The following is a 72,089-nucleotide window of genomic DNA, read 5'->3' as shown; positions in this document are numbered from 1 at the left end:
GATCTGTGCCAGTCCCAACACCTAGAGCTAGTCTCTCATTGGTTCCCCCTCTTCCCGTTCATCCTCAGGACAAATTGCAACCTGTACGGAACAGGAGGTTAAAGGTGCTGAGTCTCCAAGGAGGGAGATTGCTAGTAAAGCGGCTGGAATGGCGAACCCGAGCACAAGGAGATGAGAAATGAGGTGCGTTTTAGAAACCTTTCCCGATCACACGGTGTACCATCTTCTGGGTTTCTCATGCATGTTTTCGAAGTAGGAAGATGCCCTTGAACCTGAGATTTGGGACCCATGGGATGGATACCACGCAGTATTACTTTAAAGGGTCTGTGTTTGCTCACCCAACCTCAGCAAACCTCTCAGCCCCAAGAGTGTCCACCCTTATGTCTCCATCAGCTGTGGGTCTAGATATGGTCAATCCAGGTGGCATCACAGCCCCTGAACGAATTTTGTAAGAATTTCTCTCTCTTTCACTGTCTTTGTTTCACGGGTTTTTAAAAGTAATTGATTTTTATAATGGGGTTTAGCTGCTTTTCATTGCTGTGTTTAAGCCGCTTTACACCCACTTGACTCACTTACAGAGAGATATCAATACATAGGTTTTAAGATTCTTACTAGTCAGATATATTCTTGGGCGGTGAGTAGGGGGTGTTGAGTCCAGTTCCCTGAGCAAGGAGTAGGTCTTGTCTATTACATATTGGGTTTATGGAACGGTATCTGAGCTAATTTGAAACCCGTGTTTTATGCATCACCCCGCCTCACCTTTCCCGTTGAGCAGCCATAGTGTGTTTTCTAAACGTGTGACTCTGTTCCGTTTTGTAACTCAGTTCAAGGGTAGCGGTTTTTACATTCCCTCTATAAGTGATATCTTATGACAAGTGTCGTTATCTGTGTGACTTTTTTCACTTAGAATCGTCGTACCTAAATCCACTCATCATGCTGCTACTAGCCTTATGACGTTGATTTCATGGCTGAGTGATATTCCATTGTACATAAGGACCACAACTTCTTTATCCATTTTTCTCTTTCCTGGGATATTTAAGGTGTAACGAAGTGCAGGTTCTTGTCAAGAGAGCAGCCCTAAACTTTGGGGTGCCTGTGTCTTGCTGATTTTTAGTTTTCCCAATTTATACACCCATGAGTGGAAGTGCCCTATGCTCTCTAAGCTGAGTTTTTTAGATGTTTCAGGATACACCGTACACTTCTCCAGAGTGGCTGTTGGCAATTTACATCCCGCCCATCAGCGTAGCCACGCTCCCGGTTCTCCATGGCCTGTCCTGCATTTCTGGTTTTGACACTTTATTCAGCATGGCCCTTTTGACCGATGGGAAGCGAGACTTCTTTGTAGCGCTGATTTGCCTTTCCAGGTTGCTTGGTTGGCCAAACAGGGCGTATGCGTTTTTTCCTGAATATATTCAGGAAAAAACGCATACGCCCTGTTTGGCCAAGGGCGTGATTGTCGAGGTTTGGCCGCTTTTCCTGTGCTTTCAAGGCGATTCGAATCTACCTCCTGAAATCTGTTTCCTGCAATTCTGCCTTGCTTTCAAATCCTCTTCGTTGCCTTCCCTCAATATATTTGTGGACGAGAGTTATCATTTATAACTCTGCAGTTTTGTGAATTGCAGTGCCCCTGAGCTCCATTGTTCAACTCGCTTTCTTGGGAGCTGGCCGCAAAAGCGCAGGATTGCTTCAGGGCCTGTTCTGGTCCCGGGCGGCAGGCTGAGCCTGTGGTTAATTCTTCTTTCTGATGGGAAAATAGAGTGATCTCTGTCAGTCCCAACACCTAGAGCTAGTCTCTCATTGGTTCCCCCTCTTCCCGTTCATCCTCAGGACAAATTGCAACCTGTACGGAAGAGGAGGTTAAAGGTGCTGAGTCTCCAGGGAGGGAGATTGCTAGTAAAGCGGCTGGAATGGCGAACCCGAGCACAAGGAGATGAGAAATGAGGTGCGTTTTAGAAACCTTTCCCGATCACACGGTGTACCATCTTCTGGGTTTCTCATGCATGTTTTCGAAGTAGGAAGATGCCCTTGAACCTGAGATTTGGGACCCATGGGATGGGTACCACGCAGTATTACTTTAAAGGGTCTGTGTTTGCTCACCCAACCTCAGCAAACCTCTCAGCCCCAAGAGTGTCCACCCTTATGTCTCCATCAGCTGTGGGTCTAGATATGGTCAATCCAGGTGGCATCACAGCCCCTGAACGAATTTTGTAAGAATTTCTCTCTCTTTCACTGTCTTTGTTTCACGGGTTTTTAAAAGTAATTGATTTTTATAATGGGGTTTAGCTGCTTTTCACTGCTGTGTTTATGCCGCTTTATACCCACTTGACTCACTTACAGAGAGATATCAATACATAGGTAAGATTCTTACTAGTCAGATATATTCTTGGGCGGTGAGTAGGGGGTGTTGAGTCCAGTTCACTGAGCAAGGAGTAGGTCTTGTCTATTACATATTGGGTTTATGGAATGGTATCTGAGCTAATTTGAAACCCGTGTTTTATGCATCACCCCACCTCACCTTTCCCGTTGAGCAGCCATAGTGTGTTTTCTAAACGTGTGACTCTGTTCCGTTTTGTAACTCAGTTCAAGTGTAGCGGTTTTTACATTCCCTCTATAAGTGATATCTTATGACAAGTGTCGTTATCTGTGTGACTTTTTTCACTTAGAATCGTCGTACCTAAATCCACTCATCATGCTGCTACTAGCCTTATGACGTTGATTTCATGGCTGAGTGATATTCCATTGTACATAAGGACCACAACTTCTTTAGCCATTTTTCTCTTTCCTGGGATATTTAAGGTGTAACGAAGTGCAGGTTCTTGTCAAGAGAGCAGCCCTAAACTTTGGGGTGCCTGTGTCTTGCTGATTTTTAGTTTTCCCAATTTATACGCCCATGAGTGGAAGTGCCCTATGCTCTCTAAGCTGCGTTTTTTAGATGTTTCAGGACACACCGTACACTTCTCCAGAGTGGCTGTTGGCAATTTACATCCCGCCCATCAGCGTAGCCAGGCTCCCGGTTCTCCATGGCCTGTCCTTCATTTCTGGTTTTGACACTTTATTCAGCATGGCCCTTTTGACCGATGGGAAGCGAGACTTCTTTGTAGCGCTGATTTGCCTTTCCAGGTTGCTTGGTTGGCCAAACAGGGCGTATGCGTTTTTTCCTGAATATATTTAGAAAAAAACGCATACGCCCTGTTTGGCCAAGGGCGTGATTGTCGAGGTTTGGCCGCTTTTCCTGTGCTTTCAAGGCGATTCGAATCTACCTCCTGAAATCTGTTTCCTGCAATTCTGCCTTGCTTTCAAATCCTCTTCGTTGCCTTCCCTCAATATATTTGTGGACGAGAGTTATCATTTATAACTCTGCAGGTTTGTGAATTGCAGTGCCCCTGAGCTCCATTGTTCAACTCGCTTTCTTGGGAGCTGGACTCAGAAGCGCAGGATTGCTTCAGGTCCTATTCTGGTCCCGGGCGGCAGGCTGAGCCTGTGGTTAATTCTTCTTCCTGACGGGAAAATAGACTGACCTCTCCCAGTCCTAACACCTAGAGCTAGTCTCTCATTGGTTCCCCCTCTTCCCGTTCATCCTCAGGACAAATCGCAACCTGTACGGAACAGGAGGTTAAAGGTGCTGAGTCTCCAATGAGGGAGATTGCTAGTAAAGCGGCTGGAATGGCGAACCCGAGCACAAGGAGATGAGAAATGAGGTGCGTTTTAGAAACCTTTCCCGATCACACGGGGTACCATCTTCTGGGTTTCTCTGCATGTTTTCGATGTAGGAAGATGCCCTTGTACCTGGAGATTTGGGACCCATGGGATGGGTACCATGCAGTATTACTTTAAAGGGTCTGCATTTGCTCACCCAACCTCCCCAAACCTCTCAGCCCCAAGAGTGTCCACCCTTATGTCTCCATCAGCTGTGGGTCTAGATATGGTCAATCCAGGTGGCATCACAGCCCCTGAACGAATTTTGTAAGAATTTCTCTCTCTTTCACTGTCTTTGTTTCACGGGTTTTTAAAAGTAATTGATTTTTATAATGGGGTTTAGCTGCTTTTCACTGCTGTGTTTATGCCGCTTTACACCCACTTGACTCACTTACAGAGAGATATCAATACATAGGTTTTAAGATTCTTACTAGTCAGATATATTCTTGGGCGGTGAGTAGGGGGTGTTGAGTCCAGTTCACTGAGCAAGGAGTAGGTCTTGTCTATTACATATTGGATTTATGGAACGGTATCTGAGCTAATTTGAAACCCGTGTTTTATGCATCACCCCGCCTCACCTTTCCCGTTGAGCAGCCATAGTGTGTTTTTTAAACGTGTGACTCTGTTCCGTTTTGTAACTCAGTTCAAGTGTAGCGGTTTTTACATTCCCTCTATAAGTGATATCTTATGACAAGTGTCGTTATCTGTGTGACTTTTTTCACTTAGAATCGTTGTACCTAAATCCACTCATCATGCTGCTACTAGCCTTATGACGTTGATTTCATGGCTGAGTGATATTCCATTGTACATAAGGACCACAACTTCTTTATCCATTTTTCTCTTTCCTGGGATATTTAAGGTGTAACGAAGTGCAGGTTCTTGTCAAGAGAGCGGCCCTAAACTTTGGGGTGCCTGTGTCTTGCTGATTTTTAGTTTTCCCAATTTATACACCCATGAGTGGAAGTGCCCTATGCTCTCTAAGCTGAGTTTTTTAGATGTTTCAGGACACACCGTACACTTCTCCAGAGTGGCTGTTGGCAATTTACATCCCGCCCATCAGCGTAGCCAGGCTCCCGGTTCTCCATGGCCTGTCCTGCATTTCTGGTTTTGACACTTTATTCAGCATGTCCCTTTTGACCGATGGGAAGCGAGACTTCTTTGTAGCGGTGATTTGCCTTTCCAGGTTGCTTGGTTGGCCAAACAGGGCGTATGCGTTTTTTCCTGAATATATTCAGGAAAAAACGCATACGCCCTGTTTGGCCAAGGGCGTGATTGTCGAGGTTTGGCCGCTTTTCCTGTGCTTTCAATGCGATTCGAATCTACCTCCTGAAATCTGTTTCCTGCAATTCTGCCTTGCTTTCAAATCCTCTTCGTTGCCTTCCCTCAATATATTTGTGGACGAGAGTTATCATTTATAACTCTGCAGTTTTGTGAATTGCAGTGCCCCTGAGCTCCATTGTTCAACTCGCTTTCTTGGGAGCTGGCCGCAAAAGCGCCGGATTGCTTCAGGCCCTGTTCTGGTCCCGGGCGGCAGGCTGAGCCTGTGGTTAATTCTTCTTCCTGATGGGAAAATAGAGTGACCTGTGCCAGTCCCAACACCTAGAGCTAGTCTCTCATTGGTTCCCCCTCTTCCCGTTCATCCTCAGGACAATTTGCAACCTGTACGGAACAGGAGGTTAAAGGTGCTGAGTCTCCAAGGAGGGAGATTGCTAGTAAAGCGGCTGGAATGGCGAACCCGAGCACAAGGAGATGAGAAATGAGGTGCGTTTTAGAAACCTTTCCCGATCACACGGTGTACCATCTTCTGGGTTTCTCATGCATGTTTTCGAATTAGGAAGATGCCCTTGAACCTGAGATTTGGGACCCATGGGATGGGTACCACGCAGTATTACTTTAAAGGGTCTGTGTTTGCTCACCCAACCTCAGCAAACCTCTCAGCCCCAAGAGTGTCCACCCTTATGTCTCCATCAGCTGTGGGTCTAGATATGGTCAATCCAGGTGGCATCACAGCCCCTGAACGAATTTTGTAAGAATTTCTCTCTCTTTCACTGTCTTTGTTTCACGGGTTTTTAAGAGTAATTGATTTTTATAATGGGGTTTAGCTGCTTTTCACTGCTGTGTTTATGCCGCTTTACACCCACTTGACTCACTTACAGAGAGATATCAATACATAGGTTTTAAGATTCTTACTAGTCAGATATATTCTTGGGCGGTGAGTAGGGGGTGTTGAGTCCAGTTCACTGAGCAAGGAGTAGGTCTTGTCTATTACATATTGGGTTTATGGAATGGTATCTGAGCTAATTTGAAACCCATGTTTTATGCATCACCCCACCTCACCTTTCCCGTTGAGCAGCCATAGTGTGTTTTCTAAACGTGTGACTCTGTTCCGTTTTGTAATTCAGTTCAAGTGTAGCGGTTTTTACATTCCCTCTATAAGTGATATCTTATGACAAGTGTCGTTATCTGTGTGACTTTTTTCACTTAGAATCGTCGTACCTAAATCCACTCATCATGCTGCTACTAGCCTTATGACGTTGATTTCATGGCTGAGTGATATTCCATTGTACATAAGGACCACAACTTCTTTATCCATTTTTCTCTTTCCTGGAATATTTAAGGTGTAACGAAGTGCAGGTTCTTGTCAAGAGAGCAGCCCTAAACTTTGGGGTGCCTGTGTCTTGCTGATTTTTAGTTTTCCCAATTTATACACCCATGAGTGGAAGTGCCCTATGCTCTCTAAGCTGAGTTTTTTAGATGTTTCAGGACACACCGTACACTTCTCCAGAGTGGCTGTTAGCAATTTACATCCCGCCCATCAGCGTAGCCAGGCTCCCGGTTCTCCATGGCCTGTCCTGCATTTCTGGTTTTGACACTTTATTCAGCATGGCCCTTGTGACCGATGGGAAGTGAGACTTCTTTGTAGCGCTGATTTGCCTTTCCAGGTTGCTTGGTTGGCCAAACAGGGCGTATGCGTTTTTTCCTGAATATATTCAGGAAAAAACGCATACACCCTTTTTGGCCAAGGGCGTGATTGTCGAGGTTTGGCCGCTTTTCCTGTGCTTTCAAGGCGATTCGAATCTACCTCCTGAAATCTGTTTCCTGCAATTCTGCCTTGCTTTCAAATCCTCTTCGTTGCCTTCCCTCAATATATTTGTGGACGAGAGTTATCATTTATAACTCTGCAGGTTTGTGAATTGCAGTGCCCCTGAGCTCCATTGTTCAACTCGCTTTCTTGGGAGCTGGCCGCAAAAGCGCAGGATTGCTTCAGGCCCTGTTCTGGTCCCGGGCGGCAGGCTGAGCCTGTGGTTAATTCTTCTTCCTGATGGGAAAATAGAGTGATCTGTGCCAGTCCCAACACCTAGAGCTAGTCTGTCATTGGTTCCCCCTCTTCCCGTTCATCCTCAGGACAAATTGCAACCTGTACGGAACAGGAGGTTAAAGGTGCTGAGTCTCCAAGGAGGGAGATTGCTAGTAAAGCGGCTGGAATGGCGAACCCGAGCACAAGGAGATGAGAAATGAGGTGCGTTTTAGAAACCTTTCCCGATCACACGGTGTACCATCTTCTGGGTTTCTCATGCATGTTTTCGAAGTAGGAAGATGCCCTTGAACCTGAGATTTGGGACCCATGGGATGGATACCACGCAGTATTACTTTAAAGGGTCTGTGTTTGCTCACCCAACCTCAGCAAACCTCTCAGCCCCAAGAGTGTCCACCCTTATGTCTCCATCAGCTGTGGGTCTAGATATGGTCAATCCAGGTGGCATCACAGCCCCTGAACGAATTTTGTAAGAATTTCTCTCTCTTTCACTGTCTTTGTTTCACGGGTTTTTAAAAGTAATTGATTTTTATAATGGGGTTTAGCTGCTTTTCATTGCTGTGTTTAAGCCGCTTTACACCCACTTGACTCACTTACAGAGAGATATCAATACATAGGTTTTAAGATTCTTACTAGTCAGATATATTCTTGGGCGGTGAGTAGGGGGTGTTGAGTCCAGTTCCCTGAGCAAGGAGTAGGTCTTGTCTATTACATATTGGGTTTATGGAACGGTATCTGAGCTAATTTGAAACCCGTGTTTTATGCATCACCCCGCCTCACCTTTCCCGTTGAGCAGCCATAGTGTGTTTTCTAAACGTGTGACTCTGTTCCGTTTTGTAACTCAGTTCAAGTGTAGCGGTTTTTACATTCCCTCTATAAGTGATATCTTATGACAAGTGTCGTTATCTGTGTGACTTTTTTCACTTAGAATCGTCGTACCTAAATCCACTCATCATGCTGCTACTAGCCTTATGACGTTGATTTCATGGCTGAGTGATATTCCATTGTACATAAGGACCACAACTTCTTTATCCATTTTTCTCTTTCCTGGGATATTTAAGGTGTAACGAAGTGCAGGTTCTTGTCAAGAGAGCAGCCCTAAACTTTGGGGTGCCTGTGTCTTGCTGATTTTTAGTTTTCCCAATTTATACACCCATGAGTGGAAGTGCCCTATGCTCTCTAAGCTGAGTTTTTTAGATGTTTCAGGACACACCGTACACTTCTCCAGAGTGGCTGTTGGCAATTTACATCCCGCCCATCAGCGTAGCCAGGCTCCCGGTTCTCCATGGCCTGTCCTGCATTTCTGGTTTTGACACTTTATTCAGCATGGCCCTTTTGACCGATGGGAAGCGAGACTTCTTTGTAGCGCTGATTTGCCTTTCCAGGTTGCTTGGTTGGCCAAACAGGGCGTATGCGTTTTTTCCTGAATATATTCAGGAAAAAACGCATACGCCCTGTTTGGCCAAGGGCGTGATTGTCGAGGTTTGGCCGCTTTTCCTGTGCTTTCAAGGCGATTCGAATCTACCTCCTGAAATCTGTTTCCTGCAATTCTGCCTTGCTTTCAAATCCTCTTCGTTGCCTTCCCTCAATATATTTGTGGACGAGAGTTATCATTTATAACTCTGCAGTTTTGTGAATTGCAGTGCCCCTGAGCTCCATTGTTCAACTCGCTTTCTTGGGAGCTGGCCGCAAAAGCGCAGGATTGCTTCAGGCCCTGTTCTGGTCCCGGGCGGCAGGCTGAGCCTGTGGTTAATTCTTCTTTCTGATGGGAAAATAGAGTGATCTGTGCCAGTCCCAACACCTAGAGCTAGTCTCTCATTGGTTCCCCCTCTTCCCGTTCATCCTCAGGACAAATTGCAACCTGTACGGAACAGGAGGTTAAAGGTGCTGAGTCTCCAAGGAGGGAGATTGCTAGTAAAGCGGCTGGAATGGCGAACCCGAGCACAAGGAGATGAGAAATGAGGTGCGTTTTAGAAACCTTTCCCGATCACACGGTGTACCATCTTCTGGGTTTCTCATGCATGTTTTCGAAGTAGGAAGATGCCCTTGAACCTGAGATTTGGGACCCATGGGATGGGTACCACGCAGTATTACTTTAAAGGGTCTGTGTTTGCTCACCCAACCTCAGCAAACCTCTCAGCCCCAAGAGTGTCCACCCTTATGTCTCCATCAGCTGTGGGTCTAGATATGGTCAATCCAGGTGGCATCACAGCCCCTGAACGAATTTTGTAAGAATTTCTCTCTCTTTCACTGTCTTTGTTTCACGGGTTTTTAAAAGTAATTCATTTTTATAATGGGGTTTAGCTGCTTTTCACTGCTGTGTTTATGCCGCTTTATACCCACTTGACTCACTTACAGAGAGATATCAATACATAGGTTTTAAGATTCTTACTAGTCAGATATATTCTTGGGCGGTGAGTAGGGGGTGTTGAGTCCAGTTCACTGAGCAAGGAGTAGGTCTTGTCTATTACATATTGGGTTTATGGAACGGTATCTGAGCTAATTTGAAACCCGTGTTTTATGCATCACCCCACCTCACCTTTCCCGTTGAGCAGCCATAGTGTGTTTTCTAAACGTGTGACTCTGTTCCGTTTTGTAACTCAGTTCAAGTGTAGCGGTTTTTACATTCCCTCTATAAGTGATATCTTATGACAAGTGTCGTTATCTGTGTGACTTTTTTCACTTAGAATCGTCGTACCTAAATCCACTCATCATGCTGCTACTAGCCTTATGACGTTGATTTCATGGCTGAGTGATATTCCATTGTACATAAGGACCACAACTTCTTTAGCCATTTTTCTCTTTCCTGGGATATTTAAGGTGTAACGAAGTGCAGGTTCTTGTCAAGAGAGCAGCCCTAAACTTTGGGGTGCCTGTGTCTTGCTGATTTTTAGTTTTCCCAATTTATACGCCCATGAGTGGAAGTGCCCTATGCTCTCTAAGCTGCGTTTTTTAGATGTTTCAGGACACACCGTACACTTCTCCAGAGTGGCTGTTGGCAATTTACATCCCGCCCATCAGCGTAGCCAGGCTCCCGGTTCTCCATGGCCTGTCCTTCATTTCTGGTTTTGACACTTTATTCAGCATGGCCCTTTTGACCGATGGGAAGCGAGACTTCTTTGTAGCGCTGATTTGCCTTTCCAGGTTGCTTGGTTGGCCAAACAGGGCGTATGCGTTTTTTCCTGAATATATTTAGAAAAAAACGCATACGCCCTGTTTGGCCAAGGGCGTGATTGTCGAGGTTTGGCCGCTTTTCCTGTGCTTTCAAGGCGATTCGAATCTACCTCCTGAAATCTGTTTCCTGCAATTCTGCCTTGCTTTCAAATCCTCTTCGTTGCCTTCCCTCAATATATTTGTGGACGAGAGTTATCATTTATAACTCTGCAGGTTTGTGAATTGCAGTGCCCCTGAGCTCCATTGTTCAACTCGCTTTCTTGGGAGCTGGCCGCAAAAGCGCAGGATTGCTTCAGGCCCTGTTCTGGTCCCGGGCGGCAGGCTGAGCCTGTGGTTAATTCTTCTTCCTGATGGGAAAATAGAGTGACCTGTGCCAGTCCCAACACCTAGAGCTAGTCTCTCATTGGTTCCCCCTCTTCCCGTTCATCCTCAGGACAAATCGCAACCTGTACGGAACAGGAGGTTAAAGGTGCTGAGTCTCCAAGGAGGGAGATTGCTAGTAAAGCGGCTGGAATGGCGAACCCGAGCACAAGGAGATGAGAAATGAGGTGCGTTTTAGAAACCTTTCCCGATCACACGGTGTACCATCTTCTGGGTTTCTCATGCATGTTTTCGAAGTAGGAAGATGCCCTTGAACCTGAGATTTGGGACCCATGGGATGGGTACCACGCAGTATTACTTTAAAGGGTCTGTGTTTGCTCACCCAACCTCAGCAAACCTCTCAGCCCCAAGAGTGTCCACCCTTATGTCTCCATCAGCTGTGGGTCTAGATATGGTCAATCCAGGTGGCATCACAGCCCCTGAACGAATTTTGTAAGAATTTCTCTCTCTTTCACTGTCTTTGTTTCACGGGTTTTTAAAAGTAATTGATTTTTATAATGGGTTTTAGCTGCTTTTCATTGCTGTGTTTATGCCGCTTTACACCCACTTGACTCACTTACAGAGAGATATCAATACATAGGTTTTAAGACTCTTACTAGTCAGATATATTCTTGGGCGGTGAGTAGGGGGTGTTGAGTCCAGTTCCCTGAGCAAGGAGTAGGTCTTGTCTTTTACATATTGGGTTTATGGAACGGTATCAGAGCTAATTTGAAACCCGTGTTTTATGCATCACCCCGCCTCACCTTTCCCGTTGAGCAGCCATAGTGTGTTTTCTAAACGTGTGACTCTGTTCCGTTTTGTAACTCAGTTCAAGTGTAGCGGTTTTTACATTCCCTCTATAAGTGATATCTTATGACAAGTGTCGTTATCTGTGTGACTTTTTTCACTTAGAATCGTCGTACCTAAATGCACTCATCATGCTGCTACTAGCCTTATGACGTTGATTTCATGGCTGAGTGATATTCCATTGTACATAAGGACCACAACTTCTTTAGCCATTTTTCTCTTTCCTGGGATATTTAAGGTGTAACGAAGTGCAGGTTCTTGTCAAGAGAGCAGCCCTAAACTTTGGGGTGCCTGTGTCTTGCTGATTTTTAGTTTTCCCAATTTATACGCCCATGAGTGGAAGTGCCCTATGCTCTCTAAGCTGCGTTTTTTAGATGTTTCAGGACACACCGTACACTTCTCCAGAGTGGCTGTTGGCAATTTACATCCCGCCCATCAGCGTAGCAACTCTCCCGTTTCTCCATGGCCTGTCCTGCATTTCTGGTTTTGACACTTTATACAGCATGGCCCTTTTGACCGATGGGAAGCGAGACTTCTTTGCAGCGCTGATTTGCCTTTCCAGGGTGCTTGGTTGGCCAAACAGGGCGTATGCGTTTTTTCCTGAATATATTCTGGAAAAAACGCATACGCCCTGTTTGGCCAAGGGCATGATTGTCGAGGTTTGGCCGCTTTTCCTGTGCTTTCAAGGCGATTCGAATCTACCTCCTGAAATCTGTATCCTGCAATTCTGCCTTGCTTTCAAATCCTCTTCGTTGCCTTCCCTCAATATATTTGTGGACGAGAGTTATCATTTATAACTCTGCAGGTTTGTGAATTGCAGTGCCCCTGAGCTCCATTGTTCAACTCGCTTTCTTGGGAGCTGGACTCAGAAGCGCAGGATTGCTTCAGGTCCTATTCTGGTCCCGGGCGGCAGGCTGAGCCTGTGGTTAATTCTTCTTCCTGATGGGAAAATAGACTGACCTCTCCCAGTCCTAACACCTAGAGCTAGTCTCTCATTGGTTCCCCCTCTTCCCGTTCATCCTCAGGACAAATCGCAACCTGTACGGAACAGGAGGTTAAAGGTGCTGAATCTCCAAGGAGGGAGATTGCTAGTAAAGCGGCTGGAATGGCGAACCCGAGCACAAGGAGATGAGAAATGAGGTGCGTTTTAGAAACCTTTCCCGATCACACGGGGTACCATCTTCTGGGTTTCTCTGCATGTTTTCGATGTAGGAAGATGCCCTTGTACCTGGAGATTTGGGACCCATGGGATGGGTACCATGCAGTATTACTTAAAAGGGTCTGCGTTTGCTCACCCAACCTCACCAAACCTCTCAGCCCCAAGAGTGTCCACCCTTATGTCTCCATCAGCTGTGGGTCTAGATATGGTCAATCCAGGTGGCATCACAGCCCCTGAACGAATTTTGTAAGAATTTCTCTCTCTTTCACTGTCTTTGTTTCACGGGTTTTTAAAAGTAATTGATTTTTATAATGGGGTTTAGCTGCTTTTCACTGCTGTGTTTATGCCGCTTTACACCCACTTGACTCACTTACAGAGAGATATCAATACATAGGTTTTAAGATTCTTACTAGTCAGATATATTCTTGGGCGGTGAGTAGGGGGTGTTGAGTCCAGTTCCCTGAGCAAGGAGTAGGTCTTGTCTTTTACATATTGGGTTTATGGAACGGTATCTGAGCTAATTTGAAACCCGTGTTTTATGCATCACCCCGCCTCACCTTTCCCGTTGAGCAGCCATAGTGTGTTTTCTAAACGTGTGACTCTGTTCCGTTTTGTAACTCAGTTCAAGTGTAGCGGTTTTTACATTCCCTCTATAAGTGATATCTTATGACAAGTGTCGTTATCTGTGTGACTTTTTTCACTTAGAATCGTCGTACCTAAATCCACTCATCATGCTGCTACTAGCCTTATGACGTTGATTTCATGGCTGAGTGATATTCCATTGTACATAAGGACCACAAGTTCTTTATCCATTTTTCTCTTTCCTGGGATATTTAAGGTGTAACGAAGTGCAGGTTCTTGTCAAGAGAGCAGCCCTAAACTTTGGGGTGCCTGTGTCTTGCTGATTTTTAGTTTTCCCAATTTAAACACCCATGAGTGGAAGTGCCGTATGCTCTCTAAGCTGAGTTTTTTAGATGTTTCAGGACACACCGTACACTTCTCCAGAGTGGCTGTTGGCAATTTACATCCCGCCCATCAGCGTAGCCAGGCTCCCGGTTCTCCATGGCCTGTCCTGCATTTCTGCTTTTGACACTTTATTCAGCATGGCCCTTTTGATCGATGGGAAGTGAGACTTCTTTGTAGCGCTGATTTGCCTTTCCAGGTTGCTTGGTTGGCCAAACAGGGCGTATGCGTTTTTTCCTGAATATATTCAGGAAAAAACGCATACGCCCTTTTTGGCCAAGGGCGTGATTGTCGAGGTTTGGCCGCTTTTCCTGTGCTTTCAAGGCGATTCGAATCTACCTCCTGAAATCTGTTTCCTGCAATTCTGCCTTGCTTTCAAATCCTCTTCGTTGCCTTCCCTCAATATATTTGTGGACGAGAGTTATCATTTATAACTCTGCAGTTTTGTGAATTGCAGTGCCCCTGAGCTCCATTGTTCAACTCGCTTTCTTGGGAGCTGGCCGCAAAAGCGCAGGATTGCTTCAGGCCCTGTTCTGGTCCCGGGCGGCAGGCTGAGCCTGTGGTTAATTCTTCTTCCTGATGGGAAAATAGAGTGACCTGTGCCAGTCCCAACACCTAGAGCTAGTCTCTCATTGGTTCCCCCTCTTCCCGTTCATCCTCAGGACAATTTGCAACCTGTACGGAACAGGAGGTTAAAGGTGCTGAGTCTCCAAGGAGGGAGATTGCTAGTAAAGCGGCTGGAATGGCGAACCCGAGCACAAGGAGATGAGAAATGAGGTGCGTTTTAGAAACCTTTCCCGATCACACGGTGTACCATCTTCTGGGTTTCTCATGCATGTTTTCGATGTAGGAAGATGCCCTTGAACCTGGAGATTTGGGACCCATGGGATGGGTTCCACGCAGTATTACTTTAAAGGGTCTGCGTTTGCTCACCCAACCTCACCAAACCTCTCAGCCCCAAGAGTGTCCACCCTTATGTCTCCATCAGCTGTGGGTCTAGATATGATCAATCCAGGTGGCATCACAGCCCCTGAACGAATTTTGTAAGAATTTCTCTCTCTTTCACTGTCTTTGTTTCACGGGTTTTTAAAAGTAATTGATTTTTATAATGGGGTTTAGCTGCTTTTCACTGCTGTGTTTATGCCGCTTTACACCCACTTGACTCACTTACAGAGAGATATCAATACATAGGTTTTAAGATTCTTACTAGTCAGATATATTCTTGGGCGGTGAGTAGGGGGTGTTGAGTCCAGTTCACTGAGCAAGGACGAGGTCTTGTCTATTACATATTGGGTTTATGGAATGGTATCTGAGCTAATTTGAAACCCATGTTTTATGCATCACCCCACCTCACCTTTCCCGTTGAGCAGCCATAGTGTGTTTTCTAAACGTGTGACTCTGTTCCGTTTTGTAATTCAGTTCAAGTGTAGCGGTTTTTTCATTCCCTCTATTAATGATACCTTATGACAAGTGTCTTTTTCTGTGTGACTTTTTTCACTTAGAATCGTCGTACCTAAATCCACTCATCATGCTGCTACTAGCCTTATGACGTTGATGTCATGACTGAGTGATATTCCATTGTACATAAGGACCACACCTTCTTTATCCATTTTTCTCTTTCCTGGGATATTTAAGGTGTAACGAAGTGGAGGTTCTTGTCAAGAGAGCAGCCCTAAACTTTGGGGTGCCTGTGTCTTGCTGATTTTTAGTTTTCCCAATTTATACGCCCATGAGTGGAAGTGCCATATGCTCTCTAAGCTGAGTTTTTTAGATGTTTCAGGACACACCATACACTTCTCCAGAGTGGCTGTTGGCAATTTACATCCCGCCCATCAGCGTAGCAAGTCTCCCGTTTCTCCATGGCCTGTCCTGCATTTCTGGTTTTGACACTTTATTCAGCATGGCCCTTTTGACCGATGGGAAGCGAGACTTCTTTGTAGCGCTGATTTGCCTTTCCAGGTTGCTTGGTTGGCCAAACAGGGCGTATGCGTTTTTTCCTGAATATATTCAGGAAAAAACGCATACGCCCTTTTTGGCCAAGGGCATGATTGTCGAGGTTTGGCCGCTTTTCCTGTGCTTTCAAGGCGATTCGTATCTACCTCCTGAAATCTGTATCCTGCAATTCTGCCTTGCTTTCAAATCCTCTTCGTTGCCTTCCCTCAATATATTTGTGGACGAGAGTTATCATTTATAACTCTGCAGGTTTGTGAATTGCAGTGCCCCTGAGCTCCATTGTTCAACTCGCTTTCTTGGGAGCTGGACTCAGAAGCGCAGGATTGCTTCAGGTCCTATTCTGGTCCCGGGCAGCAGGCTGAGCCTGTGGTTAATTCTTCTTCCTGACGGGAAAATAGACTGACCTCTCCCAGTCCTAACACCTAGAGCTAGTCTCTCATTGGTTCCCCCTCTTCCCGTTCATCCTCAGGACAAATCGCAACCTGTACGGAACAGGAGTTTAAAGGTGCTGAATCTCCAAAGAGGGAGATTGGTAGTAAAGCGGCTGGAATGGCGAACCCGAGCACAAGGAGATGAGAAATGAGGTGCGTTTTAGAAACCTTTCCCGATCACACGGGGTACCATCTTCTGGGTTTCTCTGCATGTTTTCGATGTAGGAAGATGCCCTTGTACCTGGAGATTTGGGACCCATGGGATGGGTACCATGCAGTATTACTTAAAAGGGTCTGCGTTTGCTCACCCAACCTCACCAAACCTCTCAGCCCCAAGAGTGTCCACCCTTATGTCTCCATCAGCTGTGGGTCTAGATATCGTCAATCCAGGTGGCATCACAGCCCCTGAACGAATTTTGTAAGAATTTCTCTCTCTTTCACTGTCTTTGTTTCACGGGTTTTTAAAAGTAATTGATTTTTATAATGGGGTTTAGCTGCTTTTCACTGCTGTGTTTATGCCGCTTTACACCCACTTGACTCACTTACAGAGAGATATCAATACATAGGTTTTAAGATTCTTACTAGTCAGATATATTCTTGGGCGGTGAGTAGGGGGTGTTGAGTCCAGTTCCCTGAGCAAGGAGTAGGTCTTGTCTTTTACATATTGGGTTTATGGAACGGTATCTGAGCTAATTTGAAACCCGTGTTTTATGCATCACCCCGCCTCACCTTTCCCGTTGAGCAGCCATAGTGTGTTTTCTAAACGTGTGACTCTGTTCCGTTTTGTAACTCAGTTCAAGTGTAGCGGTTTTTACATTCCCTCTATAAGTGATATCTTATGACAAGTGTCGTTATCTGTGTGACTTTTTTCACTTAGAATCGTCGTACCTAAATCCACTCATCATGCTGCTACTAGCCTTATGACGTTGATTTCATGGCTGAGTGATATTCCATTGTACATAAGGACCACAACTTCTTTATCCATTTTTCTCTTTCCTGGGATATTTAAGGTGTAACGAAGTGCAGGTTCTTGTCAAGAGAGCAGCCCTAAACTTTGGGGTGCCTGTGTCTTGCTGATTTTTAGTTTTCCCAATTTATACACCCATGAGTGGAAGTGCCCTATGCTCTCTAAGCTGAGTTTTTTAGATGTTTCAGGACACACCGTACACTTCTCCAGAGTGGCTGTTGGCAATTTACATCCCGCCCATCAGCGTAGCCAGGCTCCCGGTTCTCCATGGCCTGTCCTGCATTTCTGCTTTTGACACTTTATTCAGCATGGCCCTTTTGATCGATGGGAAGTGAGACTTCTTTGTAGCGCTGATTTGCCTTTCCAGGTTGCTTGGTTGGCCAAACAGGGCGTATGCGTTTTTTCCTGAATATATTCAGGAAAAAACGCATACGCCCTTTTTGGCCAAGGGCGTGATTGTCGAGGTTTGGCCGCTTTTCCTGTGCTTTCAAGGCGATTCGAATCTACCTCCTGAAATCTGTTTCCTGCAATTCTGCCTTGCTTTCAAATCCTCTTCGTTGCCTTCCCTCAATATATTTGTGGACGAGAGTTATCATTTATAACTCTGCAGTTTTGTGAATTGCAGTGCCCCTGAGCTCCATTGTTCAACTCGCTTTCTTGGGAGCTGGCCGCAAAAGCGCAGGATTGCTTCAGGCCCTGTTCTGGTCCCGGGCGGCAGGCTGAGCCTGTGGTTAATTCTTCTTCCTGATGGGAAAATAGAGTGATCTGTGCCAGTCCCAACACCTAGAGCTAGTCTCTCATTGGTTCCCCCTCTTCCCGTTCATCCTCAGGACAAATTGCAACCTGTACGGAACAGGAGGTTAAAGGTGCTGAGTCTCCAAGGAGGGAGATTGCTAGTAAAGCGGCTGGAATGGCGAACCCGAGCACAAGGAGATGAGAAATGAGGTGCGTTTTAGAAACCTTTCCCGATCACACGGTGTACCATCTTCTGGGTTTCTCATGCATGTTTTCGAAGTAGGAAGATGCCCTTGAACCTGAGATTTGGGACCCATGGGATGGATACCACGCAGTATTACTTTAAAGGGTCTGTGTTTGCTCACCCAACCTCAGCAAACCTCTCAGCCCCAAGAGTGTCCACCCTTATGTCTCCATCAGCTGTGGGTCTAGATATGGTCAATCCAGGTGGCATCACAGCCCCTGAACGAATTTTGTAAGAATTTCTCTCTCTTTCACTGTCTTTGTTTCACGGGTTTTTAAAAGTAATTGATTTTTATAATGGGGTTTAGCTGCTTTTCATTGCTGTGTTTAAGCCGCTTTACACCCACTTGACTCACTTACAGAGAGATATCAATACATAGGTTTTAAGATTCTTACTAGTCAGATATATTCTTGGGCGGTGAGTAGGGGGTGTTGAGTCCAGTTCCCTGAGCAAGGAGTAGGTCTTGTCTATTACATATTGGGTTTATGGAACGGTATCTGAGCTAATTTGAAACCCGTGTTTTATGCATCACCCCGCCTCACCTTTCCCGTTGAGCAGCCATAGTGTGTTTTCTAAACGTGTGACTCTGTTCCGTTTTGTAACTCAGTTCAAGTGTAGCGGTTTTTACATTCCCTCTATAAGTGATATCTTATGACAAGTGTCGTTATCTGTGTGACTTTTTTCACTTAGAATCGTCGTACCTAAATCCACTCATCATGCTGCTACTAGCCTTATGACGTTGATTTCATGGCTGAGTGATATTCCATTGTACATAAGGACCACAACTTCTTTATCCATTTTTCTCTTTCCTGGGATATTTAAGGTGTAACGAAGTGCAGGTTCTTGTCAAGAGAGCAGCCCTAAACTTTGGGGTGCCTGTGTCTTGCTGATTTTTAGTTTTCCCAATTTATACACCCATGAGTGGAAGTGCCCTATGCTCTCTAAGCTGAGTTTTTTAGATGTTTCAGGATACACCGTACACTTCTCCAGAGTGGCTGTTGGCAATTTACATCCCGCCCATCAGCGTAGCCACGCTCCCGGTTCTCCATGGCCTGTCCTGCATTTCTGGTTTTGACACTTTATTCAGCATGGCCCTTTTGACCGATGGGAAGCGAGACTTCTTTGTAGCGCTGATTTGCCTTTCCAGGTTGCTTGGTTGGCCAAACAGGGCGTATGCGTTTTTTCCTGAATATATTCAGGAAAAAACGCATACGCCCTGTTTGGCCAAGGGCGTGATTGTCGAGGTTTGGCCGCTTTTCCTGTGCTTTCAAGGCGATTCAAATCTACCTCCTGAAATCTGTTTCCTGCAATTCTGCCTTGCTTTCAAATCCTCTTCGTTGCCTTCCCTCAATATATTTGTGGACGAGAGTTATCATTTATAACTCTGCAGTTTTGTGAATTGCAGTGCCCCTGAGCTCCATTGTTCAACTCGCTTTCTTGGGAGCTGGCCGCAAAAGCGCAGGATTGCTTCAGGGCCTGTTCTGGTCCCGGGCGGCAGGCTGAGCCTGTGGTTAATTCTTCTTTCTGATGGGAAAATAGAGTGATCTGTGCCAGTCCCAACACCTAGAGCTAGTCTCTCATTGGTTCCCCCTCTTCCCGTTCATCCTCAGGACAAATTGCAACCTGTACGGAAGAGGAGGTTAAAGGTGCTGAGTCTCCAGGGAGGGAGATTGCTAGTAAAGCGGCTGGAATGGCGAACCCGAGCACAAGGAGATGAGAAATGAGGTGCGTTTTAGAAACCTTTCCCGATCACACGGTGTACCATCTTCTGGGTTTCTCATGCATGTTTTCGAAGTAGGAAGATGCCCTTGAACCTGAGATTTGGGACCCATGGGATGGGTACCACGCAGTATTACTTTAAAGGGTCTGTGTTTGCTCACCCAACCTCAGCAAACCTCTCAGCCCCAAGAGTGTCCACCCTTATGTCTCCATCAGCTGTGGGTCTAGATATGGTCAATCCAGGTGGCATCACAGCCCCTGAACGAATTTTGTAAGAATTTCTCTCTCTTTCACTGTCTTTGTTTCACGGGTTTTTAAAAGTAATTGATTTTTATAATGGGGTTTAGCTGCTTTTCACTGCTGTGTTTATGCCGCTTTATACCCACTTGACTCACTTACAGAGAGATATCAATACATAGGTAAGATTCTTACTAGTCAGATATATTCTTGGGCGGTGAGTAGGGGGTGTTGAGTCCAGTTCACTGAGCAAGGAGTAGGTCTTGTCTATTACATATTGGGTTTATGGAATGGTATCTGAGCTAATTTGAAACCCGTGTTTTATGCATCACCCCACCTCACCTTTCCCGTTGAGCAGCCATAGTGTGTTTTCTAAACGTGTGACTCTGTTCCGTTTTGTAACTCAGTTCAAGTGTAGCGGTTTTTACATTCCCTCTATAAGTGATATCTTATGACAAGTGTCGTTATCTGTGTGACTTTTTTCACTTAGAATCGTCGTACCTAAATCCACTCATCATGCTGCTACTAGCCTTATGACGTTGATTTCATGGCTGAGTGATATTCCATTGTACATAAGGACCACAACTTCTTTAGCCATTTTTCTCTTTCCTGGGATATTTAAGGTGTAACGAAGTGCAGGTTCTTGTCAAGAGAGCAGCCCTAAACTTTGGGGTGCCTGTGTCTTGCTGATTTTTAGTTTTCCCAATTTATACGCCCATGAGTGGAAGTGCCCTATGCTCTCTAAGCTGCGTTTTTTAGATGTTTCAGGACACACCGTACACTTCTCCAGAGTGGCTGTTGGCAATTTACATCCCGCCCATCAGCGTAGCCAGGCTCCCGGTTCTCCATGGCCTGTCCTTCATTTCTGGTTTTGACACTTTATTCAGCATGGCCCTTTTGACCGATGGGAAGCGAGACTTCTTTGTAGCGCTGATTTGCCTTTCCAGGTTGCTTGGTTGGCCAAACAGGGCGTATGCGTTTTTTCCTGAATATATTTAGAAAAAAACGCATACGCCCTGTTTGGCCAAGGGCGTGATTGTCGAGGTTTGGCCGCTTTTCCTGTGCTTTCAAGGCGATTCGAATCTACCTCCTGAAATCTGTTTCCTGCAATTCTGCCTTGCTTTCAAATCCTCTTCGTTGCCTTCCCTCAATATATTTGTGGACGAGAGTTATCATTTATAACTCTGCAGGTTTGTGAATTGCAGTGCCCCTGAGCTCCATTGTTCAACTCGCTTTCTTGGGAGCTGGACTCAGAAGCGCAGGATTGCTTCAGGTCCTATTCTGGTCCCGGGCGGCAGGCTGAGCCTGTGGTTAATTCTTCTTCCTGACGGGAAAATAGACTGACCTCTCCCAGTCCTAACACCTAGAGCTAGTCTCTCATTGGTTCCCCCTCTTCCCGTTCATCCTCAGGACAAATCGCAACCTGTACGGAACAGGAGGTTAAAGGTGCTGAGTCTCCAATGAGGGAGATTGCTAGTAAAGCGGCTGGAATGGCGAACCCGAGCACAAGGAGATGAGAAATGAGGTGCGTTTTAGAAACCTTTCCCGATCACACGGGGTACCATCTTCTGGGTTTCTCTGCATGTTTTCGATGTAGGAAGATGCCCTTGTACCTGGAGATTTGGGACCCATGGGATGGGTACCATGCAGTATTACTTTAAAGGGTCTGCATTTGCTCACCCAACCTCCCCAAACCTCTCAGCCCCAAGAGTGTCCACCCTTATGTCTCCATCAGCTGTGGGTCTAGATATGGTCAATCCAGGTGGCATCACAGCCCCTGAACGAATTTTGTAAGAATTTCTCTCTCTTTCACTGTCTTTGTTTCACGGGTTTTTAAAAGTAATTGATTTTTATAATGGGGTTTAGCTGCTTTTCACTGCTGTGTTTATGCCGCTTTACACCCACTTGACTCACTTACAGAGAGATATCAATACATAGGTTTTAAGATTCTTACTAGTCAGATATATTCTTGGGCGGTGAGTAGGGGGTGTTGAGTCCAGTTCACTGAGCAAGGAGTAGGTCTTGTCTATTACATATTGGATTTATGGAACGGTATCTGAGCTAATTTGAAACCCGTGTTTTATGCATCACCCCGCCTCACCTTTCCCGTTGAGCAGCCATAGTGTGTTTTTTAAACGTGTGACTCTGTTCCGTTTTGTAACTCAGTTCAAGTGTAGCGGTTTTTACATTCCCTCTATAAGTGATATCTTATGACAAGTGTCGTTATCTGTGTGACTTTTTTCACTTAGAATCGTTGTACCTAAATCCACTCATCATGCTGCTACTAGCCTTATGACGTTGATTTCATGGCTGAGTGATATTCCATTGTACATAAGGACCACAACTTCTTTATCCATTTTTCTCTTTCCTGGGATATTTAAGGTGTAACGAAGTGCAGGTTCTTGTCAAGAGAGCGGCCCTAAACTTTGGGGTGCCTGTGTCTTGCTGATTTTTAGTTTTCCCAATTTATACACCCATGAGTGGAAGTGCCCTATGCTCTCTAAGCTGAGTTTTTTAGATGTTTCAGGACACACCGTACACTTCTCCAGAGTGGCTGTTGGCAATTTACATCCCGCCCATCAGCGTAGCCAGGCTCCCGGTTCTCCATGGCCTGTCCTGCATTTCTGGTTTTGACACTTTATTCAGCATGTCCCTTTTGACCGATGGGAAGCGAGACTTCTTTGTAGCGCTGATTTGCCTTTCCAGGTTGCTTGGTTCGCCAAACAGGGCGTATGCGTTTTTTCCTGAATATATTCAGGAAAAAACGCATACGCCCTGTTTGGCCAAGGGCGTGATTGTCGAGGTTTGGCCGCTTTTCCTGTGCTTTCAATGCGATTCGAATCTACCTCCTGAAATCTGTTTCCTGCAATTCTGCCTTGCTTTCAAATCCTCTTCGTTGCCTTCCCTCAATATATTTGTGGACGAGAGTTATCATTTATAACTCTGCAGTTTTGTGAATTGCAGTGCCCCTGAGCTCCATTGTTCAACTCGCTTTCTTGGGAGCTGGCCGCAAAAGCGCAGGATTGCTTCAGGCCCTGTTCTGGTCCCGGGCGGCAGGCTGAGCCTGTGGTTAATTCTTCTTCCTGATGGGAAAATAGAGTGACCTGTGCCAGTCCCAACACCTAGAGCTAGTCTCTCATTGGTTCCCCCTCTTCCCGTTCATCCTCAGGACAATTTGCAACCTGTACGGAACAGGAGGTTAAAGGTGCTGAGTCTCCAAGGAGGGAGATTGCTAGTAAAGCGGCTGGAATGGCGAACCCGAGCACAAGGAGATGAGAAATGAGGTGCGTTTTAGAAACCTTTCCCGATCACACGGTGTACCATCTTCTGGGTTTCTCATGCATGTTTTCGAATTAGGAAGATGCCCTTGAACCTGAGATTTGGGACCCATGGGATGGGTACCACGCAGTATTACTTTAAAGGGTCTGTGTTTGCTCACCCAACCTCAGCAAACCTCTCAGCCCCAAGAGTGTCCACCCTTATGTCTCCATCAGCTGTGGGTCTAGATATGGTCAATCCAGGTGGCATCACAGCCCCTGAACGAATTTTGTAAGAATTTCTCTCTCTTTCACTGTCTTTGTTTCACGGGTTTTTAAGAGTAATTGATTTTTATAATGGGGTTTAGCTGCTTTTCACTGCTGTGTTTATGCCGCTTTACACCCACTTGACTCACTTACAGAGAGATATCAATACATAGGTTTTAAGATTCTTACTAGTCAGATATATTCTTGGGCGGTGAGTAGGGGGTGTTGAGTCCAGTTCACTGAGCAAGGAGTAGGTCTTGTCTATTACATATTGGGTTTATGGAATGGTATCTGAGCTAATTTGAAACCCATGTTTTATGCATCACCCCACCTCACCTTTCCCGTTGAGCAGCCATAGTGTGTTTTCTAAACGTGTGACTCTGTTCCGTTTTGTAATTCAGTTCAAGTGTAGCGGTTTTTACATTCCCTCTATAAGTGATATCTTATGACAAGTGTCGTTATCTGTGTGACTTTTTTCACTTAGAATCGTCGTACCTAAATCCACTCATCATGCTGCTACTAGCCTTATGACGTTGATTTCATGGCTGAGTGATATTCCATTGTACATAAGGACCACAACTTCTTTATCCATTTTTCTCTTTCCTGGAATATTTAAGGTGTAACGAAGTGCAGGTTCTTGTCAAGAGAGCAGCCCTAAACTTTGGGGTGCCTTTGTCTTGCTGATTTTTAGTTTTCCCAATTTATACACCCATGAGTGGAAGTGCCCTATGCTCTCTAAGCTGAGTTTTTTAGATGTTTCAGGACACACCGTACACTTCTCCAGAGTGGCTGTTAGCAATTTACATCCCGCCCATCAGCGTAGCCAGGCTCCCGGTTCTCCATGGCCTGTCCTGCATTTCTGGTTTTGACACTTTATTCAGCATGGCCCTTGTGACCGATGGGAAGTGAGACTTCTTTGTAGCGCTGATTTGCCTTTCCAGGTTGCTTGGTTGGCCAAACAGGGCGTATGCGTTTTTTCCTGAATATATTCAGGAAAAAACGCATACACCCTTTTTGGCCAAGGGCGTGATTGTCGAGGTTTGGCCGCTTTTCCTGTGCTTTCAAGGCGATTCGAATCTACCTCCTGAAATCTGTTTCCTGCAATTCTGCCTTGCTTTCAAATCCTCTTCGTTGCCTTCCCTCAATATATTTGTGGACGAGAGTTATCATTTATAACTCTGCAGGTTTGTGAATTGCAGTGCCCCTGAGCTCCATTGTTCAACTCGCTTTCTTGGGAGCTGGCCGCAAAAGCGCAGGATTGCTTCAGGCCCTGTTCTGGTCCCGGGCGGCAGGCTGAGCCTGTGGTTAATTCTTCTTCCTGATGGGAAAATAGAGTGATCTGTGCCAGTCCCAACACCTAGAGCTAGTCTGTCATTGGTTCCCCCTCTTCCCGTTCATCCTCAGGACAAATTGCAACCTGTACGGAACAGGAGGTTAAAGGTGCTGAGTCTCCAAGGAGGGAGATTGCTAGTAAAGCGGCTGGAATGGCGAACCCGAGCACAAGGAGATGAGAAATGAGGTGCGTTTTAGAAACCTTTCCCGATCACACGGTGTACCATCTTCTGGGTTTCTCATGCATGTTTTCGAAGTAGGAAGATGCCCTTGAACCTGAGATTTGGGACCCATGGGATGGATACCACGCAGTATTACTTTAAAGGGTCTGTGTTTGCTCACCCAACCTCAGCAAACCTCTCAGCCCCAAGAGTGTCCACCCTTATGTCTCCATCAGCTGTGGGTCTAGATATGGTCAATCCAGGTGGCATCACAGCCCCTGAACGAATTTTGTAAGAATTTCTCTCTCTTTCACTGTCTTTGTTTCACGGGTTTTTAAAAGTAATTGATTTTTATAATGGGGTTTAGCTGCTTTTCATTGCTGTGTTTAAGCCGCTTTACACCCACTTGACTCACTTACAGAGAGATATCAATACATAGGTTTTAAGATTCTTACTAGTCAGATATATTCTTGGGCGGTGAGTAGGGGGTGTTGAGTCCAGTTCCCTGAGCAAGGAGTAGGTCTTGTCTATTACATATTGGGTTTATGGAACGGTATCTGAGCTAATTTGAAACCCGTGTTTTATGCATCACCCCGCCTCACCTTTCCCGTTGAGCAGCCATAGTGTGTTTTCTAAACGTGTGACTCTGTTCCGTTTTGTAACTCAGTTCAAGTGTAGCGGTTTTTACATTCCCTCTATAAGTGATATCTTATGACAAGTGTCGTTATCTGTGTGACTTTTTTCACTTAGAATCGTCGTACCTAAATCCACTCATCATGCTGCTACTAGCCTTATGACGTTGATTTCATGGCTGAGTGATATTCCATTGTACATAAGGACCACAACTTCTTTATCCATTTTTCTCTTTCCTGGGATATTTAAGGTGTAACGAAGTGCAGGTTCTTGTCAAGAGAGCAGCCCTAAACTTTGGGGTGCCTGTGTCTTGCTGATTTTTAGTTTTCCCAATTTATACACCCATGAGTGGAAGTGCCCTATGCTCTCTAAGCTGAGTTTTTTAGATGTTTCAGGACACACCGTACACTTCTCCAGAGTGGCTGTTGGCAATTTACATCCCGCCCATCAGCGTGGCCAGGCTCCCGGTTCTCCATGGCCTGTCCTGCATTTCTGGTTTTGACACTTTATTCAGCATGGCCCTTTTGACCGATGGGAAGCGAGACTTCTTTGTAGCGCTGATTTGCCTTTCCAGGTTGCTTGGTTGGCCAAACAGGGCGTATGCGTTTTTTCCTGAATATATTCAGGAAAAAACGCATACGCCCTGTTTGGCCAAGGGCGTGATTGTCGAGGTTTGGCCGCTTTTCCTGTGCTTTCAAGGCGATTCGAATCTACCTCCTGAAATCTGTTTCCTGCAATTCTGCCTTGCTTTCAAATCCTCTTCGTTGCCTTCCCTCAATATATTTGTGGACGAGAGTTATCATTTATAACTCTGCAGGTTTGTGAATTGCAGTGCCCCTGAGCTCCATTGTTCAAATCGCTTTCTTGGGAGCTGGCCGCAAAAGCGCAGGATTGCTTCAGGCCCTGTTCTGGTCCCGGGCGGCAGGCTGAGCCTGTGGTTAATTCTTCTTCCTGATGGGAAAATAGAGTGACCTGTGCCAGTCCCAACACCTAGAGCTAGTCTCTCATTGGTTCCCCCTCTTCCCGTTCATCCTCAGGACAAATTGCAACCTGTACGGAACAGGAGGTTAAAGGTGCTGAGTCTCCAAGGAGGGAGATTGCTAGTAAAGCGGCTGGAATGGCGAACCCGAGCACAAGGAGATGAGAAATGAGGTGCGTTTTAGAAACCTTTCCCGATCACACGGTGTACCATCTTCTGGGTTTCTCATGCATGTTTTCGAAGTAGGAAGATGCCCTTGAACCTGAGATTTGGGACCCATGGGATGGGTACCACGCAGTATTACTTTAAAGGGTCTGTGTTTGCTCACCCAACCTCAGCAAACCTCTCAGCCCCAAGAGTGTCCACCCTTATGTCTCCATCAGCTGTGGGTCTAGATATGGTCAATCCAGGTGGCATCACAGCCCCTGAACGAATTTTGTAAGAATTTCTCTCTCTTTCACTGTCTTTGTTTCACGGGTTTTTAAAAGTAATTCATTTTTATAATGGGGTTTAGCTGCTTTTCACTGCTGTGTTTATGCCGCTTTATACCCACTTGACTCACTTACAGAGAGATATCAATACATAGGTAAGATTCTTACTAGTCAGATATATTCTTGGGCGGTGAGTAGGGGGTGTTGAGTCCAGTTCACTGAGCAAGGAGTAGGTCTTGTCTATTACATATTGGGTTTATGGAACGGTATCTGAGCTAATTTGAAACCCGTGTTTTATGCATCACCCCACCTCACCTTTCCCGTTGAGCAGCCATAGTGTGTTTTCTAAACGTGTGACTCTGTTCCGTTTTGTAACTCAGTTCAAGTGTAGCGGTTTTTACATTCCCTCTATAAGTGATATCTTATGACAAGTGTCGTTATCTGTGTGACTTTTTTCACTTAGAATCGTCGTACCTAAATCCACTCATCATGCTGCTACTAGCCTTATGACGTTGATTTCATGGCTGAGTGATATTCCATTGTACATAAGGACCACAACTTCTTTAGCCATTTTTCTCTTTCCTGGGATATTTAAGGTGTAACGAAGTGCAGGTTCTTGTCAAGAGAGCAGCCCTAAACTTTGGGGTGCCTGTGTCTTGCTGATTTTTAGTTTTCCCAATTTATACGCCCATGAGTGGAAGTGCCCTATGCTCTCTAAGCTGCGTTTTTTAGATGTTTCAGGACACACCGTACACTTCTCCAGAGTGGCTGTTGGCAATTTACATCCCGCCCATCAGCGTAGCCAGGCTCCCGGTTCTCCATGGCCTGTCCTTCATTTCTGGTTTTGACACTTTATTCAGCATGGCCCTTTTGACCGATGGGAAGCGAGACTTCTTTGTAGCGCTGATTTGCCTTTCCAGGTTGCTTGGTTGGCCAAACAGGGCGTATGCGTTTTTTCCTGAATATATTTAGAAAAAAACGCATACGCCCTGTTTGGCCAAGGGCGTGATTGTCGAGGTTTGGCCGCTTTTCCTGTGCTTTCAAGGCGATTCGAATCTACCTCCTGAAATCTGTTTCCTGCAATTCTGCCTTGCTTTCAAATCCTCTTCGTTGCCTTCCCTCAATATATTTGTGGACGAGAGTTATCATTTATAACTCTGCAGGTTTGTGAATTGCAGTGCCCCTGAGCTCCATTGTTCAACTCGCTTTCTTGGGAGCTGGCCGCAAAAGCGCAGGATTGCTTCAGGCCCTGTTCTGGTCCCGGGCGGCAGGCTGAGCCTGTGGTTAATTCTTCTTCCTGATGGGAAAATAGAGTGACCTGTGCCAGTCCCAACACCTAGAGCTAGTCTCTCATTGGTTCCCCCTCTTCCCGTTCATCCTCAGGACAAATCGCAACCTGTACGGAACAGGAGGTTAAAGGTGCTGAGTCTCCAAGGAGGGAGATTGCTAGTAAAGCGGCTGGAATGGCGAACCCGAGCACAAGGAGATGAGAAATGAGGTGCGTTTTAGAAACCTTTCCCGATCACACGGTGTACCATCTTCTGGGTTTCTCATGCATGTTTTCGAAGTAGGAAGATGCCCTTGAACCTGAGATTTGGGACCCATGGGATGGGTACCACGCAGTATTACTTTAAAGGGTCTGTGTTTGCTCACCCAACCTCAGCAAACCTCTCAGCCCCAAGAGTGTCCACCCTTATGTCTCCATCAGCTGTGGGTCTAGATATGGTCAATCCAGGTGGCATCACAGCCCCTGAACGAATTTTGTAAGAATTTCTCTCTCTTTCACTGTCTTTGTTTCACGGGTTTTTAAAAGTAATTGATTTTTATAATGGGTTTTAGCTGCTTTTCATTGCTGTGTTTATGCCGCTTTACACCCACTTGACTCACTTACAGAGAGATATCAATACATAGGTTTTAAGACTCTTACTAGTCAGATATATTCTTGGGCGGTGAGTAGGGGGTGTTGAGTCCAGTTCCCTGAGCAAGGAGTAGGTCTTGTCTTTTACATATTGGGTTTATGGAACGGTATCAGAGCTAATTTGAAACCCGTGTTTTATGCATCACCCCGCCTCACCTTTCCCGTTGAGCAGCCATAGTGTGTTTTCTAAACGTGTGACTCTGTTCCGTTTTGTAACTCAGTTCAAGTGTAGCGGTTTTTACATTCCCTCTATAAGTGATATCTTATGACAAGTGTCGTTATCTGTGTGACTTTTTTCACTTAGAATCGTCGTACCTAAATGCACTCATCATGCTGCTACTAGCCTTATGACGTTGATTTCATGGCTGAGTGATATTCCATTGTACATAAGGACCACAACTTCTTTAGCCATTTTTCTCTTTCCTGGGATATTTAAGGTGTAACGAAGTGCAGGTTCTTGTCAAGAGAGCAGCCCTAAACTTTGGGGTGCCTGTGTCTTGCTGATTTTTAGTTTTCCCAATTTATACGCCCATGAGTGGAAGTGCCCTATGCTCTCTAAGCTGCGTTTTTTAGATGTTTCAGGACACACCGTACACTTCTCCAGAGTGGCTGTTGGCAATTTACATCCCGCCCATCAGCGTAGCAACTCTCCCGTTTCTCCATGGCCTGTCCTGCATTTCTGGTTTTGACACTTTATACAGCATGGCCCTTTTGACCGATGGGAAGCGAGACTTCTTTGCAGCGCTGATTTGCCTTTCCAGGGTGCTTGGTTGGCCAAACAGGGCGTATGCGTTTTTTCCTGAATATATTCTGGAAAAAACGCATACGCCCTGTTTGGCCAAGGGCATGATTGTCGAGGTTTGGCTGCTTTTCCTGTGCTTTCAAGGCGATTCGAATCTACCTCCTGAAATCTGTATCCTGCAATTCTGCCTTGCTTTCAAATCCTCTTCGTTGCCTTCCCTCAATATATTTGTGGACGAGAGTTATCATTTATAACTCTGCAGGTTTGTGAATTGCAGTGCCCCTGAGCTCCATTGTTCAACTCGCTTTCTTGGGAGCTGGACTCAGAAGCGCAGGATTGCTTCAGGTCCTATTCTGGTCCCGGGCGGCAGGCTGAGCCTGTGGTTAATTCTTCTTCCTGATGGGAAAATAGACTGACCTCTCCCAGTCCTAACACCTAGAGCTAGTCTCTCATTGGTTCCCCCTCTTCCCGTTCATCCTCAGGACAAATCGCAACCTGTACGGAACAGGAGGTTAAAGGTGCTGAATCTCCAAGGAGGGAGATTGCTAGTAAAGCGGCTGGAATGGCGAACCCGAGCACAAGGAGATGAGAAATGAGGTGCGTTTTAGAAACCTTTCCCGATCACACGGGGTACCATCTTCTGGGTTTCTCTGCATGTTTTCGATGTAGGAAGATGCCCTTGTACCTGGAGATTTGGGACCCATGGGATGGGTACCATGCAGTATTACTTAAAAGGGTCTGCGTTTGCTCACCCAACCTCACCAAACCTCTCAGCCCCAAGAGTGTCCACCCTTATGTCTCCATCAGCTGTGGGTCTAGATATGGTCAATCCAGGTGGCATCACAGCCCCTGAACGAATTTTGTAAGAATTTCTCTCTCTTTCACTGTCTTTGTTTCACGGGTTTTTAAAAGTAATTGATTTTTATAATGGGGTTTAGCTGCTTTTCACTGCTGTGTTTATGCCGCTTTACACCCACTTGACTCACTTACAGAGAGATATCAATACATAGGTTTTAAGATTCTTACTAGTCAGATATATTCTTGGGCGGTGAGTAGGGGGTGTTGAGTCCAGTTCCCTGAGCAAGGAGTAGGTCTTGTCTTTTACATATTGGGTTTATGGAACGGTATCTGAGCTAATTTGAAACCCGTGTTTTATGCATCACCCCGCCTCACCTTTCCCGTTGAGCAGCCATAGTGTGTTTTCTAAACGTGTGACTCTGTTCCGTTTTGTAACTCAGTTCAAGTGTAGCGGTTTTTACATTCCCTCTATAAGTGATATCTTATGACAAGTGTCGTTATCTGTGTGACTTTTTTCACTTAGAATCGTCGTACCTAAATCCACTCATCATGCTGCTACTAGCCTTATGACGTTGATTTCATGGCTGAGTGATATTCCATTGTACATAAGGACCACAAGTTCTTTATCCATTTTTCTCTTTCCTGGGATATTTAAGGTGTAACGAAGTGCAGGTTCTTGTCAAGAGAGCAGCCCTAAACTTTGGGGTGCCTGTGTCTTGCTGATTTTTAGTTTTCCCAATTTAAACACCCATGAGTGGAAGTGCCGTATGCTCTCTAAGCTGAGTTTTTTAGATGTTTCAGGACACACCGTACACTTCTCCAGAGTGGCTGTTGGCAATTTACATCCCGCCCATCAGCGTAGCCAGGCTCCCGGTTCTCCATGGCCTGTCCTGCATTTCTGCTTTTGACACTTTATTCAGCATGGCCCTTTTGATCGATGGGAAGTGAGACTTCTTTGTAGCGCTGATTTGCCTTTCCAGGTTGCTTGGTTGGCCAAACAGGGCGTATGCGTTTTTTCCTGAATATATTCAGGAAAAAACGCATACGCCCTTTTTGGCCAAGGGCGTGATTGTCGAGGTTTGGCCGCTTTTCCTGTGCTTTCAAGGCGATTCGAATCTACCTCCTGAAATCTGTTTCCTGCAATTCTGCCTTGCTTTCAAATCCTCTTCGTTGCCTTCCCTCAATATATTTGTGGACGAGAGTTATCATTTATAACTCTGCAGTTTTGTGAATTGCAGTGCCCCTGAGCTCCATTGTTCAACTCGCTTTCTTGGGAGCTGGCCGCAAAAGCGCAGGATTGCTTCAGGCCCTGTTCTGGTCCCGGGCGGCAGGCTGAGCCTGTGGTTAATTCTTCTTCCTGATGGGAAAATAGAGTGACCTGTGCCAGTCCCAACACCTAGAGCTAGTCTCTCATTGGTTCCCCCTCTTCCCGTTCATCCTCAGGACAATTTGCAACCTGTACGGAACAGGAGGTTAAAGGTGCTGAGTCTCCAAGGAGGGAGATTGCTAGTAAAGCGGCTGGAATGGCGAACCCGAGCACAAGGAGATGAGAAATGAGGTGCGTTTTAGAAACCTTTCCCGATCACACGGTGTACCATCTTCTGGGTTTCTCATGCATGTTTTCGATGTAGGAAGATGCCCTTGAACCTGGAGATTTGGGACCCATGGGATGGGTTCCACGCAGTATTACTTTAAAGGGTCTGCGTTTGCTCACCCAACCTCACCAAACCTCTCAGCCCCAAGAGTGTCCACCCTTATGTCTCCATCAGCTGTGGGTCTAGATATGGTCAATCCAGGTGGCATCACAGCCCCTGAACGAATTTTGTAAGAATTTCTCTCTCTTTCACTGTCTTTGTTTCACGGGTTTTTAAAAGTAATTGATTTTTATAATGGGGTTTAGCTGCTTTTCACTGCTGTGTTTATGCCGCTTTACACCCACTTGACTCACTTACAGAGAGATATCAATACATAGGTTTTAAGATTCTTACTAGTCAGATATATTCTTGGGCGGTGAGTAGGGGGTGTTGAGTCCAGTTCACTGAGCAAGGACGAGGTCTTGTCTATTACATATTGGGTTTATGGAATGGTATCTGAGCTAATTTGAAACCCATGTTTTATGCATCACCCCACCTCACCTTTCCCGTTGAGCAGCCATAGTGTGTTTTCTAAACGTGTGACTCTGTTCCGTTTTGTAATTCAGTTCAAGTGTAGCGGTTTTTTCATTCCCTCTATTAATGATACCTTATGACAAGTGTCTTTTTCTGTGTGACTTTTTTCACTTAGAATCGTCGTACCTAAATCCACTCATCATGCTGCTACTAGCCTTATGACGTTGATGTCATGACTGAGTGATATTCCATTGTACATAAGGACCACAACTTCTTTATCCATTTTTCTCTTTCCTGGGATATTTAAGGTGTAACGAAGTGGAGGTTCTTGTCAAGAGAGCAGCCCTAAACTTTGGGGTGCCTGTGTCTTGCTGATTTTTAGTTTTCCCAATTTATACGCCCATGAGTGGAAGTGCCATATGCTCTCTAAGCTGAGTTTTTTAGATGTTTCAGGACACACCATACACTTCTCCAGAGTGGCTGTTGGCAATTTACATCCCGCCCATCAGCGTAGCAAGTCTCCCATTTCTCCATGGCCTGTCCTGCATTTCTGGTTTTGACACTTTATTCAGCATGGCCCTTTTGACCGATGGGAAGCGAGACTTCTTTGTAGCGCTGATTTGCCTTTCCAGGTTGCTTGGTTGGCCAAACAGGGCGTATGCGTTTTTTCCTGAATATATTCAGGAAAAAACGCATACGCCCTTTTTGGCCAAGGGCATGATTGTCGAGGTTTGGCCGCTTTTCCTGTGCTTTCAAGGCGATTCGTATCTACCTCCTGAAATCTGTATCCTGCAATTCTGCCTTGCTTTCAAATCCTCTTCGTTGCCTTCCCTCAATATATTTGTGGACGAGAGTTATCATTTATAACTCTGCAGGTTTGTGAATTGCAGTGCCCCTGAGCTCCATTGTTCAACTCGCTTTCTTGGGAGCTGGACTCAGAAGCGCAGGATTGCTTCAGGTCCTATTCTGGTCCCGGGCAGCAGGCTGAGCCTGTGGTTAATTCTTCTTCCTGACGGGAAAATAGACTGACCTCTCCCAGTCCTAACACCTAGAGCTAGTCTCTCATTGGTTCCCCCTCTTCCCGTTCATCCTCAGGACAAATCGCAACCTGTACGGAACAGGAGTTTAAAGGTGCTGAATCTCCAAAGAGGGAGATTGGTAGTAAAGCGGCTGGAATGGCGAACCCGAGCACAAGGAGATGAGAAATGAGGTGCGTTTTAGAAACCTTTCCCGATCACACGGGGTACCATCTTCTGGGTTTCTCTGCATGTTTTCGATGTAGGAAGATGCCCTTGTACCTGGAGATTTGGGACCCATGGGATGGGTACCATGCAGTATTACTTAAAAGGGTCTGCGTTTGCTCACCCAACCTCACCAAACCTCTCAGCCCCAAGAGTGTCCACCCTTATGTCTCCATCAGCTGTGGGTCTAGATATGGTCAATCCAGGTGGCATCACAGCCCCTGAACGAATTTTGTAAGAATTTCTCTCTCTTTCACTGTCTTTGTTTCACGGGTTTTTAAAAGTAATTGATTTTTATAATGGGGTTTAGCTGCTTTTCATTGCTGTGTTTAAGCCGCTTTACACCCACTTGACTCACTTACAGAGAGATATCAATACATAGGTTTTAAGATTCTTACTAGTCAGATATATTCTTGGGCGGTGAGTAGGGGGTGTTGAGTCCAGTTCCCTGAGCAAGGAGTAGGTCTTGTCTATTACATATTGGGTTTATGGAACGGTATCTGAGCTAATTTGAAACCCGTGTTTTATGCATCACCCCGCCTCACCTTTCCCGTTGAGCAGCCATAGTGTGTTTTCTAAACGTGTGACTCTGTTCCGTTTTGTAACTCAGTTCAAGTGTAGCGGTTTTTACATTCCCTCTATAAGTGATATCTTATGACAAGTGTCGTTATCTGTGTGACTTTTTTCACTTAGAATCGTTGTACCTAAATCCACTCATCATGCTGCTACTAGCCTTATGACGTTGATTTCATGGCTGAGTGATATTCCATTGTACATAAGGACCACAACTTCTTTATCCATTTTTCTCTTTCCTGGGATATTTAAGGTGTAACGAAGTGCTGGTTCTTGTCAAGAGAGCAGCCCTAAACTTTGGGGTGCCTGTGTCTTGCTGATTTTTAGTTTTCCCAATTTATACACCCATGAGTGGAAGTGCCCTATGCTCTCTAAGCTGAGTTTTTTAGATGTTTCAGGACACACCGTACACTTCTCCAGAGTGGCTGTTGGCAATTTACATCCCGCCCATCAGCGTAGCCAGGCTCCCGGTTCTCCATGGCCTGTCCTGCATTTCTGGTTTTGACACTTTATTCAGCATGGCCCTTTTGACCGATGGGAAGCGAGACTTCTTTGTAGCGCTGATTTGCCTTTCCAGGTTGCTTGGTTGGCCAAACAGGGCGTATGCGTTTTTTCCTGAATATATTCAGGAAAAAACGCATACGCCCTTTTTGGCCAAGGGCGTGATTGTCGAGGTTTGGCCGCTTTTCCTGTGCTTTCAAGGCGATTCCAATCTACCTCCTGAAATCTGTTTCCTGCAATTCTGCCTTGCTTTCAAATCCTCTTCGTTGCCTTCCCTCAATATATTTGTGGACGAGAGTTATCATTTATAACTCTGCAGGTTTGTGAATTGCAGTGCCCCTGAGCTCCATTGTTCAAATCGCTTTCTTGGGAGCTGGCCGCAAAAGCGCAGGATTGCTTCAGGCCCTGTTCTGGTCCCGGGTGGCAGGCTGAGCCTGTGGTTAATTCTTCTTCCTGATGGGAAAATAGAGTGACCTGTGCCAGTCCCAACACCTAGAGCTAGTCTCTCATTGGTTCCCCCTCTTCCCGTTCATCCTCAGGACAAATTGCAACCTGTACGGAAGAGGAGGTTAAAGGTGCTGAGTCTCCAAGGAGGGAGATTGCTAGTAAAGCGGCTGGAATGGCGAACCCGAGCACAAGGAGATGAGAAATGAGGTGCGTTTTAGAAACCTTTCCCGATCACACGGTGTACCATCTTCTGGGTTTCTCATGCATGTTTTCGAAGTAGGAAGATGCCCTTGAACCTGAGATTTGGGACCCATGGGATGGGTACCACGCAGTATTACTTTAAAGGGTCTGTCTTTGCTCACCCAACCTCAGCAAACCTCTCAGCCCCAAGAGTGTCCACCCTTATGTCTCCATCAGCTGTGGGTCTAGATATGGTCAATCCAGGTGGCATCACAGCCCCTGAACGAATTTTGTAAGAATTTCTCTCTCTTTCACTGTCTTTGTTTCACGGGTTTTTAAAAGTAATTGATTTTTATAATGGGGTTTAGCTGCTTTTCATTGCTGTGTTTAAGCCGCTTTACACCCACTTGACTCACTTACAGAGAGATATCAATACATAGGTTTTAAGACTCTTACTAGTAAGATATATTCTTGGGCGGTGAGTAGGGGGTGTTGAGTCCAGTTCCCTGAGCAAGGAGTAGGTCTTGTCTTTTACATATTGGGTTTATGGAACGGTATCTGAGCTAATTTGAAACCCGTGTTTTCTGCATCACCCCGCCTCACCTTTCCCGTTGAGCAGCCATAGTGTGTTTTCTAAACGTGTGACTCTGTTCCGTTTTGTAACTCAGTTCAAGTGTAGCGGTTTTTACATTCCCTCTATAAGTGATATCTTATGACAAGTGTCGTTATCTGTGTGACTTTTTTCACTTAGAATCGTCGTACCTAAATCCACTCATCATGCTGCTACTAGCCTTATGACGTTGATTTCATGGCTGAGTGATATTCCATTGTACATAAGGACCGCAACTTCTTTATCCATTTTTCTCTTTCCTGGAATATTTAAGGTGTAACGAAGTGCAGGTTCTTGTCAAGAGAGCAGCCCTAAACTTTCGGGTGCCTGTGTCTTGCTGATTTTTAGTTTTCCCAATTTATACACCCATGAGTGGAAGTGCCCTATGCTCTCTAAGCTGAGTTTTTTAGATGTTTCAGGACACACCGTACACTTCTCCAGAGTGGCTGTTAGCAATTTACATCCCGCCCATCAGCGTAGCCAGGCTCCCGGTTCTCCATGGCCTGTCCTGCATTTCTGGTTTTGACACTTTATTCAGCATGGCCCTTTTGACCGATGGGAAGCGAGACTTCTTTGTAGCGCTGATTTGCCTTTCCAGGTTGCTTGGTTGGCCAAACAGGGCGTATGCGTTTTTTCCTGAATATATTCAGGAAAAAACGCATACGCCCTTTTTGGCCAAGGGCGTGATTGTCGACGTTTGGCCGCTTTTCCTGTGCTTTCAAGGCGATTCGAATCTACCTCCTGAAATCTGTTTCCTGCAATTATGCCTTGCTTTCAAATCCTCTTCGTTGCCTTCCCTCAATATATTTGTGGACGAGAGTTATCATTTATAACTCTGCAGGTTTGTGAATTGCAGTGCCCCTGAGCACCATTGTTCAAATCGCTTTCTTGGGAGCTGGCCGCAAAAGCGCAGGATTGTTTCAGGCCCTGTTCTGGTCCCGGGTGGCAGGCTGAGCCTGTGGTTAATTCTTCTTCCTGATGGGAAAATAGAGTGACCTGTGCCAGTCCCAACACCTAGAGCTAGTCTCTCATTGGTTCCCCCTCTTCCCGTTCATCCTCAGGACAAATCGCAACCTGTACGGAACAGGAGGTTAAAGGTGCTGAGTCTCCAAGGAGGGAGATTGCTAGTAAAGCGGCTGGAATGGCGAACCCGAGCACAAGGAGATGAGAAATGAGGTGCGTTTTAGAAACCTTTCCCGATCACACGGTGTACCATCTTCTGGGTTTCTCATGCATGTTTTCGATGTAGGAAGATGCCCTTGAACCTGGAGATTTGGGACCCATGGGATGGGTTCCACGCAGTATTACTTTAAAGGGTCTGCGTTTGCTCACCCAACCTCACCAAACCTCTCAGCCCCAAGAGTGTCCACCCTTATGTCTCCATCAGCTGTGGGTCTAGATATGGTCAATCCAGGTGGCATCACAGCCCCTGAACGAATTTTGTAAGAATTTCTCTCTCTTTCACTGTCTTTGTTTCACGGGTTTTTAAAAGTAATTGATTTTTATAATGGGGTTTAGCTGCTTTTCACTGCTGTGTTTATGCCGCTTTACACCCACTTGACTCACTTACAGAGAGATATCAATACATAGGTTTTAAGATTCTTACTAGTCAGATATATTCTTGGGCGGTGAGTAGGGGGTGTTGAGTCCAGTTCACTGAGCAAGGACGAGGTCTTGTCTATTACATATTGGGTTTATGGAATGGTATCTGAGCTAATTTGAAACCCATGTTTTATGCATCACCCCACCTCACCTTTCCCGTTGAGCAGCCATAGTGTGTTTTCTAAACGTGTGACTCTGTTCCGTTTTGTAATTCAGTTCAAGTGTAGCGGTTTTTTCATTCCCTCTATTAATGATACCTTATGACAAGTGTCTTTTTCTGTGTGACTTTTTTCACTTAGAATCGTCGTACCTAAATCCACTCATCATGCTGCTACTAGCCTTATGACGTTGATGTCATGACTGAGTGATATTCCATTGTACATAAGGACCACAACTTCTTTATCCATTTTTCTCTTTCCTGGGATATTTAAGGTGTAACGAAGTGGAGGTTCTTGTCAAGAGAGCAGCCCTAAACTTTGGGGTGCCTGTGTCTTGCTGATTTTTAGTTTTCCCAATTTATACGCCCATGAGTGGAAGTGCCATATGCTCTCTAAGCTGAGTTTTTTAGATGTTTCAGGACACACCATACACTTCTCCAGAGTGGCTGTTGGCAATTTACATCCCGCCCATCAGCGTAGCAAGTCTCCCATTTCTCCATGGCCTGTCCTGCATTTCTGGTTTTGACACTTTATTCAGCATGGCCCTTTTGACCGATGGGAAGCGAGACTTCTTTGTAGCGCTGATTTGCCTTTCCAGGTTGCTTGGTTGGCCAAACAGGGCGTATGCGTTTTTTCCTGAATATATTCAGGAAAAAACGCATACGCCCTTTTTGGCCAAGGGCATGATTGTCGAGGTTTGGCCGCTTTTCCTGTGCTTTCAAGGCGATTCGTATCTACCTCCTGAAATCTGTATCCTGCAATTCTGCCTTGCTTTCAAATCCTCTTCGTTGCCTTCCCTCAATATATTTGTGGACGAGAGTTATCATTTATAACTCTGCAGGTTTGTGAATTGCAGTGCCCCTGAGCTCCATTGTTCAACTCGCTTTCTTGGGAGCTGGACTCAGAAGCGCAGGATTGCTTCAGGTCCTATTCTGGTCCCGGGCAGCAGGCTGAGCCTGTGGTTAATTCTTCTTCCTGACGGGAAAATAGACTGACCTCTCCCAGTCCTAACACCTAGAGCTAGTCTCTCATTGGTTCCCCCTCTTCCCGTTCATCCTCAGGACAAATCGCAACCTGTACGGAACAGGAGTTTAAAGGTGCTGAATCTCCAAAGAGGGAGATTGGTAGTAAAGCGGCTGGAATGGCGAACCCGAGCACAAGGAGATGAGAAATGAGGTGCGTTTTAGAAACCTTTCCCGATCACACGGGGTACCATCTTCTGGGTTTCTCTGCATGTTTTCGATGTAGGAAGATGCCCTTGTACCTGGAGATTTGGGACCCATGGGATGGGTACCATGCAGTATTACTTAAAAGGGTCTGCGTTTGCTCACCCAACCTCACCAAACCTCTCAGCCCCAAGAGTGTCCACCCTTATGTCTCCATCAGCTGTGGGTCTAGATATCGTCAATCCAGGTGGCATCACAGCCCCTGAACGAATTTTGTAAGAATTTCTCTCTCTTTCACTGTCTTTGTTTCACGGGTTTTTAAAAGTAATTGATTTTTATAATGGGGTTTAGCTGCTTTTCATTGCTGTGTTTAAGCCGCTTTACACCCACTTGACTCACTTACAGAGAGATATCAATACATAGGTTTTAAGATTCTTACTAGTCAGATATATTCTTGGGCGGTGAGTAGGGGGTGTTGAGTCCAGTTCCCTGAGCAAGGAGTAGGTCTTGTCTATTACATATTGGGTTTATGGAACGGTATCTGAGCTAATTTGAAACCCGTGTTTTATGCATCACCCCGCCTCACCTTTCCCGTTGAGCAGCCATAGTGTGTTTTCTAAACGTGTGACTCTGTTCCGTTTTGTAACTCAGTTCAAGTGTAGCGGTTTTTACATTCCCTCTATAAGTGATATCTTATGACAAGTGTCGTTATCTGTGTGACTTTTTTCACTTAGAATCGTTGTACCTAAATCCACTCATCATGCTGCTACTAGCCTTATGACGTTGATTTCATGGCTGAGTGATATTCCATTGTACATAAGGACCACAACTTCTTTATCCATTTTTCTCTTTCCTGGGATATTTAAGGTGTAACGAAGTGCTGGTTCTTGTCAAGAGAGCAGCCCTAAACTTTGGGGTGCCTGTGTCTTGCTGATTTTTAGTTTTCCCAATTTATACACCCATGAGTGGAAGTGCCCTATGCTCTCTAAGCTGAGTTTTTTAGATGTTTCAGGACACACCGTACACTTCTCCAGAGTGGCTGTTGGCAATTTACATCCCGCCCATCAGCGTAGCCAGGCTCCCGGTTCTCCATGGCCTGTCCTGCATTTCTGGTTTTGACACTTTATTCAGCATGGCCCTTTTGACCGATGGGAAGCGAGACTTCTTTGTAGCGCTGATTTGCCTTTCCAGGTTGCTTGGTTGGCCAAACAGGGCGTATGCGTTTTTTCCTGAATATATTCAGGAAAAAACGCATACGCCCTTTTTGGCCAAGGGCGTGATTGTCGAGGTTTGGCCGCTTTTCCTGTGCTTTCAAGGCGATTCCAATCTACCTCCTGAAATCTGTTTCCTGCAATTCTGCCTTGCTTTCAAATCCTCTTCGTTGCCTTCCCTCAATATATTTGTGGACGAGAGTTATCATTTATAACTCTGCAGGTTTGTGAATTGCAGTGCCCCTGAGCTCCATTGTTCAAATCGCTTTCTTGGGAGCTGGCCGCAAAAGCGCAGGATTGCTTCAGGCCCTGTTCTGGTCCCGGGTGGCAGGCTGAGCCTGTGGTTAATTCTTCTTCCTGATGGGAAAATAGAGTGACCTGTGCCAGTCCCAACACCTAGAGCTAGTCTCTCATTGGTTCCCCCTCTTCCCGTTCATCCTCAGGACAAATTGCAACCTGTACGGAAGAGGAGGTTAAAGGTGCTGAGTCTCCAAGGAGGGAGATTGCTAGTAAAGCGGCTGGAATGGCGAACCCGAGCACAAGGAGATGAGAAATGAGGTGCGTTTTAGAAACCTTTCCCGATCACACGGTGTACCATCTTCTGGGTTTCTCATGCATGTTTTCGAAGTAGGAAGATGCCCTTGAACCTGAGATTTGGGACCCATGGGATGGGTACCACGCAGTATTACTTTAAAGGGTCTGTCTTTGCTCACCCAACCTCAGCAAACCTCTCAGCCCCAAGAGTGTCCACCCTTATGTCTCCATCAGCTGTGGGTCTAGATATGGTCAATCCAGGTGGCATCACAGCCCCTGAACGAATTTTGTAAGAATTTCTCTCTCTTTCACTGTCTTTGTTTCACGGGTTTTTAAAAGTAATTGATTTTTATAATGGGGTTTAGCTGCTTTTCATTGCTGTGTTTAAGCCGCTTTACACCCACTTGACTCACTTACAGAGAGATATCAATACATAGGTTTTAAGACTCTTACTAGTAAGATATATTCTTGGGCGGTGAGTAGGGGGTGTTGAGTCCAGTTCCCTGAGCAAGGAGTAGGTCTTGTCTTTTACATATTGGGTTTATGGAACGGTATCTGAGCTAATTTGAAACCCGTGTTTTCTGCATCACCCCGCCTCACCTTTCCCGTTGAGCAGCCATAGTGTGTTTTCTAAACGTGTGACTCTGTTCCGTTTTGTAACTCAGTTCAAGTGTAGCGGTTTTTACATTCCCTCTATAAGTGATATCTTATGACAAGTGTCGTTATCTGTGTGACTTTTTTCACTTAGAATCGTCGTACCTAAATCCACTCATCATGCTGCTACTAGCCTTATGACGTTGATTTCATGGCTGAGTGATATTCCATTGTACATAAGGACCGCAACTTCTTTATCCATTTTTCTCTTTCCTGGAATATTTAAGGTGTAACGAAGTGCAGGTTCTTGTCAAGAGAGCAGCCCTAAACTTTCGGGTGCCTGTGTCTTGCTGATTTTTAGTTTTCCCAATTTATACACCCATGAGTGGAAGTGCCCTATGCTCTCTAAGCTGAGTTTTTTAGATGTTTCAGGACACACCGTACACTTCTCCAGAGTGGCTGTTAGCAATTTACATCCCGCCCATCAGCGTAGCCAGGCTCCCGGTTCTCCATGGCCTGTCCTGCATTTCTGGTTTTGACACTTTATTCAGCATGGCCCTTTTGACCGATGGGAAGCGAGACTTCTTTGTAGCGCTGATTTGCCTTTCCAGGTTGCTTGGTTGGCCAAACAGGGCGTATGCGTTTTTTCCTGAATATATTCAGGAAAAAACGCATACGCCCTTTTTGGCCAAGGGCGTGATTGTCGACGTTTGGCCGCTTTTCCTGTGCTTTCAAGGCGATTCGAATCTACCTCCTGAAATCTGTTTCCTGCAATTATGCCTTGCTTTCAAATCCTCTTCGTTGCCTTCCCTCAATATATTTGTGGACGAGAGTTATCATTTATAACTCTGCAGGTTTGTGAATTGCAGTGCCCCTGAGCACCATTGTTCAAATCGCTTTCTTGGGAGCTGGCCGCAAAAGCGCAGGATTGTTTCAGGCCCTGTTCTGGTCCCGGGTGGCAGGCTGAGCCTGTGGTTAATTCTTCTTCCTGATGGGAAAATAGAGTGACCTGTGCCAGTCCCAACACCTAGAGCTAGTCTCTCATTGGTTCCCCCTCTTCCCGTTCATCCTCAGGACAAATCGCAACCTGTACGGAACAGGAGGTTAAAGGTGCTGAGTCTCCAAGGAGGGAGATTGCTAGTAAAGCGGCTGGAATGGCGAACCCGAGCACAAGGAGATGAGAAATGAGGTGCGTTTTAGAAACCTTTCCCGATCACACGGTGTACCATCTTCTGGGTTTCTCATGCATGTTTTCGAAGTAGGAAGATGCCCTTGAACCTGAGATTTGGGACCCATGGGATGGATACCACGCAGTATTACTTTAAAGGGTCTGTGTTTGCTCACCCAACCTCAGCAAACCTCTCAGCCCCAAGAGTGTCCACCCTTATGTCTCCATCAGCTGTGGGTCTAGATATGGTCAATCCAGGTGGCATCACAGCCCCTGAACGAATTTTGTAAGAATTTCTCTCTCTTTCACTGTCTTTGTTTCACGGGTTTTTAAAAGTAATTGATTTTTATAATGGGGTTTAGCTGCTTTTCATTGCTGTGTTTAAGCCGCTTTACACCCACTTGACTCACTTACAGAGAGATATCAATACATAGGTTTTAAGATTCTTACTAGTCAGATATATTCTTGGGCGGTGAGTAGGGGGTGTTGAGTCCAGTTCCCTGAGCAAGGAGTAGGTCTTGTCTATTACATATTGGGTTTATGGAACGGTATCTGAGCTAATTTGAAACCCGTGTTTTATGCATCACCCCGCCTCACCTTTCCCGTTGAGCAGCCATAGTGTGTTTTCTAAACGTGTGACTCTGTTCCGTTTTGTAACTCAGTTCAAGTGTAGCGGTTTTTACATTCCCTCTATAAGTGATATCTTATGACAAGTGTCGTTATCTGTGTGACTTTTTTCACTTAGAATCGTCGTACCTAAATCCACTCATCATGCTGCTACTAGCCTTATGACGTTGATTTCATGGCTGAGTGATATTCCATTGTACATAAGGACCACAAGTTCTTTATCCATTTTTCTCTTTCCTGGGATATTTAAGGTGTAACGAAGTGCAGGTTCTTGTCAAGAGAGCAGCCCTAAACTTTGGGGTGCCTGTGTCTTGCTGATTTTTAGTTTTCCCAATTTAAACACCCATGAGTGGAAGTGCCGTATGCTCTCTAAGCTGAGTTTTTTAGATGTTTCAGGACACACCGTACACTTCTCCAGAGTGGCTGTTGGCAATTTACATCCCGCCCATCAGCGTAGCCAGGCTCCCGGTTCTCCATGGCCTGTCCTGCATTTCTGCTTTTGACACTTTATTCAGCATGGCCCTTTTGATCGATGGGAAGTGAGACTTCTTTGTAGCGCTGATTTGCCTTTCCAGGTTGCTTGGTTGGCCAAACAGGGCGTATGCGTTTTTTCCTGAATATATTCAGGAAAAAACGCATACGCCCTTTTTGGCCAAGGGCGTGATTGTCGAGGTTTGGCCGCTTTTCCTGTGCTTTCAAGGCGATTCGAATCTACCTCCTGAAATCTGTTTCCTGCAATTCTGCCTTGCTTTCAAATCCTCTTCGTTGCCTTCCCTCAATATATTTGTGGACGAGAGTTATCATTTATAACTCTGCAGTTTTGTGAATTGCAGTGCCCCTGAGCTCCATTGTTCAACTCGCTTTCTTGGGAGCTGGCCGCAAAAGCGCAGGATTGCTTCAGGCCCTGTTCTGGTCCCGGGCGGCAGGCTGAGCCTGTGGTTAATTCTTCTTCCTGATGGGAAAATAGAGTGACCTGTGCCAGTCCCAACACCTAGAGCTAGTCTCTCATTGGTTCCCCCTCTTCCCGTTCATCCTCAGGACAATTTGCAACCTGTACGGAACAGGAGGTTAAAGGTGCTGAGTCTCCAAGGAGGGAGATTGCTAGTAAAGCGGCTGGAATGGCGAACCCGAGCACAAGGAGATGAGAAATGAGGTGCGTTTTAGAAACCTTTCCCGATCACACGGTGTACCATCTTCTGGGTTTCTCATGCATGTTTTCGATGTAGGAAGATGCCCTTGAACCTGGAGATTTGGGACCCATGGGATGGGTTCCACGCAGTATTACTTTAAAGGGTCTGCGTTTGCTCACCCAACCTCACCAAACCTCTCAGCCCCAAGAGTGTCCACCCTTATGTCTCCATCAGCTGTGGGTCTAGATATGGTCAATCCAGGTGGCATCACAGCCCCTGAACGAATTTTGTAAGAATTTCTCTCTCTTTCACTGTCTTTGTTTCACGGGTTTTTAAAAGTAATTGATTTTTATAATGGGGTTTAGCTGCTTTTCACTGCTGTGTTTATGCCGCTTTACACCCACTTGACTCACTTACAGAGAGATATCAATACATAGGTTTTAAGATTCTTACTAGTCAGATATATTCTTGGGCGGTGAGTAGGGGGTGTTGAGTCCAGTTCACTGAGCAAGGACGAGGTCTTGTCTATTACATATTGGGTTTATGGAATGGTATCTGAGCTAATTTGAAACCCATGTTTTATGCATCACCCCACCTCACCTTTCCCGTTGAGCAGCCATAGTGTGTTTTCTAAACGTGTGACTCTGTTCCGTTTTGTAATTCAGTTCAAGTGTAGCGGTTTTTTCATTCCCTCTATTAATGATACCTTATGACAAGTGTCTTTTTCTGTGTGACTTTTTTCACTTAGAATCGTCGTACCTAAATCCACTCATCATGCTGCTACTAGCCTTATGACGTTGATGTCATGACTGAGTGATATTCCATTGTACATAAGGACCACAACTTCTTTATCCATTTTTCTCTTTCCTGGGATATTTAAGGTGTAACGAAGTGGAGGTTCTTGTCAAGAGAGCAGCCCTAAACTTTGGGGTGCCTGTGTCTTGCTGATTTTTAGTTTTCCCAATTTATACGCCCATGAGTGGAAGTGCCATATGCTCTCTAAGCTGAGTTTTTTAGATGTTTCAGGACACACCATACACTTCTCCAGAGTGGCTGTTGGCAATTTACATCCCGCCCATCAGCGTAGCAAGTCTCCCATTTCTCCATGGCCTGTCCTGCATTTCTGGTTTTGACACTTTATTCAGCATGGCCCTTTTGACCGATGGGAAGCGAGACTTCTTTGTAGCGCTGATTTGCCTTTCCAGGTTGCTTGGTTGGCCAAACAGGGCGTATGCGTTTTTTCCTGAATATATTCAGGAAAAAACGCATACGCCCTTTTTGGCCAAGGGCATGATTGTCGAGGTTTGGCCGCTTTTCCTGTGCTTTCAAGGCGATTCGTATCTACCTCCTGAAATCTGTATCCTGCAATTCTGCCTTGCTTTCAAATCCTCTTCGTTGCCTTCCCTCAATATATTTGTGGACGAGAGTTATCATTTATAACTCTGCAGGTTTGTGAATTGCAGTGCCCCTGAGCTCCATTGTTCAACTCGCTTTCTTGGGAGCTGGACTCAGAAGCGCAGGATTGCTTCAGGTCCTATTCTGGTCCCGGGCAGCAGGCTGAGCCTGTGGTTAATTCTTCTTCCTGACGGGAAAATAGACTGACCTCTCCCAGTCCTAACACCTAGAGCTAGTCTCTCATTGGTTCCCCCTCTTCCCGTTCATCCTCAGGACAAATCGCAACCTGTACGGAACAGGAGTTTAAAGGTGCTGAATCTCCAAAGAGGGAGATTGGTAGTAAAGCGGCTGGAATGGCGAACCCGAGCACAAGGAGATGAGAAATGAGGTGCGTTTTAGAAACCTTTCCCGATCACACGGGGTACCATCTTCTGGGTTTCTCTGCATGTTTTCGATGTAGGAAGATGCCCTTGTACCTGGAGATTTGGGACCCATGGGATGGGTACCATGCAGTATTACTTAAAAGGGTCTGCGTTTGCTCACCCAACCTCACCAAACCTCTCAGCCCCAAGAGTGTCCACCCTTATGTCTCCATCAGCTGTGGGTCTAGATATCGTCAATCCAGGTGGCATCACAGCCCCTGAACGAATTTTGTAAGAATTTCTCTCTCTTTCACTGTCTTTGTTTCACGGGTTTTTAAAAGTAATTGATTTTTATAATGGGGTTTAGCTGCTTTTCATTGCTGTGTTTAAGCCGCTTTACACCCACTTGACTCACTTACAGAGAGATATCAATACATAGGTTTTAAGATTCTTACTAGTCAGATATATTCTTGGGCGGTGAGTAGGGGGTGTTGAGTCCAGTTCCCTGAGCAAGGAGTAGGTCTTGTCTATTACATATTGGGTTTATGGAACGGTATCTGAGCTAATTTGAAACCCGTGTTTTATGCATCACCCCGCCTCACCTTTCCCGTTGAGCAGCCATAGTGTGTTTTCTAAACGTGTGACTCTGTTCCGTTTTGTAACTCAGTTCAAGTGTAGCGGTTTTTACATTCCCTCTATAAGTGATATCTTATGACAAGTGTCGTTATCTGTGTGACTTTTTTCACTTAGAATCGTTGTACCTAAATCCACTCATCATGCTGCTACTAGCCTTATGACGTTGATTTCATGGCTGAGTGATATTCCATTGTACATAAGGACCACAACTTCTTTATCCATTTTTCTCTTTCCTGGGATATTTAAGGTGTAACGAAGTGCTGGTTCTTGTCAAGAGAGCAGCCCTAAACTTTGGGGTGCCTGTGTCTTGCTGATTTTTAGTTTTCCCAATTTATACACCCATGAGTGGAAGTGCCCTATGCTCTCTAAGCTGAGTTTTTTAGATGTTTCAGGACACACCGTACACTTCTCCAGAGTGGCTGTTGGCAATTTACATCCCGCCCATCAGCGTAGCCAGGCTCCCGGTTCTCCATGGCCTGTCCTGCATTTCTGGTTTTGACACTTTATTCAGCATGGCCCTTTTGACCGATGGGAAGCGAGACTTCTTTGTAGCGCTGATTTGCCTTTCCAGGTTGCTTGGTTGGCCAAACAGGGCGTATGCGTTTTTTCCTGAATATATTCAGGAAAAAACGCATACGCCCTTTTTGGCCAAGGGCGTGATTGTCGAGGTTTGGCCGCTTTTCCTGTGCTTTCAAGGCGATTCCATCTACCTCCTGAAATCTGTTTCCTGCAATTATGCCTTGCTTTCAAATCCTCTTCGTTGCCTTCCCTCAATATATTTGTGGACGAGAGTTATCATTTATAACTCTGCAGGTTTGTGAATTGCAGTGCCCCTGAGCTCCATTGTTCAAATCGCTTTCTTGGGAGCTGGCCGCAAAAGCGCAGGATTGCTTCAGGCCCTGTTCTGGTCCCGGGTGGCAGGCTGAGCCTGTGGTTAATTCTTCTTCCTGATGGGAAAATAGAGTGACCTGTGCCAGTCCCAACACCTAGAGCTAGTCTCTCATTGGTTCCCCCTCTTCCCGTTCATCCTCAGGACAAATTGCAACCTGTACGGAAGAGGAGGTTAAAGGTGCTGAGTCTCCAAGGAGGGAGATTGCTAGTAAAGCGGCTGGAATGGCGAACCCGAGCACAAGGAGATGAGAAATGAGGTGCGTTTTAGAAACCTTTCCCGATCACACGGTGTACCATCTTCTGGGTTTCTCATGCATGTTTTCGAAGTAGGAAGATGCCCTTGAACCTGAGATTTGGGACCCATGGGATGGGTACCACGCAGTATTACTTTAAAGGGTCTGTCTTTGCTCACCCAACCTCAGCAAACCTCTCAGCCCCAAGAGTGTCCACCCTTATGTCTCCATCAGCTGTGGGTCTAGATATGGTCAATCCAGGTGGCATCACAGCCCCTGAACGAATTTTGTAAGAATTTCTCTCTCTTTCACTGTCTTTGTTTCACGGGTTTTTAAAAGTAATTGATTTTTATAATGGGGTTTAGCTGCTTTTCATTGCTGTGTTTAAGCCGCTTTACACCCACTTGACTCACTTACAGAGAGATATCAATACATAGGTTTTAAGACTCTTACTAGTAAGATATATTCTTGGGCGGTGAGTAGGGGGTGTTGAGTCCAGTTCCCTGAGCAAGGAGTAGGTCTTGTCTTTTACATATTGGGTTTATGGAACGGTATCTGAGCTAATTTGAAACCCGTGTTTTCTGCATCACCCCGCCTCACCTTTCCCGTTGAGCAGCCATAGTGTGTTTTCTAAACGTGTGACTCTGTTCCGTTTTGTAACTCAGTTCAAGTGTAGCGGTTTTTACATTCCCTCTATAAGTGATATCTTATGACAAGTGTCGTTATCTGTGTGACTTTTTTCACTTAGAATCGTCGTACCTAAATCCACTCATCATGCTGCTACTAGCCTTATGACGTTGATTTCATGGCTGAGTGATATTCCATTGTACATAAGGACCGCAACTTCTTTATCCATTTTTCTCTTTCCTGGAATATTTAAGGTGTAACGAAGTGCAGGTTCTTGTCAAGAGAGCAGCCCTAAACTTTCGGGTGCCTGTGTCTTGCTGATTTTTAGTTTTCCCAATTTATACACCCATGAGTGGAAGTGCCCTATGCTCTCTAAGCTGAGTTTTTTAGATGTTTCAGGACACACCGTACACTTCTCCAGAGTGGCTGTTAGCAATTTACATCCCGCCCATCAGCGTAGCCAGGCTCCCGGTTCTCCATGGCCTGTCCTGCATTTCTGGTTTTGACACTTTATTCAGCATGGCCCTTTTGACCGATGGGAAGCGAGACTTCTTTGTAGCGCTGATTTGCCTTTCCAGGTTGCTTGGTTGGCCAAACAGGGCGTATGCGTTTTTTCCTGAATATATTCAGGAAAAAACGCATACGCCCTTTTTGGCCAAGGGCGTGATTGTCGACGTTTGGCCGCTTTTCCTGTGCTTTCAAGGCGATTCGAATCTACCTCCTGAAATCTGTTTCCTGCAATTATGCCTTGCTTTCAAATCCTCTTCGTTGCCTTCCCTCAATATATTTGTGGACGAGAGTTATCATTTATAACTCTGCAGGTTTGTGAATTGCAGTGCCCCTGAGCACCATTGTTCAAATCGCTTTCTTGGGAGCTGGCCGCAAAAGCGCAGGATTGTTTCAGGCCCTGTTCTGGTCCCGGGTGGCAGGCTGAGCCTGTGGTTAATTCTTCTTCCTGATGGGAAAATAGAGTGACCTGTGCCAGTCCCAACACCTAGAGCTAGTCTCTCATTGGTTCCCCCTCTTCCCGTTCATCCTCAGGACAAATCGCAACCTGTACGGAACAGGAGGTTAAAGGTGCTGAGTCTCCAAGGAGGGAGATTGCTAGTAAAGCGGCTGGAATGGCGAACCCGAGCACAAGGAGATGAGAAATGAGGTGCGTTTTAGAAACCTTTCCCGATCACACGGTGTACCATCTTCTGGGTTTCTCATGCATGTTTTCGAAGTAGGAAGATGCCCTTGAACCTGAGATTTGGGACCCATGGGATGGGTACCACGCAGTATTACTTTAAAGGGTCTGTGTTTGCTCACCCAACCTCAGCAAACCTCTCAGCCCCAAGAGTGTCCACCCTTATGTCTGCATCAGCTGTGGGTCTAGATATGGTCAATCCAGGTGGCATCACAGCCCCTGAACGAATTTTGTAAGAATTTCTCTCTCTTTCACTGTCTTTGTTTCACGGGTTTTTAAAAGTAATTGATTTTTATAATGGGGTTTAGCTGCTTTTCATTGCTGTGTTTAAGCCGCTTTACACCCACTTGACTCACTTACAGAGAGATATCAATACATAGGTTTTAAGATTCTTACTAGTCAGATATATTCTTGGGCAGTGAGTAGGGGGTGTTGAGTCCAGTTCCCTGAGCAAGGAGTAGGTCTTGTCTATTACATATTGGGTTTATGGAACGGTATCTGAGCTAATTTGAAACCCGTGTTTTATGCATCACCCCGCCTCACCTTTCCCGTTGAGCAGCCATAGTGTGTTTTCTAAACGTGTGACTCTGTTCCGTTTTGTAACTCAGTTCAAGTGTAGCGGTTTTTACATTCCCTCTATAAGTGATATCTTTTGACAAGTGTCGTTATCTGTGTGACTTTTTTCACTTAGAATCGTCGTACCTAAATCCACTCATCATGCTGCTACTAGCCTTATGACGTTGATTTCATGGCTGAGTGATATTCCATTGTACATAAGGACCACAACTTCTTTATCCATTTTTCTCTTTCCTGGGATATTTAAGGTGTAACGAAGTGCAGGTTCTTGTCAAGAGAGCAGCCCTAAACTTTGGGGTGCCTGTGTCTTGCTGATTTTTAGTTTTCCCAATTTATACACCCATGAGTGGAAGTGCCCTATGCTCTCTAAGCTGAGTTTTTTAGATGTTTCAGGACACACCGTACACTTCTCCAGAGTGGCTGTTGGCAATTTACATCCCGCCCATCAGCGTAGCCAGGCTCCCGGTTCTCCATGGCCTGTCCTGCATTTCTGGTTTTGACACTTTATTCAGCATGGCCCTTTTGACCGATGGGAAGTGAGACTTCTTTGTAGCGCTGATTTGCCTTTCCAGGTTGCTTGGTTGGCCAAACAGGGCGTATGCGTTTTTTCCTGAATATATTCAGGAAAAAACGCATACGCCCTGTTTGGCCAAGGGCGTGATTGTCGAGGTTTGGCCGCTTTTCCTGTGCTTTCAAGGCGATTCGAATCTACCTCCTGAAATCTGTTTCCTGCAATTCTGCCTTGCTTTCAAATCCTCTTCGTTGCCTTCCCTCAATATATTTGTGGACGAGAGTTATCATTTATAACTCTGCAGTTTTGTGAATTGCAGTGCCCCTGAGCTCCATTGTTCAACTCGCTTTCTTGGGAGCTGGCCGCAAAAGCGCAGGATTGCTTCAGGCCCTGTTCTGGTCCCGGGCGGCAGGCTGAGCCTGTGGTTAATTCTTCTTTCTGATGGGAAAATAGAGTGATCTGTGCCAGTCCCAACACCTAGAGCTAGTCTCTCATTGGTTCCCCCTCTTCCCGTTCATCCTCAGGACAAATTGCAACCTGTACGGAAGAGGAGGTTAAAGGTGCTGAGTCTCCAAGGAGGGAGATTGCTCGTAAAGCGGCTGGAATGGCGAACCCGAGCACAAGGAGATGAGAAATGAGGTGCGTTTTAGAAACCTTTCCCGATCACACGGTGTACCATCTTCTGGGTTTCTCATGCATGTTTTCGAAGTAGGAAGATGCCCTTGAACCTGAGATTTGGGACCCATGGGATGGGTACCACGCAGTATTACTTTAAAGGGTCTGTGTTTGCTCACCCAACCTCAGCAAACCTCTCAGCCCCAATAGTGTCCACCCTTATGTCTCCATCATCTGTGGGTCTAGATATGGTCAATCCAGGTGGCATCACAGCCCCTGAACGAATTTTGTAAGAATTTCTCTCTCTTTCACTGTCTTTGTTTCACGGGTTTTTAAAAGTAATTGATTTTTATAATGGGGTTTAGCTGCTTTTCATTGCTGTGTTTAAGCCGCTTTACACCCACTTGACTCACTTACAGAGAGATATCAATACATAGGTTTTAAGATTCTTACTAGTCAGATATATTCTTGGGCGGTGAGTAGGGGGTGTTGAGTCCAGTTCCCTGAGCAAGGAGTAGGTCTTGTCTATTACATATTGGGTTTATGGAACGGTATCTGAGCTAATTTGAAACCCGTGTTTTATGCATCACCCCGCCTCACCTTTCCCGTTGAGCAGCCATAGTGTGTTTTCTAAACGTGTGACTCTGTTCCGTTTTGTAACTCAGTTCAAGTGTAGCGGTTTTCACATTCCCTCTATAAGTGATATCTTATGACAAGTGTCGTTATCTGTGTGACTTTTTTCACTTAGAATCGTCGTACCTAAATCCACTCATCATGCTGCTACTAGCCTTATGACGTTGATTTCATGGCTGAGTGATATTCCATTGTACATAAGGACCACAACTTCTTTATCCATTTTTCTCTTTCCTGGGATATTTAAGGTGTAACGAAGTGCAGGTTCTTGTCAAGAGAGCAGCCCTAAACTTTGGGGTGCCTGTGTCTTGCTGATTTTTAGTTTTCCCAATTTATACACCCATGAGTGGAAGTGCCCTATGCTCTCTAAGCTGAGTTTTTTAGATGTTTCAGGACACACCGTACACTTCTCCAGAGTGGCTGTTGGCAATTTACATCCCGCCCATCAGCGTAGCCAGGCTCCCGGTTCTCCATGGCCTGTCCTGCATTTCTGGTTTTGACACTTTATTCAGCATGGCCCTTTTGACCGATGGGAAGTGAGACTTCTTTGTAGCGCTGATTTGCCTTTCCAGGTTGCTTGGTTGGCCAAACAGGGCGTATGCGTTTTTTCCTGAATATATTCAGGAAAAAACGCATACGCCCTTTTTGGCCAAGGGCGTGATTGTCGAGGTTTGGCCGCTTTTCCTGTGCTTTCAAGGCGATTCGAATTTACCTCCTGAAATCTGTTTCCTGCAATTCTGCCTTGCTTTCAAATCCTCTTCGTTGCCTTCCCTCAATATATTTGTGGACGAGAGTTATCATTTATAACTCTGCAGTTTTGTGAATTGCAGTGCCCCTGAGCTCCATTGTTCAACTCGCTTTCTTGGGAGCTGGCCGCAAAAGCGCAGGATTGCTTCAGGCCCTGTTCTGGTCCCGGGCGGCAGGCTGAGCCTGTGGTTAATTCTTCTTTCTGATGGGAAAATAGAGTGATCTGTGCCAGTCCCAACACCTAGAGCTAGTCTCTCATTGGTTCCCCCTCTTCCCGTTCATCCTCAGGACAAATTGCAACCTGTACGGAACAGGAGGTTAAAGGTGCTGAGTCTCCAAGGAGGGAGATTGCTAGTAAAGCGGCTGGAATGGCGAACCCGAGCACAAGGAGATGAGAAATGAGGTGCGTTTTAGAAACCTTTCCCAATCACACGGTGTACCATCTTCTGGGTTTCTCATGCATGTTTTCGAAGTAGGAAGATGCCCTTGAACCTGAGATTTGGGACCCATGGGATGGGTACCACGCAGTATTACTTTAAAGGGTCTGTGTTTGCTCACCCAACCTCAGCAAACCTCTCAGCCCCAAGAGTGTCCACCCTTATGTCTCCATCATCTGTGGGTCTAGATATGGTCAATCCAGGTGGCATCACAGCCCCTGAACGAATTTTGTAAGAATTTCTCTCTCTTTCACTGTCTTTGTTTCACGGGTTTTTAAAAGTAATTGATTTTTATAATGGGGTTTAGCTGCTTTTCATTGCTGTGTTTAAGCCGCTTTACACCCACTTGACTCACTTACAGAGAGATATCAATACATAGGTTTTAAGATTCTTACTAGTCAGATATATTCTTGGGCGGTGAGTAGGGGGTGTTGAGTCCAGTTCCCTGAGCAAGGAGTAGGTCTTGTCTATTACATATTGGGTTTATGGAACGGTATCTGAGCTAATTTGAAACCCGTGTTTTATGCATCACCCCGCCTCACCTTTCCCGTTGAGCAGCCATAGTGTGTTTTCTAAACGTGTGACTCTGTTCCGTTTTGTAACTCAGTTCAAGTGTAGCGGTTTTTACATTCCCTCTATAAGTGATATCTTATGACAAGTGTCGTTATCTGTGTGACTTTTTTCACTTAGAATCGTTGTACCTAAATCCACTCATCATGCTGCTACTAGCCTTATGACGTTGATTTCATGGCTGAGTGATATTCCATTGTACATAAGGACCACAACTTCTTTATCCATTTTTCTCTTTCCTGGGATATTTAAGGTGTAACGAAGTGCAGGTTCTTGTCAAGAGAGCAGCCCTAAACTTTGGGGTGCCTGTGTCTTGCTGATTTTTAGTTTTCCCAATTTATACACCCATGAGTGGAAGTGCCCTATGCTCTCTAAGCTGAGTTTTTTAGATGTTTCAGGACACACCGTACACTTCTCCAGAGTGGCTGTTGGCAATTTACATCCCGCCCATCAGCGTAGCCAGGCTCCCGGTTCTCCATGGCCTGTCCTGCATTTCTGGTTTTGACACTTTATTCAGCATGGCCCTTTTGACCGATGGGAAGCGAGACTTCTTTGTAGCGCTGATTTGCCTTTCCAGGTTGCTTGGTTGGCCAAACAGGGCGTATGCGTTTTTTCCTGAATATATTCAGGAAAAAACGCATACGCCCTTTTTGTCCAAGGGCGTGATTGTCGAGGTTTGGCCGCTTTTCCTGTGCTTTCAAGGTGATTCGAATCTACCTCCTGAAATCTGTTTCCTGCAATTCTGCCTTGCTTTCAAATCCTCTTCGTTGCCTTCCCTCAATATATTTGTGGACGAGAGTTATCATTTATAACTCTGCAGGTTTGTGAATTGCAGTGCCCCTGAGCTCCATTGTTCAAATCGCTTTCTTGGGAGCTGGCCGCAAAAGCGCAGGATTGCTTCAGGCCCTGTTCTGGTCCCGGGTGGCAGGCTGAGCCTGTGGTTAATTCTTCTTCCTGATGGGAAAATAGAGTGACCTGTGCCAGTCCCAACACCTAGAGCTAGTCTCTCATTGGTTCCCCCTCTTCCCGTTCATCCTCAGGACAAATTGCAACCTGTACGGAACAGGAGGTTAAAGGTGCTGAGTCTCCAAGGAGGGAGATTGCTAGTAAAGCGGCTGGAATGGCGAACCCGAGCACAAGGAGATGAGAAATGAGGTGCGTTTTAGAAACCTTTCCCGATCACACGGTGTACCATCTTCTGGGTTTCTCATGCATGTTTTCGAAGTAGGAAGATGCCCTTGAACCTGAGATTTGGGACCCATGGGATGGGTACCACGCAGTATTACTTTAAAGGGTCTGTGTTTGCTCACCCAACCTCAGCAAACCTCTCAGCCCCAAGAGTGTCCACCCTTATGTCTCCATCAGCTGTGGGTCTAGATATGGTCAATCCAGGTGGCATCACAGCCCCTGAACGAATTTTGTAAGAATTTCTCTCTCTTTCACTGTCTTTGTTTCACGGGTTTTTAAAAGTAATTGATTTTTATAATGGGGTTTAGCTGCTTTTCATTGCTGTGTTTAAGCCGCTTTACACCCACTTGACTCACTTACAGAGAGATATCAATACATAGGTTTTAAGATTCTTACTAGTCAGATATATTCTTGGGCAGTGAGTAGGGGGTGTTGAGTCCAGTTCCCTGAGCAAGGAGTAGGTCTTGTCTATTACATATTGGGTTTATGGAACGGTATCTGAGCTAATTTGAAACCCGTGTTTTATGCATCACCCCGCCTCACCTTTCCCGTTGAGCAGCCATAGTGTGTTTTCTAAACGTGTGACTCTGTTCCGTTTTGTAACTCAGTTCAAGTGTAGCGGTTTTTACATTCCCTCTATAAGTGATATCTTATGACAAGTGTCGTTATCTGTGTGACTTTTTTCACTTAGAATCGTCGTACCTAAATCCACTCATCATGCTGCTACTAGCCTTATGACGTTGATTTCATGGCTGAGTGATATTCCATTGTACATAAGGACCACAACTTCTTTATCCATTTTTCTCTTTCCTGGGATATTTAAGGTGTAACGAAGTGCAGGTTCTTGTCAAGAGAGCAGCCCTAAACTTTGGGGTGCCTGTGTCTTGCTGATTTTTAGTTTTCCCAATTTATACACCCATGAGTGGAAGTGCCCTATGCTCTCTAAGCTGAGTTTTTTAGATGTTTCAGGACACACCGTACACTTCTCCAGAGTGGCTGTTGGCAATTTACATCCCGCCCATCAGCGTAGCCAGGCTCCCGGTTCTCCATGGCCTGTCCTGCATTTCTGGTTTTGACACTTTATTCAGCATGGCCCTTTTGACCGATGGGAAGCGAGACTTCTTTGTAGCGCTGATTTGCCTTTCCAGGTTGCTTGGTTGGCCAAACAGGGCGTATGCGTTTTTTCCTGAATATATTCAGGAAAAAACGCATACGCCCTGTTTGGCCAAGGGCGTGATTGTCGAGGTTTGGCCGCTTTTCCTGTGCTTTCAAGGCGATTCGAATCTACCTCCTGAAATCTGTTTCCTGCAATTCTGCCTTGCTTTCAAATCCTCTTCGTTGCCTTCCCTCAATATATTTGTGGACGAGAGTTATCATTTATAACTCTGCAGGTTTGTGAATTGCAGTGCCCCTGAGCTCCATTGTTCAAATCGCTTTCTTGGGAGCTGGCCGCAAAAGCGCAGGATTGCTTCAGGCCCTGTTCTGGTCCCGGGCGGCAGGCTGAGCCTGTGGTTAATTCTTCTTCCTGATGGGAAAATAGAGTGACCTGTGCCAGTCCCAACACCTAGAGCTAGTCTCTCATTGGTTCCCCCTCTTCCCGTTCATCCTCAGGACAAATTGCAACCTGTACGGAACAGGAGGTTAAAGGTGCTGAGTCTCCAAGGAGGGAGATTGCTAGTAAAGCGGCTGGAATGGCGAACCCGAGCACAAGGAGATGAGAAATGAGGTGCGTTTTAGAAACCTTTCCCGATCACACGGTGTACCATCTTCTGGGTTTCTCATGCATGTTTTCGAAGTAGGAAGATGCCCTTGAACCTGAGATTTGGGACCCATGGGATGGGTACCACGCAGTATTACTTTAAAGGGTCTGTGTTTGCTCACCCAACCTCAGCAAACCTCTCAGCCCCAAGAGTGTCCACCCTTATGTCTCCATCAGCTGTGGGTCTAGATATGGTCAATCCAGGTGGCATCACAGCCCCTGAACGAATTTTGTAAGAATTTCTCTCTCTTTCACTGTCTTTGTTTCACGGGTTTTTAAAAGTAATTGATTTTTATAATGGGGTTTAGCTGCTTTTCATTGCTGTGTTTATGCCGCTTTACACCCACTTGACTCACTTACAGAGAGATATCAATACATAGGTTTAAGATTCTTACTAGTCAGATATATTCTTGGGCGGTGAGTAGGGGGTGTTGAGTCCAGTTCCCTGAGCAAGGAGTAGGTCTTGTCTATTACATATTGGGTTTATGGAACGGTATCTGAGCTAATTTGAAACCCGTGTTTTATGCATCAACCCGCCTCACCTTTCCCGTTGAGCAGCCATAGTGTGATTTCTAAACGTGTGACTCTGTTCCGTTTTGTAATTCAGTTCAAGTGTAGCGGTTTTTACATTCCCTCTATTAGTGATATCTTATGACAAGTGTCTTTTTCTTTGTGACTTTTTTCACTTAGAATTGTCGTACCTAAATCCACTCATCATGCTGCTACTAGCCTTATGACCTTGATTTCATGGCTGAGTGATATTCCATTGTACATAAGGACCACAACTTCTTTATCCTTTTTTCTCTTTCCTGGGATATTTAAGGTGTAACGAAGTGGAGGTTCTTGTCAAGAGAGCAGCCCTAAACTTTGGGGTGCCTGTGTCTTGCTGATTTTTAATTTTCCCAATGTATACGCCCATGAGTGGAAGTGCCCTATGCTCTCTAAGCTGAGTTTTTTAGATGTTTCAGGACACACCGTACACTTCTCCAGAGTGGCTGTTGGCAATTTACATCCCGCCCATCAGCGTAGCAAGGCTCCCGGTTCTCCATGGCCTGTGCTGCATTTCTGGTTTTGACACTTTATTCAGCATGGCCCTTTTGACCGATGGGAAGCGAGACTTCTTTGTAGCGCTGATTTGCCTTTCCAGGTTGCTTGGTTGGCCAAAAAGGGCGTATGCGTTTTTTCCTGAATATATTCAGGAAAAAACGCATACGCCCTTTTTGGCCAAGGGCATGATTGTCGAGGTTTGGCCGCTTTTCCTGTGCTTTCAAGGCGATTCGAATCTACCTCCTGAAATCTGTTTCCTGCAATTCTGCCTTGCTTTCAAATCCTCTTCGGTGCCTTCCCTCAATATATTTGTGGACAAGAGTTATCATTTATAACTCTGCAGGTTTGTGAATTGCAGTGCCCCTGAGCTCCATTGTTCAACTCGCTTACTTGGGAGCTGGCCGCAAAAGCACAGGATTGCTTCAGGCCCTATTCTGGTCCCGGGCGGCAGGCTGAGCCTGTGGTTAATTCTTCTTCCTGATGGGAAAATAGAGTGACCTGTGCCAGTCCCAACACCTAGAGCTAGTCTCTCATTGGTTCCCCCTCTTCCCGTTCATCCTCAGGACAAATCGCAACCTGTACGGAACAGGAGGTTAAAGGTGCTGAGTCTCCAAGGAGGGAGATTGCTAGTAAAGCGGCTGGAATGGCGAACCCGAGCACAAGGAGGTGAGAAATGAGGTGCGTTTTAGAAACCTTTCCCGATCACACGGTGTACCATCTTCTGGGTTTCTCATGCATGTTTTCGATGTAGGAAGATGCCCTTGAACCTGGAGATTTGGGACCCATGGGATGGGTACCACGCAGTACTACTTTAAAGGGTCTGCGTTTGCTCACCCAACCTCACCAAACCTCTCAGCCCCAAGAGTGTCCACCCTTATGTCTCCGTCAGCTGTGGGTCTAGATATGGTCAATCTAGGTGGCATCACAGCCCCTGAACGAATTGTGTAAGAATTTCTCTCTCTTTCACTGTCTTTGTTTCACGGGTTTTTAAAAGTAATTGATTTTTATAATGGGGTTTAGCTGCTTTTCACTGCTGTGTTTATGCCGCTTTACACCCACTTGACTCACTTACAGAGAGATATCAATACATAGGTTTAAGATTCTTACTAGTCAGATATATTCTTGGGCGGTGAGTAGGGGGTGTTCAGTCCAGTTCCCTGAGCAAGGAGTAGGTCTTGTCTATTACATATTGGGTTTATGGAACGGTATCTGAGCTAATTTGAAACACGTGTTTTATGCATCCCCCCGCCTCACCTTTCCCGTTGAGCAGCCATAGTGTGTTTTCTAAACGTGTGACTCTGTTCCGTTTTGTAATTCAGTTCAAGTGTAGCGGTTTTTACATTCCCTCTATAAGTGATATCTTATGACAAGTGTCGTTATCTGTGTGACTTTTTTCACTTAGAATCGTTGTACCTAAATCCACTCATCATGCTGCTACTAGCCTTATGACGTTGATTTCATGGCTGAGTGATATTCCATTGTACATAAGGACCACAACTTCTTTATCCATTTTTCTCTTTCCTGGGATATTTAAGGTGTAACGAAGTGCAGGTTCTTGTCAAGAGAGCAGCCCTAAACTTTGGGGTGCCTGTGTCTTGCTGATTTTTAGTTTTCCCAATTTATACACCCATGAGTGGAAGTGCCCTATGCTCTCTAAGCTGAGTTTTTTAGATGTTTCAGGACACACCGTACACTTCTCCAGAGTGGCTGTTGGCAATTTACATCCCGCCCATCAGCGTAGCCAGGCTCCCGGTTCTCCATGGCCTGTCCTGCATTTCTGGTTTTGACACTTTATTCAGCATGGCCCTTTTGACCGATGGGAAGCGAGACTTCTTTGTAGCGCTGATTTGCCTTTCCAGGTTGCTTGGTTGGCCAAACAGGGCGTATGCGTTTTTTCCTGAATATATTCAGGAAAAAACGCATACGCCCTTTTTGTCCAAGGGCGTGATTGTCGAGGTTTGGCCGCTTTTCCTGTGCTTTCAAGGTGATTCGAATCTACCTCCTGAAATCTGTTTCCTGCAATTCTGCCTTGCTTTCAAATCCTCTTCGTTGCCTTCCCTCAATATATTTGTGGACGAGAGTTATCATTTATAACTCTGCAGGTTTGTGAATTGCAGTGCCCCTGAGCTCCATTGTTCAAATCGCTTTCTTGGGAGCTGGCCGCAAAAGCGCAGGATTGCTTCAGGCCCTGTTCTGGTCCCGGGTGGCAGGCTGAGCCTGTGGTTAATTCTTCTTCCTGATGGGAAAATAGAGTGACCTGTGCCAGTCCCAACACCTAGAGCTAGTCTCTCATTGGTTCCCCCTCTTCCCGTTCATCCTCAGGACAAATTGCAACCTGTACGGAACAGGAGGTTAAAGGTGCTGAGTCTCCAAGGAGGGAGATTGCTAGTAAAGCGGCTGGAATGGCGAACCCGAGCACAAGGAGATGAGAAATGAGGTGCGTTTTAGAAACCTTTCCCGATCACACGGTGTACCATCTTCTGGGTTTCTCATGCATGTTTTCGAAGTAGGAAGATGCCCTTGAACCTGAGATTTGGGACCCATGGGATGGGTACCACGCAGTATTACTTTAAAGGGTCTGTGTTTGCTCACCCAACCTCAGCAAACCTCTCAGCCCCAAGAGTGTCCACCCTTATGTCTCCATCAGCTGTGGGTCTAGATATGGTCAATCCAGGTGGCATCACAGCCCCTGAACGAATTTTGTAAGAATTTCTCTCTCTTTCACTGTCTTTGTTTCACGGGTTTTTAAAAGTAATTGATTTTTATAATGGGGTTTAGCTGCTTTTCATTGCTGTGTTTAAGCCGCTTTACACCCACTTGACTCACTTACAGAGAGATATCAATACATAGGTTTTAAGATTCTTACTAGTCAGATATATTCTTGGGCAGTGAGTAGGGGGTGTTGAGTCCAGTTCCCTGAGCAAGGAGTAGGTCTTGTCTATTACATATTGGGTTTATGGAACGGTATCTGAGCTAATTTGAAACCCGTGTTTTATGCATCACCCCGCCTCACCTTTCCCGTTGAGCAGCCATAGTGTGTTTTCTAAACGTGTGACTCTGTTCCGTTTTGTAACTCAGTTCAAGTGTAGCGGTTTTTACATTCCCTCTATAAGTGATATCTTATGACAAGTGTCGTTATCTGTGTGACTTTTTTCACTTAGAATCGTCGTACCTAAATCCACTCATCATGCTGCTACTAGCCTTATGACGTTGATTTCATGGCTGAGTGATATTCCATTGTACATAAGGACCACAACTTCTTTATCCATTTTTCTCTTTCCTGGGATATTTAAGGTGTAACGAAGTGCAGGTTCTTGTCAAGAGAGCAGCCCTAAACTTTGGGGTGCCTGTGTCTTGCTGATTTTTAGTTTTCCCAATTTATACACCCATGAGTGGAAGTGCCCTATGCTCTCTAAGCTGAGTTTTTTAGATGTTTCAGGACACACCGTACACTTCTCCAGAGTGGCTGTTGGCAATTTACATCCCGCCCATCAGCGTAGCCAGGCTCCCGGTTCTCCATGGCCTGTCCTGCATTTCTGGTTTTGACACTTTATTCAGCATGGCCCTTTTGACCGATGGGAAGCGAGACTTCTTTGTAGCGCTGATTTGCCTTTCCAGGTTGCTTGGTTGGCCAAACAGGGCGTATGCGTTTTTTCCTGAATATATTCAGGAAAAAACGCATACGCCCTGTTTGGCCAAGGGCGTGATTGTCGAGGTTTGGCCGCTTTTCCTGTGCTTTCAAGGCGATTCGAATCTACCTCCTGAAATCTGTTTCCTGCAATTCTGCCTTGCTTTCAAATCCTCTTCGTTGCCTTCCCTCAATATATTTGTGGACGAGAGTTATCATTTATAACTCTGCAGGTTTGTGAATTGCAGTGCCCCTGAGCTCCATTGTTCAAATCGCTTTCTTGGGAGCTGGCCGCAAAAGCGCAGGATTGCTTCAGGCCCTGTTCTGGTCCCGGGCGGCAGGCTGAGCCTGTGGTTAATTCTTCTTCCTGATGGGAAAATAGAGTGACCTGTGCCAGTCCCAACACCTAGAGCTAGTCTCTCATTGGTTCCCCCTCTTCCCGTTCATCCTCAGGACAAATTGCAACCTGTACGGAACAGGAGGTTAAAGGTGCTGAGTCTCCAAGGAGGGAGATTGCTAGTAAAGCGGCTGGAATGGCGAACCCGAGCACAAGGAGATGAGAAATGAGGTGCGTTTTAGAAACCTTTCCCGATCACACGGTGTACCATCTTCTGGGTTTCTCATGCATGTTTTCGAAGTAGGAAGATGCCCTTGAACCTGAGATTTGGGACCCATGGGATGGGTACCACGCAGTATTACTTTAAAGGGTCTGTGTTTGCTCACCCAACCTCAGCAAACCTCTCAGCCCCAAGAGTGTCCACCCTTATGTCTCCATCAGCTGTGGGTCTAGATATGGTCAATCCAGGTGGCATCACAGCCCCTGAACGAATTTTGTAAGAATTTCTCTCTCTTTCACTGTCTTTGTTTCACGGGTTTTTAAAAGTAATTGATTTTTATAATGGGGTTTAGCTGCTTTTCATTGCTGTGTTTATGCCGCTTTACACCCACTTGACTCACTTACAGAGAGATATCAATACATAGGTTTAAGATTCTTACTAGTCAGATATATTCTTGGGCGGTGAGTAGGGGGTGTTGAGTCCAGTTCCCTGAGCAAGGAGTAGGTCTTGTCTATTACATATTGGGTTTATGGAACGGTATCTGAGCTAATTTGAAACCCGTGTTTTATGCATCAACCCGCCTCACCTTTCCCGTTGAGCAGCCATAGTGTGATTTCTAAACGTGTGACTCTGTTCCGTTTTGTAATTCAGTTCAAGTGTAGCGGTTTTTACATTCCCTCTATTAGTGATATCTTATGACAAGTGTCTTTTTCTTTGTGACTTTTTTCACTTAGAATTGTCGTACCTAAATCCACTCATCATGCTGCTACTAGCCTTATGACCTTGATTTCATGGCTGAGTGATATTCCATTGTACATAAGGACCACAACTTCTTTATCCTTTTTTCTCTTTCCTGGGATATTTAAGGTGTAACGAAGTGGAGGTTCTTGTCAAGAGAGCAGCCCTAAACTTTGGGGTGCCTGTGTCTTGCTGATTTTTAATTTTCCCAATGTATACGCCCATGAGTGGAAGTGCCCTATGCTCTCTAAGCTGAGTTTTTTAGATGTTTCAGGACACACCGTACACTTCTCCAGAGTGGCTGTTGGCAATTTACATCCCGCCCATCAGCGTAGCAAGGCTCCCGGTTCTCCATGGCCTGTGCTGCATTTCTGGTTTTGACACTTTATTCAGCATGGCCCTTTTGACCGATGGGAAGCGAGACTTCTTTGTAGCGCTGATTTGCCTTTCCAGGTTGCTTGGTTGGCCAAAAAGGGCGTATGCGTTTTTTCCTGAATATATTCAGGAAAAAACGCATACGCCCTTTTTGGCCAAGGGCATGATTGTCGAGGTTTGGCCGCTTTTCCTGTGCTTTCAAGGCGATTCGAATCTACCTCCTGAAATCTGTTTCCTGCAATTCTGCCTTGCTTTCAAATCCTCTTCGGTGCCTTCCCTCAATATATTTGTGGACAAGAGTTATCATTTATAACTCTGCAGGTTTGTGAATTGCAGTGCCCCTGAGCTCCATTGTTCAACTCGCTTACTTGGGAGCTGGCCGCAAAAGCACAGGATTGCTTCAGGCCCTATTCTGGTCCCGGGCGGCAGGCTGAGCCTGTGGTTAATTCTTCTTCCTGATGGGAAAATAGAGTGACCTGTGCCAGTCCCAACACCTAGAGCTAGTCTCTCATTGGTTCCCCCTCTTCCCGTTCATCCTCAGGACAAATCGCAACCTGTACGGAACAGGAGGTTAAAGGTGCTGAGTCTCCAAGGAGGGAGATTGCTAGTAAAGCGGCTGGAATGGCGAACCCGAGCACAAGGAGGTGAGAAATGAGGTGCGTTTTAGAAACCTTTCCCGATCACACGGTGTACCATCTTCTGGGTTTCTCATGCATGTTTTCGATGTAGGAAGATGCCCTTGAACCTGGAGATTTGGGACCCATGGGATGGGTACCACGCAGTACTACTTTAAAGGGTCTGCGTTTGCTCACCCAACCTCACCAAACCTCTCAGCCCCAAGAGTGTCCACCCTTATGTCTCCGTCAGCTGTGGGTCTAGATATGGTCAATCTAGGTGGCATCACAGCCCCTGAACGAATTGTGTAAGAATTTCTCTCTCTTTCACTGTCTTTGTTTCACGGGTTTTTAAAAGTAATTGATTTTTATAATGGGGTTTAGCTGCTTTTCACTGCTGTGTTTATGCCGCTTTACACCCACTTGACTCACTTACAGAGAGATATCAATACATAGGTTTAAGATTCTTACTAGTCAGATATATTCTTGGGCGGTGAGTAGGGGGTGTTCAGTCCAGTTCCCTGAGCAAGGAGTAGGTCTTGTCTATTACATATTGGGTTTATGGAACGGTATCTGAGCTAATTTGAAACACGTGTTTTATGCATCCCCCCGCCTCACCTTTCCCGTTGAGCAGCCATAGTGTGTTTTCTAAACGTGTGACTCTGTTCCGTTTTGTAATTCAGTTCAAGTGTAGCGGTTTTTACATTCCCTCTATTAGTGATATCTTATGACAAGTGTCTTTTTCTTTGTGACTTTTTTCACTTAGAATTGTCGTACCTAAATCCACTCATCATGCTGCTACTAGCCTTATGACCTTGATTTCATGGCTGAGTGATATTCCATTGTACATAAGGACCACAACTTCTTTATCCTTTTTTCTCTTTCCTGGGATATTTAAGGTGTAACGAAGTGGAGGTTCTTGTCAAGAGAGCAGCCCTAAACTTTGGGGTGCCTGTGTCTTGCTGATTTTTAATTTTCCCAATGTATACGCCCATGAGTGGAAGTGCCCTATGCTCTCTAAGCTGAGTTTTTTAGATGTTTCAGGACACACCGTACACTTCTCCAGAGTGGCTGTTGGCAATTTACATCCCGCCCATCAGCGTAGCAAGGCTCCCGGTTCTCCATGGCCTGTGCTGCATTTCTGGTTTTGACACTTTATTCAGCATGGCCCTTTTGACCGATGGGAAGCGAGACTTCTTTGTAGCGCTGATTTGCCTTTCCAGGTTGCTTGGTTGGCCAAAAAGGGCGTATGCGTTTTTTCCTGAATATATTCAGGAAAAAACGCATACGCCCTTTTTGGCCAAGGGCATGATTGTCGAGGTTTGGCCGCTTTTCCTGTGCTTTCAAGGCGATTCGAATCTACCTCCTGAAATCTGTTTCCTGCAATTCTGCCTTGCTTTCAAATCCTCTTCGGTGCCTTCCCTCAATATATTTGTGGACAAGAGTTATCATTTATAACTCTGCAGGTTTGTGAATTGCAGTGCCCCTGAGCTCCATTGTTCAACTCGCTTACTTGGGAGCTGGCCGCAAAAGCACAGGATTGCTTCAGGCCCTATTCTGGTCCCGGGCGGCAGGCTGAGCCTGTGGTTAATTCTTCTTCCTGATGGGAAAATAGAGTGACCTGTGCCAGTCCCAACACCTAGAGCTAGTCTCTCATTGGTTCCCCCTCTTCCCGTTCATCCTCAGGACAAATCGCAACCTGTACGGAACAGGAGGTTAAAGGTGCTGAGTCTCCAAGGAGGGAGATTGCTAGTAAAGCGGCTGGAATGGCGAACCCGAGCACAAGGAGGTGAGAAATGAGGTGCGTTTTAGAAACCTTTCCCGATCACACGGTGTACCATCTTCTGGGTTTCTCATGCATGTTTTCGATGTAGGAAGATGCCCTTGAACCTGGAGATTTGGGACCCATGGGATGGGTACCACGCAGTACTACTTTAAAGGGTCTGCGTTTGCTCACCCAACCTCACCAAACCTCTCAGCCCCAAGAGTGTCCACCCTTATGTCTCCGTCAGCTGTGGGTCTAGATATGGTCAATCTAGGTGGCATCACAGCCCCTGAACGAATTGTGTAAGAATTTCTCTCTCTTTCACTGTCTTTGTTTCACGGGTTTTTAAAAGTAATTGATTTTTATAATGGGGTTTAGCTGCTTTTCACTGCTGTGTTTATGCCGCTTTACACCCACTTGACTCACTTACAGAGAGATATCAATACATAGGTTTAAGATTCTTACTAGTCAGATATATTCTTGGGCGGTGAGTAGGGGGTGTTCAGTCCAGTTCCCTGAGCAAGGAGTAGGTCTTGTCTATTACATATTGGGTTTATGGAACGGTATCTGAGCTAATTTGAAACACGTGTTTTATGCATCCCCCCGCCTCACCTTTCCCGTTGAGCAGCCATAGTGTGTTTTCTAAACGTGTGACTCTGTTCCGTTTTGTAATTCAGTTCAAGTGTAGCGGTTTTTACATTCCCTCTATTAGTGATATCTTATGACAAGTGTCTTTTTCTGTGTGACTTTTTTCACTTAGAATCGTCGTACCTAAATCCACTCATCATGCTGCTACTAGCCTTATGACCTTGATTTCATGGCTGAGTGATATTCCATTGTACATAAGGACCACAACTTCTTTATCCTTTTTTCTCTGTCCTGGGATATTTAAGGTGTAACGAAGTGGAGGTTCTTGTCAAGAGAGCAGCCCTAAACTTTGGGGTGCCTGTGTCTTGATGATTTTTGTTTTCCCAATGTATACGCCCATGAGTGGAAGTGCCCTATGCTCTCTAAGCTGAGTTTTTTAGATGTTTCAGGACACACCGTACACTTCTCCAGAGTGGCTGTTGGCAATTTACATCCCGCCCTTCAGCGTAGCAAGGCTCCCGGTTCTCCATGGCCTGTCCTGCATTTCTGGTTTTGACACTTTATTCAGCATGGCCCTTTTGACCGATGGGAAGCGAGACTTCTTTGTAGCGCTGATTTGCCTTTCCAGGTTGCTTGGTTGGCCAAAAAGGGCGTATGCGTTTTTTCCTGAATATATTCAGGAAAAAACGCATACGCCCTTTTTGGCCAAGGGCATGATTGTCGAGGTTTGGCCGCTTTTCCTGTGCTTTCAAGGCGATTCGAATCTACCTCCTGAAATCTGTTTCCTGCAATTCTGCCTTGCTTTCAAATCCTCTTCGGTGCCTTCCCTCAATATATTTGTGGACAAGAGTTATCATTTATAACTCTGCAGGTTTGTGAATTGCAGTGCCCCTGAGCTCCATTGTTCAACTCGCTTACTTGGGAGCTGGCCGCAAAAGCACAGGATTGCTTCAGGCCCTATTCTGGTCCCGGGCGGCAGGCTGAGCCTGTGGTTAATTCTTCTTCCTGATGGGAAAATAGAGTGACCTGTGCCAGTCCCAACACCTAGAGCTAGTCTCTCATTGGTTCCCCCTCTTCCCGTTCATCCTCAGGACAAATCGCAACCTGTACGGAACAGGAGGTTAAAGGTGCTGAGTCTCCAAGGAGGGAGATTGCTAGTAAAGCGGCTGGAATGGCGAACCCGAGCACAAGGAGGTGAGAAATGAGGTGCGTTTTAGAAACCTTTCCCGATCACACGGTGTACCATCTTCTGGGTTTCTCATGCATGTTTTCGATGTAGGAAGATGCCCTTGAACCTGGAGATTTGGGACCCATGGGATGGGTACCACGCAGTACTACTTTAAAGGGTCTGCGTTTGCTCACCCAACCTCACCAAACCTCTCAGCCCCAAGAGTGTCCACCCTTATGTCTCCGTCAGCTGTGGGTCTAGATATGGTCAATCTAGGTGGCATCACAGCCCCTGAACGAATTGTGTAAGAATTTCTCTCTCTTTCACTGTCTTTGTTTCACGGGTTTTTAAAAGTAATTGATTTTTATAATGGGGTTTAGCTGCTTTTCACTGCTGTGTTTATGCCGCTTTACACCCACTTGACTCACTTACAGAGAGATATCAATACATAGGTTTAAGATTCTTACTTGTCAGATATATTCTTGGGCGGTGAGTAGGGGGTGTTGAGTCCAGTTCACTGAGCAAGGAGTAGGTCTTGTCTATTACATATTGGGTTTATGGAACGGTATCTGAGCTAATTTGAAACCCGTGTTTTATGCATCCCCCCGCCTCACCTTTCCCGTTGAGCAGCCATAGTGTGTTTTCTAAACGTGTGACTCTGTTCCGTTTTGTAATTCAGTTCAAGTGTAGCGGTTTTTACATTCCCTCTATTAGTGATATCTTATGACAAGTGTCTTTTTCTTTGTGACTTTTTTCACTTAGAATTGTCGTACCTAAATCCACTCATCATGCTGCTACTAGCCTTATGACCTTGATTTCATGGCTGAGTGATATTCCATTGTACATAAGGACCACAACTTCTTTATTCTTTTTTCTCTTTCCTGGGATATTTAAGGTGTAACGAAGTGGAGGTTTTTGTCAAGAGAGCAGCCCTAAACTTTGGGGTGCCTGTGTCTTGCTGATTTTTAGTTTTCCCAATGTATACGCCCATGAGTGGAAGTGCCCTATGCTCTCTAAGCTGAGTTTTTTAGATGTTTCAGGACACACCGTACACTTCTCCAGAGTGGTTGTTGGCAATTTACATCCCGCCCTTCAGCGTAGCAAGGCTCCCGGTTCTCCATGGCCTGTCCTGCATTTCTGGTTTTGACACTTTATTCAGCATGGCCCTTTTGACCGAATGGAAGCGAGACTTCTTTTTAGCGCTGATTTGCCTTTCCAGGTTGCTTGGTTGGCCAAAAAGGGCGTATGCGTTTTTTCCTGAATATATTCAGGAAAAAACGCATACGCCCTTTTTGGCCAAGGGCATGATTGTCGAGGTTTGGCCGCTTTTCCTGTGCTTTCAAGGCGATTCGAATCTACCTCCTGAAATCTGTTTCCTGCAATTCTGCCTTGCTTTCAAATCCTCTTCGGTGCCTTCCCTCAATATATTTGTGGACAAGAGTTATCATTTATAACTCTGCAGGTTTGTGAATTGCAGTGACCCTGAGCTCCATTGTTCAACTCGCTTACTTGGGAGCTGGCCGCAAAAGCACAGGATTGCTTCAGGCCCTATTCTGGTCCCGGGCGGCAGGCTGAGCCTGTGGTTAATTCTTCTTCCTGATAGGAAAATAGAGTGACCTGTGCCAGTCCCAACACCTAGAGCTAGTCTCTCATTGGTTCCCCCTCTTCCCGTTCATCCTCAGGACAAATCGCAACCTGTACGGAACAGGAGGTTAAAGGTGCTGAGTCTCCAAGGAGGGAGATTGCTAGTAAAGCGGCTGGAATGGCGAACCCGAGCACAAGGAGGTGAGAAATGAGGTGCGTTTTAGAAACCTTTCCCGATCACACGGTGTACCAGCTTCTGGGTTTCTCATGCATGTTTTCGATGTAGGAAGATGCCCTTGAACCTGGAGATTTGGGACCCATGGGATGGGTACCACGCAGTACTACTTTAAAGGGTCTGCGTTTGCTCACCCAACCTCACCAAACCTCTCAGCCCCAAGAGTGTCCACCCTTATGTCTCCGTCAGCTGTGGGTCTAGATATGGTCAATCCAGGTGGCATCACAGCCCCTGAACGAAGTTTGTAAGAATTTCTCTCTCTTTCACTGTCTTTGTTTCACGGGTTTTTAAAAGTAATTGATTTTTATAATGGGGTTTAGCTGCTTTTCACTGCTGTGTTTATGCCGCTTTACACCCACTTGACTCACTTACAGAGAGATATCAATACATAGGTTTAAGATTCTTACTAGTCAGATATATTCTTGGGCGGTGAGTAGGGGGTGTTGAGTCCAGTTCCCTGAGCAAGGAGTAGGTCTTGTCTATTACATATTGGGTTTATGGAACGGTATCTGAGCTAATTTGAAACACGTGTTTTATGCATCCCCCCGCCTCACCTTTCCCGTTGAGCAGCCATAGTGTGTTTTCTAAACGTGTGACTCTGTTCCGTTTTGTAATTCAGTTCAAGTGTAGCGGTTTTTACATTCCCTCTATTAGTGATATCTTATGACAAGTGTCTTTTTCTGTGTGACTTTTTTCACTTAGAATCGTCGTACCTAAATCCACTCATCATGCTGCTACTAGCCTTATGACCTTGATTTCATGGCTGAGTGATATTCCATTGTACATAAGGACCACAACTTCTTTATCCTTTTTTCTCTTTCCTGGGATATTTAAGGTGTAACGAAGTGGAGGTTCTTGTCAAGAGAGCAGCCCTAAACTTTGGGGTGCCTGTGTCTTGATGATTTTTGTTTTCCCAATGTATACGCCCATGAGTGGAAGTGCCCTATGCTCTCTAAGCTGAGTTTTTTAGATGTTTCAGGACACACCGTACACTTCTCCAGAGTGGCTGTTGGCAATTTACATCCCGCCCTTCAGCGTAGCAAGGCTCCCGGTTCTCCATGGCCTGTCCTGCATTTCTGGTTTTGACACTTTATTCAGCATGGCCCTTTTGACCGATGGGAAGCGAGACTTCTTTGTAGCGCTGATTTGCCTTTCCAGGTTGCTTGGTTGGCCAAAAAGGGCGTATGCGTTTTTTCCTGAATATATTCAGGAAAAAACGCATACGCCCTTTTTGGCCAAGGGCATGATTGTCGAGGTTTGGCCGCTTTTCCTGTGCTTTCAAGGCGATTCGAATCTACCTCCTGAAATCTGTTTCCTGCAATTCTGCCTTGCTTTCAAATCCTCTTCGGTGCCTTCCCTCAATATATTTGTGGACAAGAGTTATCATTTATAACTCTGTAGGTTTGTGAATTGCAGTGCCCCTGAGCTCCATTGTTCAACTCGCTTACTTGGGAGCTGGCCGCAAAAGCACAGGATTGCTTCAGGCCCTATTCTGGTCCCGGGCGGCAGGCTGAGCCTGTGGTTAATTCTTCTTCCTGATGGGAAAATAGAGTGACCTGTGCCAGTCCCAACACCTAGAGCTAGTCTCTCATTGGTTCCCCCTCTTCCCGTTCATCCTCAGGACAAATCGCAACCTGTACGGAACAGGAGGTTAAAGGTGCTGAGTCTCCAAGGAGGGAGATTGCTAGTAAAGCGGCTGGAATGGCGAACCCGAGCACAAGGAGGTGAGAAATGAGGTGCGTTTTAGAAACCTTTCCCGATCACACGGTGTACCATCTTCTGGGTTTCTCATGCATGTTTTCGATGTAGGAAGATGCCCTTGAACCTGGAGATTTGGGACCCATGGGATGGGTACCACGCAGTACTACTTTAAAGGGTCTGCGTTTGCTCACCCAACCTCACCAAACCTCTCAGCCCCAAGAGTGTCCACCCTTATGTCTCCGTCAGCTGTGGGTCTAGATATGGTCAATCTAGGTGGCATCACAGCCCCTGAACGAATTGTGTAAGAATTTCTCTCTCTTTCACTGTCTTTGTTTCACGGGTTTTTAAAAGTAATTGATTTTTATAATGGGGTTTAGCTGCTTTTCACTGCTGTGTTTATGCCGCTTTACACCCACTTGACTCACTTACAGAGAGATATCAATACATAGGTTTAAGATTCTTACTAGTCAGATATATTCTTGGGCGGTGAGTAGGGGGTGTTGAGTCCAGTTCCCTGAGCAAGGAGTAGGTCTTGTCTATTACATATTGGGTTTATGGAACGGTATCTGAGCTAATTTGAAACCCGTGTTTTATGCATCCCCCCGCCTCACCTTTCCCGTTGAGCAGCCATAGTGTGTTTTCTAAACGTGTGACTCTGTTCCGTTTTGTAATTCAGTTCAAGTGTAGCGGTTTTTACATTCCCTCTATTAGTGATATCTTATGACAAGTGTCTTTTTCTGTGTGACTTTTTTCACTTAGAATCGTCGTACCTAAATCCACTCATCATGCTGCTACTAGCCTTATGACCTTGATTTCATGGCTGAGTGATATTCCATTGTACATAAGGACCACAACTTCTTTATCCTTTGTTCTCTTTCCTGGGATATTTAAGGTGTAACGAAGTGGAGGTTCTTGTCAAGAGAGCAGCCCTAAACTTTGGGGTGCCTGTGTCTTGCTGATTTTTAGTTTTCCCAATGTATACGCCCATGAGTGGAAGTGCCCTATGCTCTCTAAGCTGAGTTTTTTAGATGTTTCAGGACACACCGTACACTTCTCCAGAGTGGCTGTTGGCAATTTACATCCCGCCCTTCAGCGTAGCAAGGCTCCCGGTTCTCCATGGCCTGTCCTGCATTTCTGGTTTTGACACTTTATTCAGCATGGCCCTTTTGACCGATGGGAAGCGAGACTTCTTTGTAGCGCTGATTTGCCTTTCCAGATTGCTTGGTTGGCCAAAAAGGGCGTATGCGTTTTTTACTGAATATATTCAGGAAAAAACGCATACGCCCTTTTTGGCCAAGGGCATGATTGTCGAGGTTTGGCCGCGTTTCCTATGCTTTCAAGGCGATTCGAATCTACCTCCTGAAATCTGTTTCCTGCAATTCTGCCTTGCTTTCAAATCCTCTTCGGTGCCTTCCCTCAATATATTTGTGGACAAGAGTTATCATTTATAACTCTGCAGGTTTGTGAATTGCAGTGCCCCTGAGCTCCATTGTTCAACTCGCTTACTTGGGAGCTGGCCGCAAAAGCACAGGATTGCTTCAGGCCCTATTCTGGTCCCGGGCGGCAGGCTGAGCCTGTGGTTAATTCTTCT

Source organism: Eschrichtius robustus, chromosome 8 (assembly GCF_028021215.1).
Source record: "Eschrichtius robustus isolate mEscRob2 chromosome 8, mEscRob2.pri, whole genome shotgun sequence".
NCBI lineage: Eukaryota > Metazoa > Chordata > Mammalia > Artiodactyla > Eschrichtiidae > Eschrichtius > Eschrichtius robustus.
The sequence above is the reverse complement of the archived record's forward strand: the minus strand, read 5'-3'. Positions refer to the sequence as shown.